The 68827-nt window shown below is 52.7% G+C and overlaps 3 protein-coding genes and 1 long non-coding RNA gene across 8 annotated transcripts; 1 reads left to right on the top strand and 3 right to left on the bottom strand.

Moving 5' to 3' along the window:
* Window positions 1-9801: 9801 nt before the first annotated feature.
* Window positions 9802-28562, bottom strand: CACNG7 (calcium voltage-gated channel auxiliary subunit gamma 7). Its single transcript, XM_069552389.1, has 6 exons — window positions 28464-28562; window positions 25858-26082; window positions 24836-24922; window positions 24143-24283; window positions 12097-12242; window positions 9802-11428 (listed from the first exon to the last, which is right to left on the bottom strand). The coding sequence occupies exons 2-6, from the start codon at window positions 26051-26053 to the stop codon at window positions 11171-11173; spliced, it is 828 nt and encodes a 275-aa protein (XP_069408490.1). The 5' UTR covers window positions 26054-26082; window positions 28464-28562; the 3' UTR covers window positions 9802-11170.
* A 1718-nt stretch (window positions 28563-30280) lies between these two features.
* On the bottom strand, window positions 30281-50916 carry PRKCG (protein kinase C gamma). Of its 2 annotated transcripts, XM_069549438.1 has the most exons (19): window positions 50793-50916; window positions 49244-49351; window positions 48838-48869; window positions 47778-47860; window positions 43555-43666; window positions 43257-43388; window positions 42360-42516; window positions 41614-41748; window positions 41225-41312; window positions 40696-40725; window positions 37113-37265; window positions 36608-36796; window positions 35538-35629; window positions 35383-35445; window positions 35110-35248; window positions 34031-34111; window positions 32789-32896; window positions 31276-31416; window positions 30281-31174 (listed from the first exon to the last, which is right to left on the bottom strand). In XM_069549438.1, the coding sequence occupies exons 5-19, from the start codon at window positions 43565-43567 to the stop codon at window positions 30986-30988; spliced, it is 1710 nt and encodes a 569-aa protein (XP_069405539.1). In that variant the 5' UTR covers window positions 43568-43666; window positions 47778-47860; window positions 48838-48869; window positions 49244-49351; window positions 50793-50916; the 3' UTR covers window positions 30281-30985. The 2 variants fall into 2 exon arrangements, with proteins under 2 accessions (XP_069405539.1, XP_069405537.1); XM_069549436.1 differs by lacking the exon at window positions 50793-50916 and having other exon boundaries at window positions 49244-49670.
* Window positions 50917-55024: 4108 nt separating this feature from the next.
* MYADM (myeloid associated differentiation marker) lies at window positions 55025-63402 on the bottom strand. 3 transcript variants are annotated; one of them, XM_069549440.1, is made up of 4 exons: window positions 63032-63402; window positions 62508-62754; window positions 59226-59303; window positions 55025-57386 (listed from the first exon to the last, which is right to left on the bottom strand). In XM_069549440.1, the coding sequence occupies exon 4, from the start codon at window positions 57382-57384 to the stop codon at window positions 56416-56418; it is 969 nt and encodes a 322-aa protein (XP_069405541.1). In that variant the 5' UTR covers window positions 57385-57386; window positions 59226-59303; window positions 62508-62754; window positions 63032-63402; the 3' UTR covers window positions 55025-56415. The 3 variants fall into 3 exon arrangements, with proteins under 3 accessions (XP_069405541.1, XP_069405542.1, XP_069405540.1); XM_069549441.1 differs by having other exon boundaries at window positions 62508-62801; window positions 63032-63268; XM_069549439.1 differs by lacking the exons at window positions 62508-62754; window positions 63032-63402 and adding an exon at window positions 61222-62108.
* LOC138418280 (uncharacterized) lies at window positions 62900-67149 on the top strand. Of its 2 annotated transcripts, XR_011248483.1 has the most exons (6): window positions 62900-62964; window positions 63047-63168; window positions 63817-64035; window positions 64531-64680; window positions 66018-66201; window positions 66831-67149. It is a non-coding gene; the product is annotated as an uncharacterized lncRNA (long non-coding RNA). The 2 variants fall into 2 exon arrangements; XR_011248484.1 differs by lacking the exons at window positions 62900-62964; window positions 63047-63168; window positions 64531-64680 and having other exon boundaries at window positions 63245-64035.
* Window positions 67150-68827: the final 1678 nt, after the last annotated feature.

Here is a 68827-nt window from a genome sequence, read left to right as displayed (position 1 = left end):
CCATTTCAAAGCCACCACCCCACCCCCACTAGCCTCCATCTCTCCACAGCATCGCTTGCCGCCGCCACCGCCTCTTCCTGTCGTCATAGCAACAGGATCCAGGCGCCCAGCCAAGGCTGGCAGCAGCGGCCGGAAATGAGGGGAGGGCCTTTTAAAAAGGACCCCAGGAGCTCTCCCCTTTCCCCAAACCCAAGGAAAAGCTCCACCTCCCCGAGTCTCCCCACTATTCACCCCCCACCAAGTGGCAAGGGCAAAGAGCCACTGAAAATAAAATTATATTCAATTTGCCAGGATCGGAAGCCTTTTGAGTTTCACCAATATATATATTTTTCTTCTTACCCCCTACCCACCCGTAGTTCAAAGAGTTAGATTCCCCTCAAGATAGGGATGGGAGTGAGGAGAAAAGTAGGATGTTTGAAGCTTGAGTGGAAATAAGTTTTAAAGAAGTCTGTCTGGGGTTGGGTTGGAGGGCTATGTAACAGTTTTGAGATGCGTGGATTTGCAAGTTCTAGAACTAGCCAGTGGGTAGAAGGTGGGACAACTCGAGGTAGAAGATCTGAGATGAGGGTCAGAAAGTTTGGTTTAGGGATTCAAACCTCAGAGCTGCCTGTAGCCACTGTGTGACCTTGGGCAAAACATTTCCTCTCTTCTAGACTCAGTTATAATGGGAGCAAAAACTCGCCTGCAATTAAACAGAACACTGGTGAGAAAAGGTCTCTATAGGCTGCTCTAGACAAGCAGTGTTTCCAGACTGTGTGTTCATGGAAATGGAATCAAAAGCTAAAAGCTCTTGTTTGTAGATACTTTGATGACGGCTCATTCTGACTGGTGTGAGGTGATACCTCATTGTAGTTTTGATCTGCCTTTCTCTAATAATTAGTTAAGTTGAGCATTTTTTCATGAGCCTCTTGAATGTCTTCTTTGAAGAAATGTCAGTTTGACGGGAGCAAGGTCCGAAAGGGAGGGGATATATGTGTACATATAGCTGATTAACTTCTTTGTACAGCAAAAATTAACACAACACTGAAAAGCAACAATACCCCAATTAAGAAAACAAAACAAAAACTCAAAAACTCAAAGCTAGCCCTAGCCACAGACTTGGGCTAGCGAGTTTGCATACTGTCTCATGGAATCCTTGCTGAGTACTTGCAGCGTGGGCGCTGATGTTCCCATATCGAAGATGAACAAACTGAGGCTTGGAGATGTGCAGTGATTTTCCCATGATCACCTGGGAAATACAGAGTCAGGTCTGGAGATGAAGCAGCCTCTTTGCAGGGAGTTGCTGTGACTGGTCAGCAAAAGGTGATGAACTTCAGAGCCGCTTAACCATTCCTGTGTTCTTCCCGTGTCAGCTCCTCCCTGCTGGTAGGGTTGGGGGTGGGGGGTGGGGCTGGCAGAAGACAGAGAAACCCTGTGCTCCCCACACATCCAACTACCTCCCCCAAAGCAGCATCTCAGATTTCCACTGGAATTTCACAGGTAAGTTTACTGAATCTTCACTGTGCCCCACAGGGGAAAGGGCTATTAGAGGGGCATTCTGACATCCTTGATTTAGAAGCAAAGAAACACCAGCCTCCAGGGAAGGGGCCTGGAACTCACCCATCAGCCTCGGTTCTTTCGCCAGGGAGGAGGAGAGAGACGTGGACAGCAATGGTAATAGATATGAATTGACTGCTGAAGGTTACAGATTCTAAATGATTGGCAGGCATGGGCTAGGTCTTCTGGGTTCTCTTAGCTCCCATTTTAAAGACGTGAAAACTGAGGCTGAGAGGTAAACACAGACTGCAAATTGGAAGCGGTAACAATGGAAACACCGAGTCAAGTCTTCAGATTCCAGAAACTGTGATATTTTTCACTGCTTCTTGGTTCTTTGGCTGGAGTATGGGGGAGATGTTTATATCCTAACTGGGGGAACTATAAATAAGCAAAAATAGATACTTTGAAAGGGTGAAAACAACACGAAGATGATAAAATAAGCCAGGGTTTCTAAACCTCAGAACTACTGACATTTCGGCTGGATGATTCTCTGTGATGGATGGGGGGAGGGGGCTACCCAGCATCCAGGGGACTCTACTCACTAGGCGTCAGTAGCAAAAGATCATAAATAAGAGGAATGCAGTCTGTTCCACCTCAAATCTTGCTTCTTATTGGTAGTCTTTTACCATTGTCAACTATTTCTTCTCTTATTTGCCTTTACATCCCTAAATAATGGTCTTCTGGATGCAGCAACATTATACCTCATAGATTCTTCGCTCTGATAGATTAGGCTTTAACTCATGTAGACCTCATTTTCCTCCCTAGAAGTATTTTTAATTCTTCTGTTGGTTAGAAGAATTTTGTGGCGTTAAGTACTACACTTATGATTTCTTCTTTCAGAGGGCATATCTTTTCTCTCTCTCTTTTTTTGGCAACTTTATTGAGTTGGAACACGCATGCCATGCAATTCACCCATTTCAAGTGTACAGTTCAAGGGCTTTTAACTATACTTATAAAATAGGGCATGCATCCACCTTGGACACACTTAAGAACATTCTCATTATTCCAAGGAGATGTCACACACCCCTTGGCCAGCCACCACCCTCCATCTCCCCACATACCCTACCCAGCCCTAGGCAATCATTAGTCTACTTTCTGTCTGGATAGATTTGCCGGTTCTAGACATTTCATATAAAGGGAATCGTGTCTGTTCATTCGTGATGGGCTTCTTTCCCTCAGCAGCATGTCTTCAAGGTTCATTCATGTTGTATCAGGACTCCACTTCCTTTTATTGCGGGATAATATTCCGTTGTATGGATACACCACATTTGTCTATTGGATATTTGGGTTAGTCTGGATTTGGCCACTTGAGTAACGCTACTGTGAACATTTGTGTACACTTTTTTGTGGCAACATTTTTTCATGTCTCTTGGATGTACAGCAGGTTTCCCTGGTGGCTCGGCTGGTAAAGAATCCGCCTGCAATGCGAGAGACCTGGGTTCGATCCCTGGGTTGGGAAGATCCCCTGGAGAAGGGAAATGCTACCCACTCCAGGATTCTGGCCTGGAGAATTCCATGGACTGTATAGTCCATGGGGTCGCAAAGAGTCGGACACGACTCAGCAACGTGCACTTTCACTTTGGATGTACATATAGCTAGGGGTGGAATGTCTGGATCACATGTTTATCCTTTGAAGAAATAAAGTCCAGCATCTCTGAATTTCATTCTGCATCCTAGAAATGTTAGACCCACTGAACGAGCCTTCAGCTCCTGGAAGGACTCTTCAGAGGGGTGTTGCAGAAAATGGACCCTTTCAGCTCTCATTTCTAAGTTTGCTCCTGAATTCATCTTGCATTAACCGCAGTCTCCCACGGAATTAACCTGGAGACCTAGAAACTGTAGGCTCAGAGATAGGTCTGCCAAGCCCCTAACCTTGAGCAGGTCCTCCAGCCTTACACCCCCTGGTCTCATATGGCATGCAGAACTCCAAAATGACCCTCAATATTCCCACCACCTGGTGCACACACCCCTGTAGAATTCTCTCCTCTTGAATGTGGGCAGGATTATAAAATAGGATGTGGTACCATCCCCTTGATTAGATTATGTTATATGTAAGAGGGAGGGATTTTGCATGTGTAATTAAGGTCCCTAATCAGTTGATTTGAAGTTAGTCAAAAGGAAGATTATCCTGGGTGGGCCTGACCCAGGCAGGTGGTCTCTTTTAGAAAGAGTCAAGAATCAGCTCACACTAGTTAGAATGGAAATGCTGGAGAGGGTGTGGGGAAAGGGGAGCCCTCCTAGAATGTTGGTGGGAATGTCAGTTGGTGCAGCCACTCTGGAGAACAGCACGGAGATTTCTTGAAAAACTAAAAGCAGAATTACCATATGATCCAGTAATCCCACTCCTGGGCACATATCCAGCGAAAATGCTAAGTCAAAAATATACATGCACGCCAATGTTCATAGCACAGCTATAGTCAATAATCAAAACGTGGAGTTCCCTAGCAGTCCAGCAGTTAGGACACAGCAGTTTCATTGCCCTGCCTGGGTTCAACACCTGGTCAGGGAACTAAGGTTCCGAAAATATCACAAGGCCAAAAAAAAAACAACAAAAAAACTTGCTACAGGAACTTCAGTCACACAACCTCAGGAAATGAATTTTATTCAACCTGAGGGAGCGGAAGTGGATCTCTTCCTAATTGAACCTCCAGATGAGGACCCAGCCAGCCGACTTCTTGGTTTCAGGCTTGTAAGACCCCTGTTGAACTGTACGAGATTCCACGGTAAACTGTGAAATAGTAAACACATGTTGTTTTAAGCCCCCGTGCGTGTGGTAGCTTGTTATGCAGCACAGGTAACTAGTATGCCTTGTAAATCACTGCACCGTGAAACTCACAGGGGGCCTCCTCAGTGTCTTCCCTCCCCTGCTCCTCACAACCAGCCACAACCCTGTACATAGACTCATCTCCTTCTGGAGTCCCTTTTGCTCCCCTTTCCTCCTCTCTGACCTGCTCCTGGGTGGACTGTACCATCAGCTCCTACCACTGGTTCCCTTCTCCCGAAGCCCAGTTTCCACTTGGCCCCTTTCTAACATTCAGAACTGTCCTGTTCTTCCTCTGCTCAGAATTCTCCGATGGCCCCCTCTTACCCTCAGGGGAGAAAGCTCAGCTCCTCACCTGTGCCCTTCTGCCAAGGTCACCAGTCCCATCTTATGCCACCCCACTGCTGCCTCCTACAAGGGAGCCTTTTTATTTTATTGGCCATGCTGCAAGGCTTGCAGAATCTTAGTTCCCTGACTAGGGATTGAACCCGTGCCCTCATCAGTGAAAGCACAGACTCCTAACCATTGCACTACCAGGAAACTCCCCAATGCCTCCTGCAAGCTGGAGTTGTTTTTCCCTACCGTGTCCAGCTCCTTCACGCTTTCAAGTTTTCTGAGTGTGGCTCCCTTTTCCAGACTCCCTTTCCATCATTCATCCGTATGACAAACTCTCTACTTGCTCCTAAAGATTCAACTGAGTTGCCTCTTCCTCCAGGAAGCCTTCCCTGACCTCTCAAGGCTGCATCAAGTGTTACAACCGCACTTCCTCCACAACTGGTAGTGTTCCCATTAGAGCACAGTCACCCTGCATTGTGACTGGTCCAACAGTCGGGCTCCCCAAGTAGAGCAAGGAGCTGTTCAGGACAAGCAGGGGTCTGGTTCACTCTGGTGTCCCCCAGAACCCAGCCCTGGTCGACGGGAAGCTGCAATTCCCAGATGCAGAATGAATGGATGGATGAAGGAAAGACTGAATGACTCAGGGAGCGAGTGGCTGCATATTTCAGGGTCCCTTACCCCCCCAGCAGTCCCTGCCCAAGCCCTCTCCCCCGCCTCACATCCTGAATGTGCTCTTTCCCAGGTGCCTGAGTGTTTCTCATCAACAACAGCTGGGCCTTTTGTGTTTTCTCAAGAGGAACAGAGTGCTGGTGGCGTGTTTCCCCGCTGTACCAGGAAGAGAAGATCAGCGTTTCTGAAACGTCCTCATTCAGGGTGAAGTGGAAATATTCCAGCGCTGGGGAGTCAGGTGGCCCGAGTTCCAATCTTTGCTTTGCCTTGCCTCCCTAAAGGACCCATAACCAAATTATTGCTCTCTCTGCCCCTTTGTCCTCTTGTCTAAGAAGGGATTGAGGGATGCAAAGTTAGTGATCTCTCTCTCTGGATGGGGTGCTCTAGGGCTGGGATTTGAAAATCACACATCCTTGGGGACCTCCTCGGTGGTCCAGTGGCTACGACTCTGCCTTTCCGCCGCAGGGGGTGCAGGACTCGATCCCTGGTGGGGAAACTCAGATCCCACATGCCGCATGGCATGGCCAGAAAATAAAAGCTGGGGCTTGTCTGGTAGTCTAGAGGTTAAGAATTGAAGGCAGGGAACATGGGTTCGATCCCTGGTCCAGGAAGATCCCACACGCCACGGAGCAACTAAGCCCAAGCACCACAATTACTGAGCCTCTGCTCTTGAGCCGAGGAGCCAAAACTACTGAGCCTGCACACTGCAACTGCTGAAGCTCACATGCCCTAGAGTCTGTGCTCGGCAACGAGAGAAGCCACCGCAGCGAGAAGCCCGAGGACCCCAAGCAGAGTAGCCCCTGCTCGCCACCACTAGGGAAAGCCCAACACAGCAACAAAGACCCAGTGCAGCCAAAAATACATGAGCAAGTACATCTTTAAAAAACAGACAAAGAAGCAAGCGAAAATCCCACACCCAGGGGATTCAGGCAGGGCTCATTTAGTGACTGTGAAGCTCCTGAAATTATGTACAAAACATTGTAAATATGGATATTGCTTTCTGGGGGGTTTATCTGGTGTTCAAAGGGATCCCTAATCCCCTATGAGTTGAGTCACTTTTAAAAATTGATTTAGCAAAATATCATTTGTGTTAATAAAAATAAAGGTTAGGAAAAAAAAGCAGGAGAGAACATATAAACAAATAATGTCTAAAGAAGGCTTTTCTCCACCCCAGCACTAGTTACTTCTTGGACCAGATCATTCTTTGTTGGTGGGGCGGGGGGCGGGGGGGCCTGTCCTGTGCATTGTAGGCCATTTACCAGCATCCTTGGTCCCACGATATGCCAATGACACCCACTCCCCAGTTGTGACATCCAAAAATGTCCCCAGACATTGCCGGATGCTCCCTGGAGACAAAATCACCCTGAGCAGGGAACCGCTGATCTAGAAGAAACTGATAAAAATTGTTCCCCCTGGGGATCAAAACTGGGATTGAGAAAAATGAGAAGACAGTAATTCTTTTTTCTTTCTATCCTTCTCTGGCTCTTTAAATTTGAAAATCATGACTAAGTATTACATTTGTAATAAAAATGAATTTATTGTTAAAGGAAATTACCTCCATTCAAGGGACCACTGCACAGCCTTTGAAAAAAAAAAAAATAGGCCAGTCTCTGCATCTGATATATTGCCTCCATGGCATGTAGCAATAATGATGAAAACTTTTGCCCTCAAAACCCCTCTCTACCCTTAAAAATTGTAGCAGACACTGAAAAAAAATTTTGTTTGTGTCTATCAACATTTAGCATATTCAAAATTCAAGTTCAAAAGATTTTAATGTATGTATTGTTTAAGTAAAATAATAAATTCATTGCATGCTAGCATAAACAAGCTTACTTTAGTGAAAAATAACTATGAATACTTGCGTTCACTCAGCCCAGCTGTATCTGACCCTTTGCAACCACATGGACTATAGCCCGCCAGGCTCCTCTGTCCATGTAATTTTCTAGGCAAGCATACTGGAGTGGGTTGCCATTTCCAACTCCAGGGAATCTTCTCCACCATGTCTCTTGGAGACATGATTGAGCCCATGTCTCTTTGGTCTCCTGCATTGGCAGGTGGGTTCTTTGCCACTGGCCCACAGATTCACCTGTATGAGGACTCAAACACCGCCTCGTGGCTCAGTGGTAAAGAATCTGCCTGCAAAGCAGGGGATGCCGGTTCCATCCCTGGGTCAGGAGGATTCTCCTGGAGAAGGAAATGGCAACCTGCTCTGGTATTCTTGCCTGGGAAATCCTATGGATAGATGAAGCTGGCAGCCTGCAGCTCATGGTGTCACAAAAGAGTCAGACATGACTGATCAACTAGACAGCAACAACGATATATATGCTTAAATATGCATATAGTATTCTCGAAATTACACAGTAAGAGATGATAATACCTTGGGGCGAAGGGTATTTCTGGATGTCAAGAAGTCAGAAGTAGGACAGACTTTTCACAGTATTCCTTTCAAAAAAATAAATCTTTATGGAGTTCTATTGTATTTTTCAAATGTCAAATTTGAACCACTAAAAACATTAGCTTAATTTTTTATTTTAATGAACATGGACTTGTTGTTGTTAAGTTCCAGACAAAACTCAGCAGATACCTCAGCGCTTGCACCACAACGGCTAATCCTGCACGCAAGACAGACAGCACGAAACGAACAGGATGGCAGGCAGCACCAATCGATGGGGGACAGTCTTTCCCACTGGGCAAATCCTTCTCAACACTGTGCTTCCAAGTGGCCGTTAGGAATCAATTCATCTTGACGAAGAAGCCAAAACGCATTTGCCGTTCCCAGTTCTTGAGCATGACCTCCAGAAATTCCTGAAATCATTGAAAATGACTCAGAGTATTTCCCTCGGGGAGTCTGATCCTGCTGACTCTTAAGTCTCTCCTGCTCACCTACTCCCACCACTGTCTCTGTTCCCGAGGGATTTCGGGATTTGGAGTTCTGCTACCCCACCCCTCCTCCTCTTTAAAAAAAAAAAAAAACAAAACAAAACAGAAAAAGAAACCGAAGCCCGAGAGATTAAAAGACTCGCTCAAGGTCACAGAATGAGTTTGCATCAAATTTGAAGTAAAATATAGCAGCTTCGAGAGTAGATGCTGGAATTTGGCAGAACTGGGTGTGAATGCTCCCTCGCATCCTTCCAGCTGGGTGACCTTACCTCTCAGAGTCTCAGTTTCCCCATCCTCAAAATGGGGCTCTTTGGAATGCCTCACTTAGAGGATGTCTGGGAGAAGCCAATGAGCTGATAAATGAAAAGGCTCCGCACAGCATCTGACACCTAACGGTAGCTTGATCAATGGGGTCGTGGCCACTATAGGATGTGGTAGAGGCTGCAGAAATTCTTCTGATTATCCCCTAGAGGCTAAATCTAGGCGAGCTGAGGAATCCAAGTGCTAGAACTGTGTTTCTTTCTCAGTGCATTTCAAGAATAAGCTTATCAAGCATTTAGGCTATTTTCAATCCCTCAGTGTAGTAGGTGGGATCACAGACCTTGGAGCCCACTTTGAGCCTCCCTCCATCACCTGTAAAATGTGTCTGTGTGTCTGTGCCCTACCTAAAGGGCTGCTGGGAATATCTCCTGAGATCAGGGATGGCAGCAAAGTATGTGGTTTTCCATAGACAGTAGATACAACAAACGATAGTGGTTATCTCTCAGTAGCGTCACCAAGCATTAGGAAAAGCCCCTGCTCCTTGGTGCAAAAGGAAGGAAGCTTAATTTTTGGAACCAGATGAACCTAGTTCCAACTCACAGCTCTGCCAGTTTCCACCTGTGTGACCCTGGGTGAATCATTTCACCTCTATGGACCCAGCTGCAAAAGGAATCCAATAAACCCAATGTGCGAGCTTGGGGAGGAAATTAAATGAAGCAGGCAATGCTCTGGCTGGCCATCCGCTGGTTAGGGCACTGCAGAGAGCATGTCCTGGTGGAGAACTAAGATGCCCCCATGCACTGGGGCACAACCAAAAGAAAAGAACTTTTTAAAAACGAAGCAAGAAAAGTGAGTAATAGTAACAGTTCTGTAAGTGGTCGCTATCATGCGTGCTGTGTGCTGTCGTGTCTGACTCTGTGCAACCCGTGGACTGTAGCCCACCAGGTTCCTCTGTCCATGGGAATCTCCAGGCAAGAATACTGAAGTGGGTTGCCAAGCCCTCCTCCAGGGGATCTTCCCAATCCAGGGATTAAATCCATGTCTCCTGAAGCTCCTGCGTTGGCAGGTGAATTCTTTACCACTTAGCCACCTGGGAAGCCCTGGCCAGTGATATCAAGAGTTAGCTTGTACTGATCCTGACCTGTGTCATTTGCTGTCCTACACGCTTTACATGGACTGAATTATAAAGTGCGACTGTTAATAACTGTGATGATTAAGCAGTTTAAGAAACAACTAACTTGATTCTGTAGCAGCTCCCCACCCCTGCCCCGCCCGCACCACACACACAGGTATACCCTCTAGAGACCTAGACTTGTCCTCTGTATCCCAACGCCCCCACCCCCGGACAGGCAGAGACGTGTTTGAAATAAAGTTTATTGACGTTTCTGTCGGTATTTACATATGATACACGGTAAATAACAGCCAGGCCCCCCACCCCTCCCCCATCTCCAAAGCCCCCCCTCCCCCCAGCCTCGTTAAAAATCGCTGCGTAAAGACAGGTTAACTGCTGCGGTCCCCCTCCCCCCCCCCTAAGATGCAAACTAAAAACCCCCCATCCCTCCCCTGCCCCCCTCCCCCCACCCAGGGGGCCTTTCTGGTTCCGTGTACAACACTGTGCTACCTCGCCCCTCCTCCCCTAATAAGGGAGTGGGTGAGTTTCTGGTGAACCCCCACCCCCCATCCCAGTCTGTCCTAGGAGGCGGACGGACCCTTGAAAAAGGCCAGAGTTGGGGGATCTGAGATGGGGAGGGGGACTTCAATGAAGGGGGAGGTGCCAGAAAATGGAAGACTTCGAGGTTTGGGGGGTGTCGACCCCCGCTACTGCCTCTCCCTCCCACGACGGGGCCTCGAGGGGGGACAGGCGAGCACAGGCGTGGAATTGGCATGGAGGACTTTCCTCCACCCTAGGGTCTCCATTCTTGTCGCGTGGTGTGGGGGGGCTGGATACTCCTAGGGGGGCTTTGGATGAGCGGGTGGTGAGGAGGCCGGGAGACAGGGGAGGAAGAGGAAGGAAAAAGAAGCCAAGGTCAGTTGAGAGAGAGGGAGCTAGAAAATCCGTTAAAGAGCGCCCTTGAAAAGGCAGGTAGCCTTCAGAAGGCCTAGACATGTCCAGCAGGTGAGACAGAACGGGGTCTCCCATGTGTGGGGAGGGGGGCGGGGGAGGCCAGGTTAACCATACCCGGGGCCTCCAGCCCCCCACCCCACCCTAGAGATGGGGTGGGGGTGTGGGGTGGAGTAAGAAGGGCCTCCCCCGCTGCACTCACTGCACGCAAGGACCACGAAGGTCTGGAGGTGAGACTGGGCCAAGTAAGAGGCTAGCCGAGGCAGAGAGGAGAAGAGGATGTTTGGCATTCCTGGCGGCTGCCAGAACCTACTCTCCAGCCCAGAGCCCCCGGCCGAGGTGAAAGGTAACTGGGACGGTTTGCTTGGAGGTGGGCGCGCTCGGCCGCTGCACGCGAAGAACCCGGGAACCTGGGAGTCTTTTGACTGGGGGCGGGGCCCAGGGAAAGGGGCGTGTCTTCTAGGAGGAGGAGTCTGGAAGTGGAAAGAGGGCGGGGCTATGGCGGCGGGGCGGGGCTAACGCGCGCGCAGTTTCCTCCCGGTGGGACGAGGTGTCCCCGGGACTTGCGCTGGAGCCGCGCGGTGGCGACGAGACCCGTGAGGAGGAGAAAGAGGACGAGAAGGAGGAGGAGGAGGAGGAGGGGCAGGGCGCTCCGGGGCGGGGCCTCAGCAGGGCGAGGTGGAGATGTGGAGGTGGTCGGGGTACTTAATGGCGGGAGGGTAGTTCTGTGTCATCTGTATGGACACGTCGCTGGAGATGTCGGAGGGGCTGCGGCCGCGACGCCACGCCTCGGGCTGCAGAAACTGGCCCGAGTAATCGGAGCAGTCGCTGAGACGCGGGCGGTAGAAGGCGGGGTGCGGGCGGTACATCTCCTCCTCCGCGTAGCGCTTGGTGAATAGGTACACGGACATCACGCCGGCTCCCTGCCAAGGCAAGACCAGAGTCCCCGCGGCTGGCCCCGGGCCCCGCCCCCAAGGCGAGGCCCCGCCCTCCCAGGACCCCGGAGTGCAAGACAGAGTCCCCGCGGCTGACCCCGCCCCCAAGGCGAGGCCCGGCTCTCCCAGGACCCCGGAGTGCAAAACCAGAGTCCCCGCGCCTGGCCCCGCCCCCAAGGCGAGGCCCCGCCCTCCCAGGACCCCGGAGTGCAAGACCAGAGTCCCCGCGGCTGACCCCGGGCGCACCGCCCCCCCTCCCCTCCCCCTCCCGCCAAGGCCCGCAAGACCCGCTGTCCCAGGACCTGGGAGTCCAGGCCTCCAGCTTCCTCCTTTCCCAGAAGCCGGGGACTAGGGGCCCGGCCTCCTCCTCCCTTCCCACCGTCCCCCACCCCAGGAGTCAGAGTCCCCCACTTCATCCTTCCAGAGATCTGGAAGTCCAGGGCCCCCCCTTCTCCCCTGGGACCTCAAGAGTTGGAGCTCCCAGACCCTCCTCCTCCAGGACCTGGGGGCTAGGACCTCAGCCACCTCCTTTTAATCCACAGTCTAACCCACAGCCTCCTCTTCCTCCTGGACCCAGGAATCACGCACGCCCCTGCCACCACCCCTGCCACTGGTCCCCATTCAAAACTCTGAAGTCTGGGCCCCACAGACATCACCTCTTTGAGTAGGAAGGAGGATGCTGCGAAGGCAAAAGACCACCCGTAGCGATAGTGGAAATACTGCTCCGAGCTGCTGGGCCTGTTCATGACCTCGTCGTTGATGCTGGAAATGTAAAGAACCAAGCCCACCACCAAGGAGAGGCCTGGGGGAGTAGAGGATGCCCTTGGTCCACTGGCAGTGGGCCCCTTTCCCCAGCCCCAGGCCCCCTGAATCCCACTGCTGTCTCCTCCTCCCAACCCCCGTCCCATTCTATCCTGGACTGTGCTGTGCTTAGTCATGCAGTTGTGTCCAACTCTGTGACCCCATGGACTGTAGCCCGCCAGGCTCCTCTGTCCATGGGGATTCTCCAGACAAGAATACTGGAGTGGGTTGCCATGCCCCACTCCAGAGGATCATCCCAACTCAGGGATGAAATCCAGGTCTCCCACATTGCAGGTGGATTCTTTACTGTCTAAACCACCAGGGAAGCCCAAGACTACTGGAGTGGGTAGCCTATCCCTTCTCCAGAGGGATTTCTTGAGCCGGGGTCTCCTGCACTGCAGGTGGATTCTTTACAGTCTGAGCTACCTGGGAAGCTCCCATCAATTGAAGTCCCTTGTGCGCTGGTCCTGGGCTGGGTGCAGGGAGTCTAGAGATAAATCAACAGCCTCCTCCTCCCTCCCCCCACCCCTGCATCCCTAATCTGTCATCCAGGGGCTCACAGTGCAGTTGCGGAAGGCAAATATGGACACTGGTCAGCAGTCACATCCAAGGTGACAGTACTGTAAGGGAAATGGTGGCACAGGGGCTTCCCTAGCGGTCCAGTGGTTAAGACTCTGAACTTCCATTGCAGGGGTTGCTGGTTTGATCCCTGGTCAGGGAACAAAGATCTCACATACTATGTGGTGCACCAGAAAAATTAATTTAAAAAAATTTTGCAGATGAAATAGTAGCATAAAGTTCCATGGGTCCAGAAAAGGCACCAAAGCCGCCTGGGGGCAGGGGTGGAGGAGTCAAGGAAAGTTTCCTGGAAGCTGGATTTTGTCCTAAATCCCCAAGGATGAGGCCCAGCGAAGAATGCAGGAAAACCTTGATACCACCCCAGGCAGGGCAGAGGGACTAGCATTTGTTCCAAACAGAATTGGAGGGGGAACGCTGAACTGACCCATCCATGCAGCTCAAAAACATGGCCCACAGCCACCAGAAACAATGCCAGAGAAGGTTGGGCAGGGGCATTGCCATGATGAGCCTCAAATGCCAGTCTGATGTGCTTGGCATTGATGGCAAGGGCACTAGGGAGCCATGGAATATTGGGAACAGAGGGAGGGCAAGGCCAGACTGCAGTGTTGGAAGATCCTTTGGGGGCTGATGGGTTGTGGGAAGGGACTGGAGGGAAGAAATGCTGGAGCTGTGATAGGCCCAAGGCAGGGGAGGATGAAGCAGAACTAAGGCTGTATAGATAATAACATCAACAACAATAATGCCAGCTGCTTGTGTAGGTCTTGCTCTGTGCCAGGCACCATTCTGAGTGTCTTATATGCATTAACTCATTCAAACTTCACAATACACTTTCAAGTAGGTACCATTTTTATCTGTTTAGAGTTGAGGATACAGAGGTACAGGGGAAAATGGACAGAAGACGTCTCATTTGAGAATTTTTAAAAGGCAAGTATTACTTCCTCAAGCTGAACTTTCTTTTTCTAACATATATATGTATATAAAATAAACATATATATATTATATGAGCGGCATGGGGGATCTTAGTTCCCTGACCAGGGATTGAACCCATGCCCTGTACATCGGAACCTGGAGTCAACCATTTGACCACCAGGGAAGCCCCAAGGTGAACTTTCTTTTAAACAGTAGCCATACAAGGGTGGCTTGCAATGGGTGTGTGCTCAGTTGTGTCTGGCTCCTGGCAACCCTGTAGCCCACCAGGCTCCTCTGTCCATGGGATTTTCCAGGCAAGAATGCTGGAATGGGTTGCCATTTCCAGGGGATCTTCCTGACCCAGGGATTGAACTCGTGTCTCCTGTGTTTCCTGCCTTGGCAGGTGGATTCTTTACTGCTGTGCCACATAGGAATCTGTTAAAGGTGGCTTAAGGAGGCAGTAAAATCCCCAGCCCTAAATTAATCTCCGTAATCCTCATTAGCACCTTCCCCTAGAATCCTATTACACAAACAAACATCTGCGTGCCCATCACACCCAGAATAAATCTGAATTCCTTCCATTGCCTGTGAAAGGGGTTAGCAAAAAACGACTCCCCTACCCAGGGCTAAATCCAGCCCACCTCCTGTTTCTGTATGGTCTACTAGCTAAGAATCACTTTTACATGATTAAGTGGTTGAAAAAAAATCGAAAGAAGAGTATTTTGTGGCACGTAAAAAGTATCGGAATTTCATTTGGCAGTTCCTCAAAGCGTTAAAGATAGAATTACCATATGACCCCGCAGTTCCACTCCTAGGTATTTAGCCGAGAGAACTGGAAACATATGCTCACACAAAAACTTGGGCAAGAATGTTTGTGGCAGCATTATTCATAACAGCCAAAACGTGGAAACAGCCCAAACGTCTATCAACCGCACGGATAAACAAAATGTGGTATAGCCATATAAAGGAATAGTATTCAGCCAAAAAAAGGAATGAAGTGCTGATTTATACTGCCACATGGTGGAACCTAGAAAATATGCTAAGTGAAAGAAGCTAGATGCAGAAGACCACATATTGTACGCTTCCATTTATAGGAAATGCCCAAAATAGACAAATCCGTAGACAGAGAAAGTAGATCAGGACTTCCCTGGTGGCTTAGTGGTGAAGAATCCGCCTGCCCATGCAGAGGACACAGGTTTGGTCCCTGACCCGGGAAGATTCCACATGCCACGGGGCAACTAAGCCTGTGCGCCATGACTACTGAGTCCAGGCCCCAGAGTGCGTGCTCTGCACGAGAGAAACCACCGCTGTGACAAGCCTGAGCACCACAGCTGGAGCGGAGCACCCACTCATTGCAACTAGTGAAAGCCTGTGCCCAGCAACAGCTGCAGCCCATAGGGTCCCCAAGAGTCAGACACGACTGATGCGACTTAGCACGCACGCGCACAATGATATTAGGATGCAGGCAAGCATCATCAGCGGTCGTTAAAACACTGAACGACAGAATCTTCTCGTGGAATATCTATCCGTTACAAAGATACTTGGGAAATATAATAAAGGAGCCTGAAAGACACCGTTTGAACCAAGTACCTGAAGCTAACATCACCTACAGTGGGACAAACGGACACCCCGACCTCCTGATGGGATCGCGCCACTATTTCATTTATGCAGTGTCCCTGCTGGAAATGTGTAACCTGGATCCACTCCAGGAGAAAATGTGGGGCGTTTTACAAACACCGGCTGCATTCTTCAAAAATAAACGTCAACATGAAAGATTTTTTTTTAAGGCATAGGAACTATATAAAAGATGAAAGGAGACGAAAGAAACACATCAAGGAAATGCAGAGGGGAATCCTAGCCTGGATCCAGAATCAGGGGGAAAACGGACTATAAAAGGCAGTGTGGGGACTTCCCTGACGGTCCAGTGGCTAAGACTCTGTGCTTCCACTGCAGGGAGCTGGGGTTCGATCCCTGGTCAGGGAACTGGGATCCCACAGGCCCCGGGGTGGAGCCAGTGGGGAAAAAAAAGGCAGTGTGGGTGCTGTGGGGCAACTAAGCCCGTGCGTCACAACTACTGAAGCTGGAGAGCCTAGAGCGCATGCTCCGAAGCCCCGGCGCTGAGAGGCCTGTGCACCGCACCTAGCGAGGAGCCCCGGCTTGCCACAGCTAGAGAAAACCTGCCAGTGGCAACCAAGACTGAGAGAGGCCAAACATGTTTAAAATATAAAAATGGGCAGTGTGCAGACAATTGATGAAATTTGAAATTAGCTGTAAAACTGTATTAATGTTCAACTTCCTGAATTGGATGATGGTGCTATGCTTAGGCGGAGAAGGCGATGGCACCCCACTCCAGTACTCTTGCCTGGAAAATCCCATGGACGGAGGAGTCTGGTGGGCTACAGTCCATGAGGTCGCCAAGAGTCGGACACGACTGAGCGACTTTACTTTCACTTTTCAGTTTCATGCACTGGAGAAGGAAATGGCAACCCATTCCAGTGTTCTTGCCTGGAGAATCCCAGGGACAGGGGAGCCTGGTGGTCTGCCGTCTATGGGGTCACACAGAGTCGGACACGACTGAAGTGACTTAGCAGCAGCAGCAGCAGCAGCTATGCTTAGGAAAGGAAATATATTTGTCCTTAGGAGATATCTGATGCTGATTTATTTAAGAGTGAAGTGTTCCTAGTGTGTGTAAAATGGATAGTTGGTGAGAAGATGCTGTGTGGCACAGGGGGCCCAGTCTGGTGCTCTGGGATGACCTAGAGGGGTGGGATGAGGGGAGAGGAGGGAAGCTCAGAAGGGAGGGGATATGTGTATAATTATGGCTGATTGTCATTGTTGTATGGCAGAAACTAACACAACATTGCAAAAATTTTAAAAAATGTAAAAGGGTGAGGTGTTTGCAATTTATGTTCAAGTGGTTATCTATGGTAATATAATGTATTAATAATATATAGATATATACCCATATATACACATATACTCTAATACTTTGTCCACCTGATGCAAAGAACTGACTCACTGGAAAAGACCCTGATGCTGGGAAAGATTGAGGACAGGAAGAGAAGGGGAGGACAGAGGATGAGATGGCTGGATGGCATCACAGACTCCATGGACGTGAGTTTGAGTAAACTCCGGGAGTTGGTGATGGACAGGGAAGCCTGGCGTGCTGCAGTCCATGGGGTTGCAAAGAGTTGGACATGATTGAGTGACTGAACCGAACTGACGGATATACACATAAGACAGAGAAAAAGACAAAAAGTAGCAAAGTGTTAAAAACTGGTCCAGGTGAAAAACGTGAGAATTCTTTGTGCTGTTCTTGCAACTTTTCTGTACGTTTAAAAACTTGCCAAAACAACAAACTTTAAATAAAATAGGCATCCCCAAACAGGAATTCCACCCCCCCAAAGATTCAAAAATGTTACCCTGCAGATGGTTTACTCATGGTAAAGAGAAAAATGTGCCTTCCCAACGGAGAGCGCTAATGATCACCCCCTTTACCAAGGGGTCAAACATTTTCCCACGCCTGGTGGGAACAACTTGATATTATTTGCTACCTGAAGTGATGGGCTATAAAGAATACGGCACCACTTCTAAATCTTACCAAACCTATTTAACTAGAATCTAATCAAGTCTCTACCTTGGACATAAGTGCCTGTTACAGAAAATACAAAGGAAGGGGAAGAAGTCAAATGAGGCCACAAGGAAACAAGCAAACAGAATGCAGGATGTGGGGTGTAGACAGGACATCCTGTCTTGTAGATTTCAAAAGGACAATGTTACGAGCCAAGTTATAATACTGAAGCCAGTGATTGATCTTAACATCTCAAAAAGAGAGGCAAACAGATAGTATTATGTCTCCTGATGCAATGCAATAGGACTTAATAACACCGCCTATCTATGAGGTATTTTTGCCCCCCCCCCCCAACTCCCAAAGTCAAACCTGCATCTGATCTACAACTTTACAGGAAAACACAGAGTGGATGGACATATTATAATCACAACACAAAGACACAACAGAAAGATCAAAAGTGTGGAGATTATATAAGGCAAATGACTAGATGTCTTCAAATGAATGGCAAGAAAAAAACAGAAGGAAAGGGACTATTAGAGATTAAAAGAGGCTTCAGAGATCTAGCAACTAAATGCACAAGTGGAATTTGGATCCTGGTTTCCAACACACTAATTGTAAAAAATTTTTTAAAGGCATTTATGAGACAAATGGGGAAGCTGAACTCTGGCTAGAAATTAATTTATATTAAGCGGCTATTCTTCATTATTTGGGCAGATAATGGCACTGTGGTTATGTTAAATAACAAAGTACTAATTTCTCAGAGATGTGCTGAAATATTAGTGGATAAGATGATTTAATGCTGGAGACTGACTTTAAAATTCTGTAGTGAAGTGCAGCAGGGAGATATGGCAAGTTTGACTAAAAAAAGACTCACCATATGTTGATAATTGTTGAAACTGAGTGAAGGGTACATGGCACACTATACTATCCTTTCTATATTTTCATAATGAAATATATTTTAAAAGTCAGTGTTGTAAAAAATATAGTATGAGAACTAGTCTAGACTAAAAGAGAAATTAACTAAATGCAATGCATAAACTTAGATTGAATCCTGGTTCTGGAGGAAAAGCTATAAAAGGCATTCTTAGAATGACTAGGACAGTTTGAAAATGGAGTGGATTATATTATGGACTTACTGTAAAATTTCTAGGTTTAATAACGGTCTTGTAGTTGTGCAGAAAAATGCCATTACTCTTAAGAGATGCATATTAAAATGCTTAGTGATGCCTGCAACTTATTTTCAAATGGTAAAGTTAAAGCAAACAAAGGGCTTGTGTGCTCAGTTGCTACAGTCATATCCAACTCGGTGAGACCCCATGGACTGTAGCCCACCAGGTTCCTCTGTCCCTGCAATTCTCCAGGCAAGAATACTGGACTGGGTTGCCATTTCCTTCTCCAGGGGATCTTCCTGACCCATGGATTGAACATGCGCCTCTTCCATCTACCTGCATTGGCAGGTGGGTTCTTTACCACTAGCGCCAGTGGCGAAGCCCAGGGGAGTCCTTTTAATCCCACTCCCCTCATCAAAGAAGGATGATCAGTTATCAAGTCATGTCTATTTTCCTTCCCGAATCTCTCATAAATCTAAAATCCCTTTCTTGTCCCCAAGTCCTCTAATACAGCTGAGGCTTATTCCCTGTGCCTGTCCTGTTGCCTTCAAACCTGTCTTCCTATTTTAGAAACTGTTGTTTCTTTCTTTTCTTATTTTTGCCACACTTCAAGGCCTGTGAGATCTTAGTTCTCCAACTAGGGATCGATCCCACATGCCTTGCACTGGGAAGTGGAGTCTTAACCTCTGGACCACCAGGGAAGTCCTGTACGTTTTTGTTTTGTTTCAGATACTGGCTCTTTCTAGAAACCCATACTAGGGAGGTCCCTAGCAGTCCAGTGGTTAGGATTCTGCCCTACCACTGCAAGTTGCCTGGGTTCCATCCCTGGCCTAAATAATTAAATAAAACCCATATCAGACTCTGTCCATCTCTTGTCAAAATCCTTTCTCGGTGCCCTGGTAACCATGGGAGAAAGTATTCATTCCTCAGTCTGATTATCCAAGCTCTTTTTGATCTGAAAACGTGCCAACCACTCCTGCCTCACCTCAAGTCCCTTGTTTCACATTTCAGTTCTATAAGACAAACATTCTCCCTACAGAGAGTCAGGAGCAGGGTTGATGAGAAGGGAACAAATGTTTCTGAAGAGAAGGAGCTTTTTGTTGTCGCTTTTGCTCTTGTTTTTAGTGATTGAAAGTTATCTAAACACAATGTCAGAAGCTGTTCTTGTCATTATTTCTCCTTCCTGGGCATTTTAGGGTGACTCTGGTTCTCTAAAAATAACCTTCTTTGCCCTTTTTTTCTCCTCCCCTTTTTTTTTTCTCTTTCCCGTCCCTCATCCTTTCTCTGTAATCCAGTCTTCTCCCTCCCCACTCCACTACATCTGCTTCAGAATTCTTAGAGCACAGAAGGCAAGAATCACCTACATTCCAAGCTGAATAGGAACAACCTGGATTTAGAACAAAGAATTTCAGGACCATGGAGAGCTACATGGGCGGCTCCTCAGTCTTACCGCTTTCTAGAGTCTTAGCACACGCTGTGAATTTCATGTCTGTACCAGGCACTTTTCTCTCTTTACTTGAAAAACTCCCCCTCGCCCTTTCTGCATCAATTTAGATGTCACCTGCTCTTGAAATTCTGGTCACTCCCACCCTCTCCAGCACCCTACTCTGTCTGCTTAAAGCATCTTCCCTTTTCTCAGAATGCCCTGAACTTTGTTTATCAGGGATCTCTTCTACAAATATTTCATTGTGGACTTTGTACCAGCAACTCACCTAGGCTCTGAAGATACAAGCATGGGCACGTCTCTGCCTTTTATTTATCTATTCATTTGGCTGCGCTGGGTCTTACTGGTGGCATGTGGGCGCTTTCCTTAGTTACAGCTTGTGAACTCTTATTTGCAGCCTGTGAGATCTAGTTCCTGGACAAGGATCAAACCCAGGCCCCCTGCACGAGGAGTGTAACGTCTTAGCCGCTGGATCACCAGGAAAGTCCCTTCCTGCCTTTTGGAGTTTACATTCTGGAAGAAGGAGGCAGAAAATGAATAAGGTGACCCTAGCAATAAGTGCTCTGAAGCAAATATCAAATAGGGGAGGTGATGGGTAGTACAGTGGGGGCAAAGAAACATTGGGTACCATTGTCAGAGAAAGAAAATCTGAAGAGGGAAAGTTGGGGAATTAGGAGAAAGAGACTTCCAAGCATGGAGGGTTAATGATTGTAAAAGTGAGGTTGACATTAACATTTTCAAAGGTGGTGCAGCAATGGAGAAAGTGTTAGTGAGTTACAAAAAATGAGACCAGAAGTCTGAGCAGTAGTCAAATCATGTAAGACATTATAAGTCAGCGTGAGGAGTTGGGATGTATTCTAAGTGCAACGGAAATGCATTGAGACACTGAAGGGATTTAAGTGTTGTGTGACCAGCATTGATGGGCATGCAGCTGGGAGCTATTTTGTGGCCGACTGCATGGAGATTGCCATTTAAGATTCAGCATGTCACCAGTGCTCAATAAAGACATGGCATAGAAGATGGTTCTGCAACTGTTTGATGAGTGAATGAATGAAGGAGCAGACACATGGAACATGTTTGAGGAGCAGGGGTTAATATGAGCCAGGCACGGGAAGCTTGCCTCATCTGACCTGGAAAAAGGAAACCAATGTCACTCCAGCCTCCTCCCCCTACTCTCACCAATCATACCCAGTCATCTGGTTCTATTGATTCTTCTGTCAACATCCTTCTTTCTCAAAGCCATCCAGTCACCTTTATCCTCCCGTCTCCCTCCCCAGCTAGAACCTTATCCGCTCCTGCCTGGACCAATGCGTAAGCCTCCTCCCTTTCCAATCTCTTTCCTTTTAGTCCATTCCCAACACAGGTCCCTGAGGGATCATCAACACCCTATCCCTTTCCTTCCCCAGCCCTCCCGCCACTTTCTCCAAAACTGAATGTCAACCTCACCATTTACCAGACCTCGGTCAACCCTTGTCTCTTTCTAAGTCTCAGTTTCCTCACTGGGAACATGAGGTGGTTGCACTACTACCTTCCACTCCAAGACCTAAGAAACTGGTACTATTTCCACCCTTTCCTTTCTTTCTTTCTTTTGGCTAGCTGGGTCTTAGATGTACATGTGGGATCTAGTTCCCTGATCAGGGATGGAACCCCGGGCCCCCAGCACTGGGACTGTAAAGTCTTAGCCACTGGACCACCAGGGAAGTCCCCAGCCTCTCCTCTCTTTTAATCCCCTTTGTCTTTATGACTTTTAATTGTGGTGGGGCAGTAGAAGGCCAGAGTGAAAGACCGGTCTGGAATCCTGCTTCTACTGTGGAGCAGCTCAACTTCTGAGTGCTTTCCGTTTCCTCAAATGGAAAATGGGAATAAAAATAGCATCTGCCTTAGGAGGTGAAGAAAAAGAAATAACTTAATTTGCACAAAGCACTTAGAACTTCCCCAAACCGTGGCACTCAATTAACTGTTTTCTATTATGGTTGCTGTTGCTACTACTACTATTCATGTACATATGGGAGCAGGCATTTATTTATTTAAAACGACCACGTGCTGAGCACTTACTGCTATAAACCAGGCCCTGGGTTGGGCCTTCACATCCATGATCTAGACCAGGGGTCAGAAAACTACTATTGGTCCCACTGACTGGTTTTGTACAGTTTGCAAACTAAGTGTGGTTTTTACTCTTTTTTTAATGGTCAGGAAAAAAAAAAAAAAGACAAAAGAAGAATAAAATCTCATGGTCCATGAAAACTAGATTGAATTCAAATTTCAGGCTCCTTAAATAGGATTATTGGAACACAGCTAGGCCCACTGCTTCCCCTCTGGTTGCTTTGGCACTCCAACAAAGCCTAGACTATTTACTTTCTGGCCCTGAGCAAAAAGTTTTCCCACCCCTGACCAAGGTTGCCCAGTCAACAGCTCCAGAAAGGAAGGCTGAAGCTCACACAGTAAGTGGCAGGATTTTAACCCAGGTCTTTCTAGGTTCATAGCAGCATGAGCCTTCAGCCACTACAGGCTGCAACCTTGGCTACCTTGCGTAGGGTGCATAGACCATAGTTTATGAAATGAAGTTCAGGAAGTGGGGTTCAATCCCCCTAAATTACTCTATTGTTACATCAGAGGCCTGATTTCCAGCCCTGACGGCACCAGCTGATACTTAACTTGACCTTGGGAAATCAGGTCCTGATACATTGGTATAAGAATGGCTTTTGGGATGAGAACACCCTTGAGTGTCCTCAGCACTCATTTATCAGCTTTATCGCCTCTTTGGTTTTCACTTCTGTAAATCACAAACAATAGGATTTTCCTTCGAACATTTCAGGTGGGTTGAATCAAAGTCCCCATGCTCCCTACCTTTGCCCCACTTTCTGTCTCTCTAGGCTACAATTTTTCCATCTGACACTCTGAAATGGTGATATGATACATGTCTTATTTTAGCTTGGTGTCTGGCTCCGCATGATGTGATTCAAGTTTGCACGGAGGTTGCACCCTGCTTTCCTGGGGAAGAGGTCTTGTCAGGTTAGGCTGGAGGCATGGGGGAGGTTTAGCCCAGAGAAAGCTGGGTGAGGAGCAGGGAGGAGACGGGGGGAGGGGATTTTTGAAGATCCATCTCCGGTCATCTGCAGAGCTGACTCCAAAGAGGTGGCCGAGTGCAGGCCCCAGGGGATGTAACGGGAGCGAGACGTACAGTGGGCTCTGTTCATCAAATATCAACTGAATTAAAAGGGCCCCAATGGAGTTTAATTAAATCATGTTGAAGTAATTCGAATTGAACTGAAGAACTGAATCAGAACAGATTGGGGACAGTTGGGCCAGATTGATGGAGTTAAGTATGTCAGAGCAGAGGTGACCTGACCTGAGCTGAGTTGGACTGAACTGGACTGGACTGAACTAAAATTTGGAGGAGGGGAACAATTCAGAAAGAGCTCTCCTCTGGAGCTCAGGACACTTGAGTCTCTGGGGAACCAGCTTACACTGGTATCTCAGGCAACTCCCTACACAATTTCGAGACCCGGTATCCCTATTTTATCAAATTAGTTCTAATAATAACTCCCGGATAGAGGTGTTATGAGAAGTTTATGAGATTGCTCATGCTAAAGAGACTTAAATCTCAAAAGAAAAGGTAACTATAAAGAAACACTGAACTCTAGCTAATGACAGGCATGGTAAAGAATCTATAGAGTCAAGTGTACTGATGCCTGCAGCTTGCTCTGAAATTCATTTTTAAATGATAATAAAATAGATGGATGGATGTGTAGAAAGATAGATAGATGGACAGATACAGAATAAAGCAAATCCCGTGACATGGTAATGATCAACTCTTAAGTGGCGGGTACAGGGTTCTTTCGAGTTTTCTGTTTGAAAAATGTTCCAGTAATACGTTGCACAGAACATAAAGAGCCTTGCAAACTGTTAATTGCTAAAATATCAGGAGTGGTTAAAAATACAGCCTCTGGAGGCGAAATGTGTGTGGTTGAGTCCCATCTCTGCCTCTCACTGGTTGTATGGCCCTAACTTCAATCCGCTGAGTGTTTGTTTCCTTAGCTGTAAAATGGGGTTATTAATAGCCTCCCAAGGTGGTTGTATCAGAACAGAGCCTGGCACCCGGTTAGCACCCAAGAAGCGCTCGCTGAGAAATGCTCCATTCCACAGAGCAGCAAAGTGGGGCTGGGAGAGGCTTTGCAATTCCTTCAGGATTACCCAGCAAGGAAGTAGCGGTCTTACTGGAGGAAGAGCCCCAGGCTCCTGGCACCGGAAATGGTCCTGCAGCCTGTCAGTCCTTTCCTTGGGCTTACCCGAGAGGATGAAGAAGATGCCGGACACGAAGGCCAGAATGGTCCTCTGCGGGCGGATGTGGCCAATGTTGCTGATGACGAAGGCGGTGAACACGAGGAAGAGGCTGACCATGGGGAAGGGGGTGGCTGTGCGCACTGTCTCTGGGGGAAGGTAGGAAGAAAGACGGAGGTGAGGGGGGACTCTCTGGCGGTTGCCTCTGAATCCTCCTCATCTCTGCACCCCCACGCCCCTTTCTGAAACTTCCACTGCTGGCCCCGCCCCCTCACCCAGGCCACACCCCTTGGTTTGACCCCACCCCTTAGCTCCTGACTCCACCCACTCTCGGGCTCCGCCCCTTCGACCTGGCCCCACCTCCTCACGCACCCACTCTGACTGCTTTCAAGCCTGCACTCTTTCCCTTCCACTCCATCCCTTCTCTTGTGTGCACCACTCTGTGTGACCCCATGGGCTGTAGCCCGCCAGGCTCCTCCGTCCAAAGGATTTCCCAGGCAAGAATACTGGAGCAGGTTGCCATTTCCTCCTCCAGGGGATCTTCCCTATCCAGGGAATGAACCCACATCTCTTTAAGTCTCCTGCATTGGCAGGCGGGTTCTTTACCACTAGTGCCAACTGGCCTGCCCTTTTCCCCAGGACCCGCCCTGTCACCCTGCCCCTTGGTTGCCTAACCCTCCCAGCCCCGTGCTTCCCCTCACTCAGAATATTCTCTGTGTTTTCCGTCACCAAGTTGATCTCTGGTTCAAGGAAATATTCTGAGGCCACGCAGCGACCCTTTTCCCGGCCTGGGGGGAAGATAAGAAGGCAGGGCGGTCAGGGGCAGGACGCACAGTCAAGAGACCCCAGGATGGGAATGTCCTGGGGATTAGTGTCTGTCTACTCTGTATTACTCTGTTCTATGTTTGTGCTCCTCTTAGGGGGTTACAGAAGGGTATGGGCAGGAGTCTATCAGCTCCTATTGCAAGTTGCCCTAGAGACCGTTGGATGGAGGAAGACAAGCTGGAAGCCAGAGTCTCAAGTAAGAAGGGGTTATGGGCCAGGTCTCCTGGATCCCTAAAGAGGGAAAGGTCTGGGGGTTGAGGTGGGAAAGGATTCCTAGAAGGAGCGCTGTCCGTAGTACCTGGGAGGCATAGATATTGTTTATCCTTCCCATTCAACACTGGAACTGTCCAGGAGACAAGTTCTGAACTAGGATTAGTGTTTCTCTGGGTCTGGGGGCTCCAGGGGGTTACTGGGGATTAGGGACCTGGAGATTGTGTGATCATTGGGGTTCTTAGATCCAGGGACTAAAGCACTAGAAATTGAATGTGTGTGTGTGTGTGTGCGTGTGTGCGTGTGTGTGTGAGCACTCCACTGCTTAGTCGTGTCTGATTCTTTGCAACCGTGTGGACTGTAGCCCTCCAGGCTCCTCTGTCCATGGGATTCTCCAGGCAAGAATCCTGGAGTGGGTTATCATTTCCTTCTCTAGGGGACCTTCCCGACCCAGGGATCAAATTCAAGTCTCTTGCGTCTTCCTGCACTGGCGGGCGGATTCTTTCCGCAATGCGGCCACCCGGCAAAACTTAGAAATGGAATCTCCAGGTAGACATGTGACTGTCCAGGAGAGAAACGGGGTTGATTTCTGGGTTTCGGGCACCCATGGGAGGGAACTATGGATGAGGACTCTCAGGTGCCATGCAAAGGCAGGGACAATTGACTGGTGGGCAGGTGAGGCCTGTACCTGCAAAGAAGCAGACGCGCCACAGGCCAGCGTGCAGCGCCATCTTGACCTCGGTGGTCTGGTTCTGCGGCAGCACGGTTCCCTCCTCCATGTACAGCCAGTAGTCTGTGCTGACGGCAATGCCCACGAGGAGCAGGCCGCACGCACCAAACACGCTGCTCAGCAGGGTCAGGGCGCGGCTGCTGCAGTGACTCATCCTCAGCGGCGGGGGGCGCCCTGCGGGGCCTGAGGGACCGGGAGCTCCAGTGGAGAGCCCCGCTGGGGCTCCTGGGGTCCCCCAGACAGCATACAGCCACGAGGGACACCGGCCCTGGGCCAGAACCAGCAACCCCCCGAACGGAACTCTCTCCTATCTGCCCCCTAAGTCCTGACCCGTGACTCCAGCCTGGATTTGGACCAGTAACTTGTCTAGAAATCCTAACCTAGGCCACCAATCCCGACTCCATGCCCAGACCTGACACCGTGACCCCTTTCTTTTGAGCTTTTAATGGGAACCAGAAATGCCCCAAGTGGGTCGTTAACCAAGGACCCTAACCCTGTACATTGGCCTTGACCTCAAGCCTCCCATATCTAGTTGGACTCTTTAAATATATATATATATTTGACTGACCTAGGTCTTAGTTGCAGCTTGCAAACTACTTAGTTGTGGCACGTGGGATCTAGTTCCCTGACCAGGGATTGAACCCGGGCCCCCTGCACTGGAAGCACAGAGTCTTAGCCACTGGACCACCAGAGAAGTCCCTGGACTCTTCTCTTGACACTTGATGTCCAATTCTAATGCAAGACCTTGACTTTCTAACCCTGGTATGGTGCCTTGACCTCAATTTGGCATCCTAATCTGAAATCGTGGACCACGACCCAGATTCAAGATTCCAGAACATTAACCACCCCCATCCCAAATCCTTGCAAGCCTCTGAACCTGGGGTGCTAGAACTCCATCACAGGCCGCTGGCTCCCAGGATATTGGGGCCTAGAGACCTGGAGCAGGGTTTTGGCTAGAGACTTCAGAATGTCCAAACCATGATCTGGGAATCCCACCCCCGCTCCCCTTCCCACACCTCTCAGTATCCTATTAAGAGCAAGTGACCATCGTTCAATAGGAATCAGGGCTCTGAACTCTAAAACCCACATCAGGAAGTCTGCAATCCCTATTCTCGTTACAAGATCCCCAAATCCCCTCCCAGAGAGTCTGGACTCCAGCTCCCCCAGCTAAGACTTCTAATCATAGACCTTCTTCAACCTCCAACCTGGAACCCGGATCTCCCTAACCCTGGACCTTCAAAACAGGAGAGCTCCCAAGTTCATGGCTGTTGCCTCCAAAATTCCAATCTTAAATCTGGAGATTTCCTTCCAGGGTGCTCCTAATCCCTTAGCCACCACACTCACCCTTTCCCGAGAACTCCCTAAACCACACAGTCTCATGATCTGGGGGACTCAAACTGGGATCTCCACCTTATCTCAACCGGAGCCCTCAACCTACCTGAATACCACGATCTTCATCACCTTTTTAACAGTGACAGTTAAGACCCCTAACCAGCACTCCCCCCACCACCAACAATGCAGTCAAGACTTGAGCCCCCACTCTCCTTGACCAGAATTCCTGGAGCCTTGAAATTGAAATTCTGGAAACTCAACACCACCTCAATAAGAACCCTGGAGCTTGAGACGACCTTCATCCCTGTCTGGGCGACCCCCCAACCCCAGCCTCTAGGGCCTCCACCCCACCTGCCCCGCTCCCCACCTCCTGAGGGATTCAGGAGTCTAAGACTGGCAGAGCTCCGGACCCCCGCTTGCTCCCATCCCCCGGCCCATGGCTCCAGGGCTTGACTGCCAGCTGCCCGCTTTCCTTCCAGTCCGCTCATCTCAGAAACCAGCGTCAGAACCCCGTCTCCCGGGCTGCCTCCATCCCAGGTAGCTGACCTCAGCTCCCCCCACTGGCTCCTCCGATCCAGACGGCTGGGACGTGGCCCACCGGCACCCTTCTCACTCCCGCTTTGGGGCGCCCCTCCCTCCTCACTCGGTTCCTCCACACTCTCAGCGGCCCGCCCAGATCTCCTCATTCTCCTCCAACCGCCAACCCTTCCTCCTTTGGGACCCCCCCCTCCTTCCCCAGGCCCAAAACCTTCTTATCCTTCTTTATCCCCGCCTTTCCTGGATATAGGCTTTGGATCCCTGGGGGTCCCCATTATCCAAGCCCCAAGACCAAACTCCATAGGCCCTCAATCTTGGGGAGACGTGCGCTCTCCTTCCGGGGACCCCTTCTCAGACTCACGGCCGGCCTTTACCGGGCCCGGGCCCTCCCCCCTCATCCAGGACCGCCTCCCTCGAGGATCCGGCCCGCACCCTCTCCCGTGCCCACGGTCTCCGAGGTTTGGACACTGAGAGTATGGTTGCCCCGTTCTGGGACCCTCGGACCCCGTACCCCCGGGTTCCTCAGGCCTAAACGCCCCTCCATCGCCCACTGCCCCCCGACCTCGGGCGTCCGATCGCGAGCATCTCATCCCCAGGAGCCACTCAGCCCCGTTTAGTCCAGACCCCCGGCCGCCTCAGGAGGACCGCCCCCCGCCCCCCGCAATCTGGTTCCCGGACTCTCCCCTCGAGCTCACCTCGCTCAGGGCTTGGCGGACGCTCCGGGCCGCGGGCCCCGCAGCCGCATGACCGGCCCCGCGGCTTCCCCCGGCCGCCGCCGCCGCCGCCACCGGGGTCGCCGGTGCCCGCGCCCCCCGCCCCCGCCCCGGAGCCCGGCGTCCCGGCCCCCTCCCGGCCTCCCACCCCCCACCCCCCGCGCCCGCGGCCTCACTCGGCGGACGACGCCGGGAGCTGGGACCGGCGGTAGCTCATTGGCTACTGCGGAGGAGGGGAGGGGCAGGAAAGGAGGAGGGGGGATAGGATGCGGGGAGGGAGGGAGATGGGCCTTGAGAATGGGGGAGGCAGAGAGCGAGAGAGAATAGAAACAGAGGCAGGGGAGCCCGAGAGGGGCAGGGGCGCACGGGGAGGCAGAGAGGCTGCCCAGAACTGAAACCCGGAGGCTGTGAAATTCTGAGACTCCCGGGTCTGGAGACTAGAGGAGACACAGAGATGGCCTGGCCCTGGAAGAGACAGAGAGATGGAGAGGCAGAAATCGGATCTAGGCAGGCCCCCTCTTCCCCCAGGCTCAGAGATTCTGGGCTCCTGGAAGTGGAGAGGTCACAGAGAGAGACAGGTAGACTGTCAAAGGCCTTTGGGCTGAGAGATGCTGAGACCCAGAGGCCTTGAGGTAGAAAGAGAGAGAGACAGGGAGGGAGAGAGAGAGAGGGGCAGAGAAAGAGAGGAGAGACCCTGAGACGGATAGACAGCAGGGGTGGTCCTGGGGGTCCCTTGAGAAGACTGGGGCTCTGGCCAGGCGTGGGGGCGCAGCCTGGGGTCTGGGCGGCTGGAGGAGACGGGAGGGGGCTTCCCGGGCCGGGGGTCCCCTGAGCAGCGGGCGGGCGCAGAGCGGAGCCGCGTCCTGCAGCCGCCGCGGAGCCGGGAGCCGGGCCAGCACCCCCCCACCCCCGCCGTGATGTCAGCGGGGCCACTCTTAAAGGGGCAGGCCGCCCGCCGAGGGTCGGAGCAAGGGTTGGGGGCCGCGGGCACGGATGGGGGCCCCGCGGCTGTGCTGGGGGGGAGTCCGGGGGAGCCTCAGCATCCAGCTAGACCGAGTCTCGGGAACCCAGGAGTCTGCGGGGACGAGGAGACACCGGAGCTCCCCGAGGGAGCCTGTGAAGCTTTGGAGCTCAGTCCTCTCCAGACGCAGACAGAAGCACACCGTTCCGCGGGCCTGTCCCCATCCAGGAACTACAGTTCCCATCAGTCCTGGCGGCGGCGGAGGCCGCGCCTGGGGGTAGGGCCTGCCACAGGGTCTGCTGGGAAGTGTAGTCTATTGGGACTGTCCTCTCCACGCCCCTCACTCGCAAGTGGGTCAAGGGAAAGAGGCCCTCAGGGTGCGTCCGTCCGCCCTTCGCCTCACGTCGCGGATCCTTAAGCTGACAGGTTTCTCTGTCGTAAGGTCTCTCAATGGCGGGGCTGCCTTTCCTCCTCCCTCTTCCGACTTCCCGGCCTCTGGGTCTCAGCGTGTCCTGTGTGTGCCTGGGAGCTTTACCTTGCTCTGGGCAAATGGGTGCGTGCCTGTGTCTCTGTGCTCCCGATCTCTGCCTGACACGCTCGGTTGTCTGTGCGTACAACTGCCTGTCCCTTCACGTGTCCACTTTGGTCCTCTCTCTGGGTCTCTGCTGTTTGCTGACACGCCGTACCTTCTCTCACTTAATGGGTCTCTGCGTTTCCCCCCGCCTCTCTCTGCAGCCCTCTACTCAGCCTCTCTGTGTGTGTGTGTTCCTATGTACAGCCATTGTCCCACCTCCATCCCCCTTCATTCTCCAAGCTTAGAAGAAAAACATCCGAACACTTGAGCATCAGCATCCCAAGTTTATTCTCCAGCAGCTGCGGCCGGGCGGAAGAGGGGGCACAGAGAGTCCCGAGAGTGGCAGGCATTTGGGTAGAGGGGGGGTTCCGAGCAGGACTGGAGGAGCCATGCGGTGATGGGTCTAGGGGTGGGGGAGCCTAGGACAAAAGCTGACGGAGAACAGGGGCGGGGAATATCTTCCATACGTCCCAGGAATCCCTAGAGCGCAGGACAGGAGCACTGGAGCAAGGGGGCACAGCCTCCCACTTACTCCGGAACTGGAGCGGAGGTGGGTGGGGCCTCGGAGGTGGGGGGATGTTCTGGAATCCTAGTCTAGAACAGCCCACCCCATGAGACTATTTCCCAGGAAGAAGAAGGAAAAACAAAACGAAACAGAAAAAGAAGGAGAATTGGGATGGTGTTGATGGTTCTGTAAGTTGATGGAACAGAGTCCAGGACGCTCAGGCAGGTCAGAATCTAGGGCTCAACAGCAGCAGAATCTAGCACACGGTAAGACTCTAGAGATCGCATTGGGAGTTCGGAATGCCAGGAACGCTTGTGCGGGGCGGCTAAAACCCGGGGGTTGGGGCAGAGGCCAGAACGCCGGGAGCCAGATCTAGAATTGGAAAGGGGGGTGGCATGGTGAGGCAGGGCCAAGGCCGGGGCGGAGGAGGGAGCCGTGGGGACGCCTGGTGGCGGCAGGTGGGATTACATGACTGGCACAGGCGTTGGGCTGATAGGGCTGCGGGCATCCGGGTGCACGAAATCGGGGTTGACATAGGTGAAGCCCTGGAACTCGGCCTGGTCGATGCTGGCCAGAACCAGGCGGTCAGGGGGGGTCAGCGCCGGGGCCGCCCGAGTGAAGAACTTGTCAAAGTTCTCGCCGCTGCGGCCACACTGTGGGAAACACCGGGAGGGAAACATGAAGAGTCGGAACGCAATGCGTGGCTGATCCACCCTCTTAGGGGCCAGCGTGTTGTTCCCGGGAGGGGACTGACCGGGCGGGGTCTGAACGGAGGCGCGATCTCTAATCGTTCCAGCCTGTCCCAGTCGATCCAGCGGAAAAAGCCGTGAGCACGGATGGTGGGCTCTCCATCGGGGCCCGAGCCCAGGCGCTTGGCCGGGTGCTTGGTGAGGAACTGCAGGGAACACAGAGAGAGAGACGGACAGACAGACAGTGTCCCAGACAAGGAGGCCCAGAGAAAGACGGGGGTGGAGGAGGCGGGGAAGACCAGGAAGGAGGAATAGGGAGAGACAAGCACAGAGTTCCAGAAAGAGAAGAACCAACAGTGGGGGGTGGGGGGGTGCAGAGATGGGGTGGGGGGAGGGTGCAGAGATGGGGTGGGGTGGAGAGAGGGAGAGAGAAAGAGGAGAAGGGGGGATAGATGAGATGGGGTAGATGAAACTCAAACCCAGAGACCCAGGGACAGACAAAGAAAGGAGCAAGATCGGGGTGTGAAGGTGTGAGCGGCAGAGAAACCCAGAAAGAGAGGAAGACGATCCGGAAAACATCCCAGAGGGAAAGTGGCAGAGAAGGAGAAGGTGGGAGAGAGAAGACCCGGAGAAAAGGGGGAACAGAGACCCAGAAAGAGGGGAAAGACTCAGCGGGGAGAACAGAGAAGGAAGGAGGAGATAGGAGGAGAGAGAAGGGAGAAGATGGGAAGGGGTGGGGGAGACGGAAGCCCACAAAGAGAGGAGGGTGGAGACCCAGGAAACAAGCACCCAGAGAGAGGGATGAAGACCCCATATGAAGGAGGAGACTCAGAGAAAGAGGAAGATGGAGATCCAGAAAAAGAAGACAAGAGAGACCCAGAAGGAGGATTGTGTGTGTGTGTGTGTGTGTGTGTATGTGTGTGAAGGGGGTTTGTTGAGAAGGTAATAGAGTCCCAGAAAGAGGAGGGCGAAGATGGAAAAGGTGAACAGAGATCCCAAAAGACACAGAAAAAGAAAAAAACAAGGCAATCACACAGAAAGCCCCATCATGTGCAGATGGAGGCAGGGCAATGGGACAAAAGCCGAGAGAGAGATGTGGTCAGAGAGACGTGGAGACAGGAGCTCGAAGCAGAAGCCTGCTAACATTTGCTGTAGGCTAGGGTCCTTCTCCTGCCTTAGCGCCCCAACCCCGGAGGAGGAGGCGGTGGCTCCCAGAGTTTCGGTGACTTGCCCCAGATCCCACAGGAGGAAAAGTGGCAGGAGTTAGGTTCGACTGATCCGCTTGGCTCAGCGCTGCCTGCCCCGAGCTGCGGGGCGGGGGGGTGGGGGGGGGGTGGGTGGCGGATACAGGACAGGGTAGAGGCCTCCCTTGGACTGCCTGGGGCAGCAAGGCAGGGTGTGATTGTTCTAACAAGATCGGTGTGCTATATAAGCTTTTTCAGCAGATGGGAGTAAAACGACTTGAGGAGTGGGAGCCTTTTCCTAATGTGCAGAGACACTGCGTGGGCAGTCCTGAATGGCAGCCGTGGGGCGTGTGGGTGCTGGGCCTGGAGAATCTGGAAGTCAGGGGGCTCTCACCCCCTTGCAGATGGCCACAGCTTCCCGGGAAAGCGACTTGGGGTAGGTGACAGTTTGTTCCATGATCGCCTGAAACAGCTCCTCCTCGTCTTCTCCATCAAAGGGGGGCTAAGAAAGTAGAGGCGTTAAAGAGTCAGAGGCCTGACTACCTGGCCCCACCTTCTTGCCCTCACTGCCCACCACAAGCAGAGCCCGCCCCGGGCGGCAGGGCGGTGGGGGTGCCAATTGCTAGAGAAAAAGGTGACCAGACCGCCAAAGCTATGTCTTTCCCACTCTCAGAGGCTCTTGTTTTCTATCTCAGATGCTTCAGCTCTCTGCACCTCTCTGCTGCTCTGCCTCTCTTTATCTGCTATGTAAATCAGCAAGGTGTTAATTAGGCAATGTGTCATTTAAATAGAAGAGAGAAAAACTGCAAGAAAAAGCTGTAAAAGCACTTTCTTGGCTGGATGAGTGGCCTCCAGTCTTCTCGGATTTGGAAAAGCAGTATCCAGACAAAGATTCTAATGTGGGGTCTAGGTAGTCTGTTTCTACAACTGAGTGGGGCGTCCTTGAATTTGGATGGGAAAAAAACGTGCATCCTTATTTTTTGGAATCTAAAATTGAAATTCAGCCTTATAAATGTAGGAAAGAAACCCCAGCAGTAGTAGTTGTGACTTTATCACTGATGGAAATCACTGATATTTTCTTATCATATAAGAGTTGCAGATATCTCAAAAAAAAAAAAAAAAAGAAAAACCAGTCATCTCTACTTTAAAATTACTGACAGGCCTTCCTACTTACTTCCTATTCCTGTGAGATATTACTATTTAATACCATTTAAGTCATTAGTAGGAAATCACATATAAGTCCATATTCTAATACCCTTAGACAATCATACACATTTAAGTTAAATTCATTTACGTGGTTAAATTAGATTCAATTAAGCCTTTAACATTTTGATAGCCAGATTTCAATATGATTGACTTCTTCTGTAATGCTACTGTCTTATTTCATGTATTTAAAAGCATTGTTCTGAGAAAGAGATCCAAGGCACAAAAGGGGGGAAGAACCCCTAGCCTGTGGGAAGTTACTGTTTCAGAACCATGGAGAGCTCTCTTCTATTTGACGGCTTTCCCCATGGCTTCCTACACTCTGCCTAAAGACATCCCTTCCTGACCTGCTCCTGCTGAGACAGGCCATGTAACAGGTGGCACCCTTCCGAGTTGCCTTTAGCCAAACCAGCCTCTCCCCAGCGACTCTTACCTGTCCCGCCAACATCTCATAGAGCAGAACCCCAAAGGACCACCAATCAACAGACTTCCCATAGGGTTGGTAGGCAATGATCTAGAAGGGGAGGGAGGAAGGTGAGAAGCTGTCATTCATGTTTTAAGAAACACAAGTGGGCCCCTCTAGCATCACCACCTGGAAACCCTACCCAACTTTAAATGGTTTCAGCACAAACTTTTCCCACTCAGAATGCTTTGGCTCCATCCTTTGGAACATTTGAGAAGCAGATTCTACCTACTCAGAACATTCCTCTGGTTCCAATATAAAGACGATTTAAGCACTAAGTTGCAAGTTCCGCCCACCCTCTAGAATATCTAGATAACTGAACTCTCTCCTTACAATGTCAGGTGCACAGCACAGAACTTCAGAGACCAGAGTCTTAAATCTGGACACATACCAGATTCTTGACTGTTTAAAGATAGTTGTTGCCAGCCCTGAAGAATTCCAGCCACAACAGACCAGAGTCAGAGGCAGGAAGGTGTGTGTATTTTTCAAAATCTTCCCAGGTGATGCTGATCAGCAGCTATGTTTTGAGACCATTGGCACTGGTTACTCAGGCAGTAGCACCGAGTCACCAGGAAAGATCAGGGACACCAACATCAACCCCACCTCTCCCAGGGAGAAAAGTCGGGACCTGCTCTTCCTCTGCTTACATACAGTCAGACCATTAGCTCCACCCCCCAACCAAGAGCAGATTCTTGCCCACTTGAAATATTCAGGGGGCAGCCTCCACAAGCCTCATGTTCTAGTGGGATGGGTCCCACCCCCTCAGAGTACACTGGGACTCTTCCCCCAGCTTCTTAGAACGGTCCAGTAACAGGTCCTGTTCTCCAGAACATTAGGTCCTGCTCTTTCAGAACATTCACCCACAAGTCCTGCCCACTTTGCCTATTTAGAGACCCAGCCCTGCCCACTTACAACACTCACACAGTTGGAACAGTCCATGACTCCCGTGGAGACCCCGGGGTCAGTTCCCCACATTAGGAACACTAGCCCCCCAGGCATATCCATGCAGCGAGCGTGGAAAGCGCTAAGAGCGGCGGAGGTGGGGCTACCTCGGGGGCTATGTAGTCCGGGGTCCCGCAGAAGGTGCGCGTGGTGCTCCCGGGAAAGACATTCTCCTTACACATGCCGAAGTCGGTGATTTTGATGTGCCCTTCGGCATCCAGCATCACATTGTCCAGTTTCAGATCCCTGCGGGTGGGTTGGGGTGGAGTGGGTAGGAATTGCAGGAAGGGGAGAGTTCAGCAGCCTGGAGCCGTGAAGTTCGAATCCCTTCCCTTCTAGGGGGTCCGATTCCCTCCACTGAAAACCCGGGAACTGCTCACCGATAGATAATGCCCTGGTTATGGAGGAAGAAGAGGCCGATGGCGATTTCTGCAGCGTAGAACCTGGACGAGGGGACGGGGGGGTCAGGAGGCTAGAGGCAGGACACCGCTCCCTTCCGCTTTACCCCCACCCACCTCTCTTGGTCAAGACTTACGCTGCGTGGGGTTCCTTAAACTTGCCCAGCTGTTGAATGTGGTACATCAAGTCGCCCCCGGTGACATACTCCATCACAAAATACAGGCGATCCTGGGGAGGGGGTGGACGGGGGCTTAGAGGCAAGGGCACGCCCACCAGGGGAGGGAAACGTCCATTACTGCCCACTCCAGACCAACGTGGAAGGCTCGGGCCCATGCAATCAGAATTCCAGAGCAACTGTCCACGCCTACCCGCCATCACAGAATGTCCACCCACTCCATCCTCTGTTACTCTGAACTGTCGGGTGTTCCCCTCCTCCCTTTCCCGGATTTAAGATTGAGGTCCACCGTTTGCTTGAAATTTCAGGGAAACTGAAACCTCTTTCCATATCCACTCACGCACACATGCAGTCTTGGCCACCTGCTAGGGACCAAAGCTGTTCAGGCTTCACTTGCGAATGATACTAACTTTTAAATTATTTTTTTAATTTTTGGCTGCACCTTGCCGGCTTGCAGGGATCTTAATTCTCCAACCAGGGATCGAACCCAGGCCCCCTGCAGTGGAAGTATGGAGTCCTAACCACTAGACCAGAAAGGAATTCCCAATACTAATTAAAAAAAAAAAATCCAGGAAGCTGGCTACGCCCACTCAGAGCTCTTCAAAGTAGAGTCACGCCCTCTCTAACCTCTGACAGTTTTGACTTGTTGTCCCATTTCAGTCTTCGGAAACGCCTTATTTCTGATGACTCCTTAACTAAGAACCCACGAGTGACAGCCTCATCACGCAGAGCCCAGTTCACTCAGGAGAAGTTCTCCACGCACTCCTTTACTCCAGAAACACCCACTCAACCCCTAGGGAGTTCAGGCCACGCCCCCTCCGGCTCCCAGACCTCTGGCCACACCCTCCACGCCCCTTGCGTGCTGGCCACACCCACTGAGGAGCCAGCCACGCCCCTTCAGAGTCCACCGAGCTCTTCTGCCCTCCCCCAACTCAGATTCTCAAATCCAGTGCTGAATGCATCTAGGGACTGGTGGGGGGTGGAGATGAGGCAGGGCCCCTGAGCCAGCCTGGGGCCCTATCCTTTCGCACCGGGGTCTGGAAGGTGGAGTGAAGCTGGGTGAGGAAGTGCGGCCGGCCTCCGGGGCCTCGGCCCCCCAGGGCCAGCACACGTTTCTCCACCAGGGTGCAGTCCACATCGTCATCCTGGACGATCACGTCTTTCTTCAGGATCTTGATGGCGTAGAGCTCATCGGAGCCCCGGCGCTCGGCCAGCATCACCTAGGGACAGAGGCCTAGTCCATCTTGGGAACCCAGAGTGCTGGTCCCTAGCCTTCCCTTTCAAGGAGACAAAGAAACAGAATCCCGGCTGCCCCCTCTCACTCTCAGGGGACCAGGTGCCCTGATGTCGTCAGCCACTCCTTCAGGGCAAGTATCCACATCTTTAGGCCTTTTCTCTCCAGGAACTCAAGAGGCCCCATCAAACCATCTTTGGGGCTCAGAAGCCTAGTCTCCCCCCAACCCTGATTTCATCTCTAAGAAACTCGACCCCTCCCCCAGACATCCACCCCTTCCCCCAGAGCCCCAGGAATCCAACCTTCCCAAAACTGCCTTTTCCTAGAACCATGAGGAAGCTGAAGTCGGAGATGTGCAGTCGTCCAGGGCTGGCCCCAAAAAAACAGCGCTTGGAGTCGGTGGGACTGGGGGATGGGGAGGGGATAGGAGACGAAGAGGGACCCGTCCGCACCCTCTGCGAGAAAGGGGAGACATGCCGAGTTAGTCAGACCCCGGAAGGGGATAAGGGGGTGCCCCTCAGAGAGACAGCATCCAGGGAAAAAAGGGAAGGGGAGAGAGACAAACGGAAAGATGGAGAAAGAAGAATGCTGTTTCCACACCCATCTTTGGTTTAGGGACTTTTTCTGACTTCCCATAGCCTGCAGGTTTTATTGGGCTTTCTTTGTGGCTCAGACAGTAAAGAATCTGCCTACAGTGTAGGAGACCTGGGTTTGATCCCTAGGTCAGGAAGATCCCCTGAAATGGCAACCCATTCCAGTATTCTTGCCTGGAAAATCTCATGGACAAAAGGGGCTGGCAAGCTACAGTCCATGGGTTCGCAGAGTTGGACATGACTGAACAGTTAACACTAGACTTCCCAGGTGGCACTAGTGGTAAAGAATCTGCCTGACAATGCGGGAGACATCAGAGATGTGAGTTCGATCCCTGGGTCGGGAAGATCCCCTGGAGGAGGGCATGGCAACCCAGTCCAGGATTCTTGCCTGGGAAATCCCATGGACAGAAGAGCCTGGCAGGCTTCAGTCTCAAAGCGTCAGACACAACTGAAGAGACTCAGCACGCTTGCCTGGAGAGTTAGGTATTCAGCTAGCACTTAGCTTACTATATGCCATCAATCCTCCCCATCAGCACCACTACCCGATCTCCCATCTCAGAGAAGCTAAGTAACTTGCCCAAAGTCACACAGCAGGTAAAAAGCAGAGCCAGCAATCAAAACTCATTAATGCCAGCGACTGTCTCCCTCCTTTGTGCTTCTCCACCATCACCCACCAGGTGGCTTGGGTCTGGAGCCGAGTGCTGAATGCAGGTCCTGCACTTCTAACTTCAGAGCACATCCAGCACCTGAACACGCTTACCATAATTGCCTCCCTGGGCCAAGCCACCAGGAACTCACCTCGACCTCCACGACGCCTTCTTCCTCCTCCTCCCCTCAGCTCTCGACACAGAGGCAGTCCTGGTGTCCAAACCAAGACCATCTCGGGCCACCTTTTGTGGCCTCCCATTTCACTCGGTCTATTTATTACTAAAAAAAATGAACTTATTTAGGTGCGCTAGGTCTCAGCTGCGGCACATGGGATCTAGTTCCCCGACTAGCGATTGAACCCAGACTTTGCTGGCTTGCTTCCACCTCAGGGCCTTTGCATGTGACTGTCCCTCCACTGGGAGGGCTTTCCGCTATCCTTACGGCTCACTGTTTCATTTCCTTTATGTCTTTGCCCAGTGGTCACTTTCTCGGTGAAGCCTTTCCTGCTTATTGTAAAATCTCACAGAACAGCACTCCCTATCTTTAGCGCTTGTTTTTCTCCATAGTCATTCATCATTGTCTAACACAGGATCATCAACGCCTTCATTTTGTTTAATGTCTTCCTCCCAGGAGAGCAGGAGTGTATTTCCCCACCCCACCCCCCTTCTAGTTTGCTGCTATATCCCCAGTGATTAGAACCATGCCTGGCACACAGAGGGCTCAAGTAAAAATATGTTGTTTTGAAAGAAGCAATGACAGAGAGAAAGTGTTAGTCGCTCAGTCTTAGCCGATTCTTTGGGACCCCGTGGACTGCAGCCTGCCAGACTTCTCTATCCGTAGAATTCTGCAGGCAAGAATACTGGAGTGGGTTTGCCCTTCTCTACTCCAGGGAATCTTTCCCACCCAGGGGTCAAACCTTCGTCCCCTGAGCTGCAAGGCAGACTCTTTACTGTCTGAGCGACCAGGGAAGAGAGAGAGAGGGCACATCCTTGGCCGGGAAATCTGTCCTCCTTCTCCTTTACCCTAGGAATCCTGTACTTCCCGTTGATGAAGTTTTTCTCTGACTTTCCCAGGTCTTGCCAGAGGTTTAGGAGTCCCCAGTGCCCGAGGCCATCTCCATGATCAAATACATTCGTTCTCTATCTGTAACTTTCATTGAAAGAGGAGCTCCCCAGGGAATGGCCTGATTCTACTCCCAGAATAGGGCTTGACTTATGTAAAACTTCAGGAAATAGGTGTTCAGGAAGTGGGGAAAAAAAAAAAAAACCCCAATGGAGGAGAGAAAGGCCACAGTGAGAAATGGACAGAAAAACTCAAGGAGCAATTCAGGTGTCCCTTCCTCAGGAAAGTCCTCCCTGATCACCTCCCCTGGGCCCTGCCAGACTGGGTTAACCTCTGTGCTTCTTGGGTGCCCTGGTAGTTTAGTCGCTAAGTCGTGTCTGACTCTTGTGACTCCAGGGACTGTAGCCCGCCAGGCCTTCTCTGTCCATGGGATTCTCCAGGCAAGAATACTAGAGTGGGTTGCCATTTCCTGCTCCAGGAGATCTTCCCTACCCAGGGATTATCCTGGGCAGGAAACCTGTGAAACTGAAAGCCCCGCAGACACACCAGGCTCTTTCAGCCACGCCCTTGGGAATTCCTCAGCCGCCTTTGGCTTTTCCAGTTCACAGGCTGATGCTGTTCTGGGGGTGGCCCTGCACGGTCCTCATCCAACAAGAGAGGGTCCTTAGGGGCCACTCGAGGGGGGACACACCCACAAAGTCAGGATCAGAGAAGGGCCTGGGTCTGCAAGAGCCCCTTTCCTGAACCTTTCCAGGGTGGAATGACAAACGCTACTGGCCACCTCATGGAGAGGCGCACAGTGGGGTGGAGGCCTGGGGGATTGTGGGCCCATCCAAGGCCAGTTGGAAGACTTCACTTCATACATACAAGGCTTGGCTGAGAGAGCACCGGAGGCTATGGTTCCACACAAGTCACTAGACACAGAGTCACAGAGGCTGGGTAAGGCCTTGGTAAGATCCTGACCTTTGCTCCCCAAGGTTGATTCAGCCCAGAGGGGAGTCAGGGCACAATGGAAGCTCCCCAAGGGTACCAGTAGCAGCAGGGTCACCGGGATCCTCCCATCGGCTGTGCTCCTACCATCCCCCACAATAGTAACGCTGAAAACTGCAAAGCGATGGCATAAAGACACTTGCCTTGGGAGCTGCAGGTGGCTAGAGGACCCTATTTTGGATCTGTATCCCCTAGAGCTCTGCTCCTCCTCCAGGGCCAGGAAGAAACAGAAGTGTAGCCACAGAATCCGAGAACCACAGGCCCAGAATGACAGGCCACAGAATTCCAGAGCCAGGCCCCACAGTCCATGGAATGCCAGAAACACAGGACCCAGAACTGATAGCTACAGGGCCCCAGAGCCTCAGGACTGTGGGCCCTTGAATCTAAGGAATCTGTGATGCTGTCCCTACCTTGGGGAGTTGCCTGAGGGTCAGACTGACCTCCAGAGTGCTCCGATTACTCAGCAAACACAAGACCTAGGTATGGTATGCGTTCCACCCACGCGTGTGGAAATGCAGACAGATATGAGAGGGATGAGATACAGACCACGGGACTGAAGCTGCCTCCAACCCAAGCCTCTGGCTCTTCTCACCTCGTATAGTTCCAAGGGGTAGTTACAGGCCTGAGGGAGAAGAAAGTCAGAGTCAGAGCCTCCTGGGAGCGGTAGGCGACGGCCCTGAAGCAGGGAAGAGGGGGCCCCCCGACCCCCAAGCCACGGGGATAGATGTGTGTGCGTGTTAGTTGCTCAGTCGTGTCCGACTCCTAGCGACCCCACGGACTGTAGCCCACCAGGCTCTTCTGTCCATGGGGTTCCCCAGGCAAGAGTACTCCTCCTCCAGGGGATCTTCCCGACCCAGGACTGAACCCGCCTCTCCTGTGTTTCCTGCATTGGCAGGAGGGTTCTTTACCACTAGCACCACCCGGGAAGTCCTGGGGATGGATAGGAATTCTAATTCCCAGCACTCCCTTAGAAAAGCAGAAAGGACTCCAGGGTCTTCTGGGAATTTTCGTCCCCGGACCAGTGGGCAAGCAGTGATGGAGTCTGGGGAAGGCCAGCTCTGAACTGTGGGAGGCTGCGCTCCCCCAGGGTTTGGAGGCTGGGGAAGCCAGGGCCTGGGTACCTCGAACTTCTGGAGGAGGTTGCAGTTGTCGGCGTCAGCCACCGGCACATTGTAATACTCGCCCTCCTCCTGGTTCAGTAACTTGTACCTGACATACAGACGGAGACCAGAGCGGGAGGGAGGGGGGAGGTTGGGAAGACAGATGGGGCGGGGGGGGGGGGCACCCAAGGGAGAGGCAGAGACATCAGAAGGGGGGAAGAGATGGAGAGACGCAGATAGCGAAAGAAACAGTGAGATAAGAAGAGAGGGACCGGGGAAGGGGGGGCGCGGGGGGGAGGATAAAACAGCCCAGTGAGGCCGAGATGATGGCGTCCTGGCGGGGAGGGACCACACCCCCGGGACGGAGGCGCGGATGTCGGCGCCGAGCCCCGCCCCCGTCCGCCCCTCACCAGCCGTCCACGGGCGCCTTGAGCAGCTCCGAGACGCCGAAGGACATGGCGCCCATGAAGTCGTTTCGGGAGGTCCGGTCCCAGTCCCACACCTCCACGCTGAGCCGGCGTTCCACGTCCCCCGGCTTCAGGTTGCTGCGGGGAGAGCGGGGCGCAGTGAGGGGCCAGCTCGTGGCTCCCCGACCTCCGCATCCTGGATGCTGGCGGAGCCGGCAAACCTCCTGAGCTGCGGCCCCTTTCCTGCTCTGCGGAGTGTCTTCCCACCCCTGGTCCTCCCGAAGAGGGTCCCTCTCCCTGCCTGGGCCCAGAGTCAACCTAGCCGGCTTTCCCAGTCCCCTCCCTGGCCTTCCGCATCCCTGCCTCTCGGCTTTTCTCTCCGGATCTCTCCTATTCTCCCTCCAGAACCATCCTGTCTTTCCCTTAGCTGGCTTCTCTTTCTCTTCCTGCCGCCCACCTATCACACCCCGCCCCATGCCGTCTGTGTCTCTCCCTGGGTTTATGTTTCGCTCTCTGAGTCTGAGGGTCTGCCTAATCTCTCTGATCTCTGTCTTAGCTCTAAAACGGTCACCTTCTGTGTCTCCATCCCTCTTCCTCAGTCACTTCATTTTCTCCGCCCACCGCCTTCTTCCCCCTGTGCGGGACTCCTCCTATCCTAACACCTGCCCTCTGTAGTCTTGTGGGCCACTAGGACTCTCAGATCGTTCTCTGTTAGTCATCACCGGGCCTCCCCTGCACCCGAGACTCACAACACAAAGGTCTCGTTCCACACAGGGTTTAGCGTGGCTTTCACCGTGCGGGTCTTCTGTTTGGTCAAATTCCGAGGGTCTGGGATGAGCTTCAGCTTCACATAGGGATCGGAGAGACCATTGGGGTCCATTGGGATGAGGTTCCGGGCCTCGCCAACTGAGCGGGGAGGTGGAGGAGGGCAGATGGGGTTAAGATCCAGGGAGAGGCCCCGGAGCCTTCCCCCAGCCAGCAGTCACGAATTCCAATCTCTCAACTTCCTCTTCCGTGACCCATGTGTTTTGTTTCCTTTTCTTTCTTTTTTAAAAAATCTTTTGCTTCTCCACCCAGAAGATGGGGTATGAAGCCCTTTCCCCAGCCAGTGACCCAGAAATCAAATCCAAAGCCCCTGGCTCCCTTAGGATCCTGGCCCTATCACCAGTGCATGCATGCTAAATCACTTCAGTAGTGTCTGACTCTGCGACCCCATGGACTGTAGCCCGCCAGGCTTCTCTATGCGTGAGTTTCTCCAGGCAAGAATACTGGAATGGGTTGCCATGCCCTCCTCCAGGGGATCTTCTCAACTCAGGGATGGAACCCGGGACTCTTTTGTCTCCCATACCACTTGGGAAGCCATACAGTAAACCGGAACCTCACTTGGGACCAGTTATTCTCTCCTCTGCACCCGTCTCCTCCCCCAGGACCTTGATGCCTAGAACAGCCATCACGAGAGGCAAGGCTGGAGACCAGGGGCCTCGAGCAGAAAGGGGCATGGCCGTGTGGCGCTCAGCCTGTGCGGGCAGGGTCAGCAGTGTGGGCGTGACCTTCGCGAGGGGGCGTGGCTTTCCTGGATCGGTGAGTGACTTGACCCAGTCTCTGGGAAGAAAGGGGCGGGGCCAGGCGAGGAGGCGGGGTCTCACCCGTAACGTGGATCTCATCGGAAGTGGGCGCCCGGATCTCCAGCTGCAGGCGCCCCCGGCGCTCCGTGTGGTCCACGCCGCACAGAGAGGGCACGCTGCGCACACAGCGCCGGTGCACGTTCATCTCGCAGCCTGGTTGGGGTTGGGGGGGACAGAACTGGAAGGTGGGACTGTGGGTCTCACCTTTAACTCCAGACTCCACTTCCCCTCCTCCACTCCCCCCACTACCACGCGCGTTACTGAGACCCAGACTCTGCGCCTTTGCAGGGGCCCCGAAGCGCGGGGCTCGCAGACTCACAAGAACACTTCATGCCCTGGTGCACCAGCCCGTAGAGCAGGGAGCCACAGTGGTCGCAGAAGGTGGGGCTGCTGTAGCTGTGCAGACGGAACTTGTGCTTGTTCCGGGGATCCTGGCGTGGGGGGAGGTCGGGAGGAGTCGGTCAGAAGCGGGGGCCAGAGGGGGTCCTGAACAAGCACCCCCCCTCCAACTCTTCAGCCCTGTTCTCCCAGGCTTCCTGCTGTTCCGCCTCACTCATTCACTCTCCAGTATTTATGGAGCACCTACTGTGTGCCTGGCACTTTTCTTGGTGCGACGACCCAGCCCCTGAGCAAAGCCAATAAAAACTGCAGTCCGTGTGGACTTTACTTTCTACTGGAGGGAGACAGAAAATGAACACGACAAATAAAATATATAGGGCCTTCCCTGGTGGTGCAGTGGTTAAGACTCTGCCTTCCTGTGCAGGGGGTGCCTGTTCCATCCCTGGTGGGGGGGTGGGGGTGGGGAAGACCCACATGCCTTGGGGCCAAAAAATCAAAACCCAAGACAGAAGCAATACTGTGACAAAATTCCATAAAGACTTTAACAAATAGCCCCCATTAAAAAAATCCTAGAATATATAGTGTGAGGTATGGATATAGGTGCTCTGGACAGAGATGGAGCAGGGATGCACATTATCGGGGATGCGGGGGGGGGATTGAAATGTGAAATAGAGTGATCAAGGAAGGTTGTACCAACAAGGTGGAATATGGGAAGAATCTGAAGGAAGTGGAGGCTTCCAAGATCCCACAGTCCCTACCCCATAGTCTTCCACAAGCGGTTCTCTGAGGACTTGTGGGCCACCATGAACCCCAGGTTATTCATGGTCAGCCTCTTTCAATGTCTGCCCAGTGATGACCAGCCTTCTCTGAGCCCCTTGTGGGATGCAGACTATGCCCGGTCAGTTTTAGGGACCCAGGTATCCCAAAGATTAAGTGTAAACCACACAGCAGGGGCTGGTATGTGCAGGGTCTGGTTGAATGTGCTTGGTAGTGTTACTACTATCATTACTGCCATGGTTATTGCTAGCGATTTTATTGCAGTCCCCACATAGCCCTGGGTTTCATCAAGAGCTGGGCCATTTCCCAGTTGTGTGATTTCACGTACATGCCCAGTTTTGAGCCTCAGTGTCTTGATCTGCCTAATGGAAATAAACAATCTGTATCTTGAAGCAGTGCTTATAGCTCAATTTCAATTAAGCATGAATTTAAGACACCAGGAAAAGCATTCCTCTTTCCACCCTCAGCAATGTCTGGGTATGAAATAATTTGATATTTGCGTTTTTCTAAGCGGGCTTCCCTGATGGCTCAGATGGTAAAGAATCTGCCTGCAGTGCAGGAGACCTGGGTTTGATTTCGGGGTGGGGGAGATCCCTTGCAGACAGCAATGGCTACCTACTCCAGTATTCTTGTCTGGAGAGTCCCATGGACAGAGGAGCCTGGTGGGCTACCATCCATGGGTCGGAAAGAGTCAGACACAAATGAGTGATGAACACTTTGGGGCTTCCCTGGTGGGTCAGATGGTAAAGAATCTGCCTGCAATGCAGGAGACCCGGATTTGATTTTCTGTGAGTGCGTTGCAAGAGTTTTATAGGGTGAAAATTCAAGATCTTCTTAGGATTTTATTTTGAAGTTTAGTGGGGATTGAATTGTACTTGGGTGAGGAAAGGTGTTGGCAGTTGCATGCTCTGAACCTCTAAAGACCTTCAGCTGACCCAAGCTCCCAGTGTTCCTGCCACACGAAATGAGATGCTGTGGCTGAAAATTCCCAGCAGGGTACCTGACATGGGAGCTGCTGTGGTTATTCTCAGGGTGAAAGTAGCTATTAAAAAAGGAGACAGTACTGGGGTTCCGATTAGGAAGATTAGGGTTCAAATTTTGACTCTGCCCACGACCCGGCTGTGTGATCTTCCCTCACACCACCCTTTTGAGAAATTCAGGGAGCCTCCCCATAAAATGGGACTGTGAGTCCTCCCTGAAAGGGTTCTTGTGCAAACGGAATGCAATCATGCATCTTGAGCCCTGAGCACTTCTTAAGCCCTTGATCTGTGTTGCTGACAAGAATAAAAGCTTAATGCTTCACAGAGAAAAAAGAAAGCCAGATACAGAGGAAAGGCCTTGTCCACACTATTTCCCTTCGTTTCCTCACCAAGAATAGTAACAATTTTACAATGATAAAAATTAGTATTTTGCCTTTTGCTACATACCAGGTATTCATACCCAAGGAGTTGGCTTATTCGGTCCTTAAAACAATGCTATCAGATAAGGGCATGGGTATTAAACCCCATTTTACAGACAAGGAATTCCAGAGCTGCAGAGAGGTAAATTAACTTCTGGAAGGCCACAGAACCAACACACGGTGCAGGCGGGACTCAAGCCCAGGTGTCCCGGCCCAAGAGCCTCCGTTAGATGGGGCCAGGAACAATACCTAACTTTATAAGCTGCTGAGAAGATTCATTCTTACGCTATATACAAGATCCCTGTTAAGTGCATGCAGTGAGCCCTGGGTAAATCAGATGGAGTGTTTGGTGGTGGTGGAGGTGGACAGTGAAGGCAGCAAATGATACGTGTAGGTGCTGGGAGACAGTGGAGCTCAATCTATGTTCTTGGAAGTCGCATCCTCTAAACTTCAGTTTTCTTGACCTGACAAGCTGGCAAAATGCCTCATGGACTTCCGTGGTGTGCTCTCTCTCTTTCTCAATCCGCCTCTTTCTCCATCTGCTAACCATAAAACCATCTCCAACTCTGTGTCAAACCCTGGGCTAGTCTCATGCTGCCTGACTTCACTAAACTGTCAAAACAAGCCTGGGGGCGTCTAGATTGATGCCTATCCCACACGGGAGCCCTAACTATAGGCGGCTGTTTCTCTTTTTTTGGCTGCTCTGCGTGGCATGTGGGATCTTAGTTCCCTGACCAGGGATTGAACCTGCGCCATCTCCAGTGGGAGTGTGGAGTCAACCATTGGATCAGGGAAATCCTACAGGTGGCTATTTATTAATTCAAATTAAGCAGGATTTTTTGGCGAAGAAAATGGCAACCCACTCCAGTATTCTTGCCTGGAGAATCCCATGGACAGAGGAGCCTGGTGGGTTACAGTACAAGGGGGTCGCAAAGAGCCCGACATGACTTAGCGACTAAACCAAGCAGGATTTTAAACTACCGTCCCTCGGCCGCTAGCTATGGTGGTTGGCAGCTGGACGACAAAGATACAGAATGCTTCCCTCACGCTGGAAAGTTCTCCAGGTCAGCACTAGATGGCAGCCCCACTTTACAGAGGGTGAAACTGAGGCTCACAGAGAGGAGCCCCAGGGCCAGACAGAGAGCGAAGGAGGGATCAGGGGTGGGCATGGAGGGTGGACAGTTCTTGTCAGCCCCCTGATGTTGGGGGTGGAGAGGAGGGAGAGAATGGTTGTCTGTATCTGTGTGTGTGTATATGGGGGACGCGTGCATGCACGTATGAGTGTGCAACATGGGGGAATTTGTGTGTGTGTGTGTGCACACAGGGGTCTAATATGCATCCATATGTGTGTGCACATGGGTGTCTGTGTGTGCCAGAGGGGGCGTCTATAAGTGCACATATGTGGGTGCGTGTATATGACAAGATCTCTTGGGCTTCCTTCTCTCAGCACCTGCTAAGCGGTTTCCTGTATCTGCCATTTTCTACCCTAGTTTCCCTTTCTGAGTGTCTGCCCCTCCGTCTCTGAGTTTGTCTCTCCCAGTCTTTCTGGGTTCCCTTTTCCTTCCTCCCATGTTGCTGACTCTGTTCCACTGCTCTGGCTCTCTCCCCCCTCCCCCAATCTGCCTGGGTCTCTTTTTTTCTGCATCTCTGGGCGTTCTCTCTCTGTCCTATCTCAGGATCTCAGTGCTTGCATCAATTTCCCTCTCTCTGTCTCTCTCTCTGCCCCTCATCCTTCTGTTTTCTAAATCTCTTGACTCCTGGATCACAGCCGACCTCCTCCAGCGCCGAGGTCCCCTCACCCGGCCTCCTCTCTGTCCCCTACCTGGGTCCCCAGCCAGTCTCGGTCCCCTCTCATTCCCCCTTTCCAGGCCAAGGGCAGGGAATCTGGGCCAGACTAGCTCTCCCTATCTCTCCAGCCCCCCTCCCCTCCCAGCCTTAAAAATAGCAGGAGAAATTGGGACGGACGCCGAGGGGGTGAGGGCGGGGGCGCGGCCCGAGGAGGGAGAACCGGGTGTCCGGGCACTCACGTCTGTCTGGGGGCCCTTCCCAGCGCCTGGACACTCGAAGGTCACAAACTCGTGGCATCGTCGATGAACCACAAAACTGCAGACTGAAGGCGAAAATCATAGAGACCCAGAGCGGAGCGAGACCCCAGTGGTCAGAAAATCAGAAAGAGGGGAGACCCAGACAGAAAGAAACCCAGGAGAGAGGGATCTCCATAGGGTTCAACACAGAGAAAAATCAGAGACCTTGACAGGCAGAGAGAGACAGAGAGACACCGAAAGACAGAGATTCTAAAGGAGGACCCAGGGGAAGAAACAGAGATGCAGAGAATCACGGAAACAGAGAAATACAGAGCGCCCAGTGCCTACACACAGCCAAAGACGAGACAGAGACACAGGCAGAGACAGAGAGAGAAGGAGACACAGAGAGGGCGAGAGATGGAGACAGGAAGCAGGATCCACGGACAGAGATTAAAAAGTGAAGAGCGAGGCAGGCAGACTAGAAGGGAGGAGACAGAGTGGTCCTTCAACAGAACGGAGGGAGAGCATCAACTTGGGCAGAAGTGAGTCTAGGGGCGACGCCGGCGGCCGCCCCGCTCCCTGACTCAGTCTGCTCTCAGCAGCAGCAGCTGGCACTTTAGGACTCGCCCCCCTCCCCCAGCCCCCTATCTGCCGGCCCCACCCAGCCCCCACCCGCCCATCGGTGACCCCACCCGGCCTGCCCCTTGCTAGGACGGGTGTTGTCATGGCAACGGCAGTCTGGGGGGGCTCTGACTTTGCATCTCCAGCCCCCCTTCAGCTCCCCTTTTCCAAATCTCCCTGTTCCCATGGCAACAGATTCTCCAAATATCTGTCCCCACCTGGAGCCGGCCGAGGGAGGGGCCCCCAGTGCCACCTCCGCGGTGGCCCCGCCGTCAGAGCTCCCCCCCCACCACTGCAGGCAGTGTCTCTGCCACACCCCCCGCCCCGGGCTCCCCCGCGCCTCTCTGGGGACCAGCGAACGCGCGTGCCAAGCAGCCTAGGCTGCGGGTCCCCAGCCTCCACCCTCCCGAGGGTCCCAGGAGTCCAGGTCCCCTGCTCTTACCTTGACACTGCAGGCCCTGCTTTCCAATCCCCCTGTGAGAGTCAAGGATCTGAGGTCAGTGCAGAAGAGGGTGCTGGACCCCCTCTCCTCTGCGGGTCGTGGGAGGCCCGCGTACTCCCACCCCCTCCCGTCGGACCCAGCAGTCTGAACCCCAGCTAGCCTCCTCTTCTCAGGACCCCGAAATCCTGCCCCCTTCGTCGTGTCCCTCTTCTTTCAGACCCAGGAGCCCAGGCCCCCAGCCTCTTCCTTCGGACCCGGAAGGCCAGGACCCCCGCCTCCCTCTCTCTGACCCAGGAGTGCCGGCCCCTAACCTGCGCCCAGCCTGGGGCCAGGAGGCAGGGCCGCAGCCCCCTCTTTCCTGCTCGTTAAGGGTCCGCGTCCCCCGGGGCCCCAGCCCCTCCCTCACCATATGAAGTCAGTGCAGTGGCTGCAAAAGGTCGGCTGCTTGAAGAAGCGAGCGGTGAACTTGTGGCTCTTGACCTCATGGACCACCTTCTGCCTCAGAGCCCCCTTTCTGCAAAACAGGGGCCGGGGTCCGCCCTCTGAATCGCCTCCGCCGGGGCCCAGGCCGGACATGGCCCCCGGAACGTAGCAGGGACCGGGATCCTGCCTGTCTGGGGAAACAGGTGGAAGGGCGACTAGCCGGAGGCTCGGCAGGACAGAAGAGCCGGCGGGAGATGCCGCGGCGGGAGTGAGAGGGGCGAGGCACCTCCAGGAGCCGAGCGCGCGGGGCCGGGAGCGGAGCCCCGGGGCGCGCCGGCTCCGCCAGGGGGAGCGAGAGCCGAGAGCACGGGCGTGGAGGAGCCGGAGGCACGGGCGGCGGCGGTGGTGGGAGCTCCGGCTCCAGCACCTGCTGAAATGTGGGAGCCCCGGGCGGGGGGAGGCGTTGCCATGACGACCGAGGGGCGGGGTTTCGGCTTAAAGGCGTCCCCCTACCTTCCTGGAGAGCCCAGGGACTATGCCCTACGTCTCCAACACACACACGGGCGCACACCCACTCCAGAGGCCGGGTGAAGGGGGGGAGGCATCCTCTGAGCTGTGTCCTGCCCCCTCCCTAATCTGCCGCGCGGCCCCTTCCCGACCCCCTCCAGGGTGCCGCGGCGACTCCTGTGAGCCCACCGCAACTCCGCTAGAATCTCCGTCTGACTGTGTCTCCGTTTCATTGCACAAACTTTGTATTGATGCTAAGATCCAACGGTGAGCAGGAGGGAGTCTTGACGTCTCACTTTTTCGGATGTCACCCAAGTTTCGAGTTCTCCCTCTGGGCTTCTTGTGATTTTTGTACGTCTGTGTCTCTCTCCGGGAGTGTCCCTTTCCCTCGGCCTCTGTCCCTCTCCCTGTATCCCTAGCTTTCTCTCTGTCTCTCTGGTTGGGTCTGGGTTCCTTCCCTTGTCTCTGAGAATTCCTGTTTTTATTTCTCTCTTCTTCGCTGTGTGTCTCCATCTACGTTTGTCACTCCTCCTGTGGACCACCCCCCTCCTGGGTCTTGGTGTGTCTCTCTCTCACTCCAAGTCTGTCTCCCTGAATCTCTTCTTCTCCCTCCGTCTCTGTCTCTGTGGAGCTCTGTTTCCCCTTTCCTCCGTGTCTCTCTCCCTGTCTCATTCTCTATGTTCTCTTCTTTCTGGTTCTTTGCATTTCTCTCCCCTGGTCTTTGCAGATGCTTTCTCTCTGTCCCTCCCCGTTCCTCTGTGCTTGTTCCTCCCTGACCACTCTCTGACTCTGTGAGTCTCTATCCATTGCTGGGGGTCTCTCTCTGAATATTTAAGCTGATCTCTCTCCTTTTCCTTCTCTCCTCTCCAGCTCTATCTTCTTGTCCCTTCTTCACCCACTCTGTATGTCTCTCTGTCTCTGTGAATCCCTCTCAGCTCGGGGACGAGGGGGTGGGTGGAAGGTCTTTCCCTCCCTCCATGTGTCTCACTGATTCAGTCTGTCGCCCCCCGCCGGCTCTGAAATACCCTGGGCATTTCCGTCCGGGGGTTGGGAGGGTCTCTCCGAACGTTTGGCCCGGTCAGGTTTCCTCCTGTCTTCCCCTCCGTCTCCCCACCGGAGTCTCTGCTTCTCTCTGGAGGCAGTCTGTCCCTCCCCGGGCTTCAGAGCACTTCCCAGTTCCGGCTCCTTGGGGGTGGGAGGGGAGGAGAGGCAGGTTCTGTTACCAAGGGCAACCACGGCCGGGCCGGACTGCGAGGCGCAATGCACTCTGGGACTTGTAGTCTGGGCCTGCGGATCGCCTGTTCTGGTATGGCGTCTGAGAACTTTCTTTCCCGGCATGCCCCGCGAAATGGGGCGTGGCGCTGCGGCGAGCCGGGGGCGCGAGATGCCCACTGCACGTTCTCTGGGACTCGTGGGGGTCGGGGAGTCAGCGAATCCGAGTATTAAACCCCCAAACGTGGGGGTCACTGGCTTTCCAGCCGCTTCCAGGCGTCCGCCGTCCCCCAGGATAGAGGCTAGGGTGCGGGGGTGGCCCCGAAAACGGACCTAGGAACCCCACCACGCTCTGTTCTAGTTCGGCTTGGGTTCTTCTCGAATTGCCAGCATAGCACCCTTAGTCCTACAGCTGTTCTGATGCATTCCAGAAGAGGGCCAAGCGTCGGGTGGGGAGGGAGACGCCGTTCGAGAAGGTGGGGATTGATTTAGGTCCGAATTCCAGGGTGGACAGTGGAGGCTTCTCCTCCCCAAAAGGGCGTAAGCCTGCTCTAGATAGCCCTCCCCCGCCTCCAACAGGACCCTTCCCCCTTTTTGCAGTATCTCTTCCCAATTACTTTTGCGGCTGTAGGTGGAAAAAATGGGTTGCACGATCCTTGAATTTTCCCCCAAATCATGCTACTTATGTATGTGATCGTCCTGGAGAAACCTGACAAGATGACCTTCTGTGGGATAGAGATTCGTGGCAGGAGTAATTCATTTGATCTTCTTGGAAGTTTTCAGTTGACCATGTGTGTCAGGCAGCTTAGCACTAAGGGTAAAATGGAGCTGAGAGTGGGAATTCAGGCAGGGTCAGATCCTGAAGGCCTTGACGGAAGGGCTTTGGTGTTACCTTTGGGCAATGTGGAGCGGAATATGGAAGGATTTGAGCAGAGGAGGACAGGACCAGATCCGGATGTTGAAAGCAAGGCACCCTCCTGGGTCAAGGTGGGCTGCAGGTAGGGTATCCAAGGAGTAGGCTGGAACAATAGCTTGGGTGAAGCAAAACTAAAGGAACTTAGAGAATGAGACAGACATAAACAGGATTTTGTTGTTCAGTTGCTAAGTCACATCCGACTCTTTGCGACCCCATGAACTGCAGCCTGCCAGGCTTTTCTGTCCTTCACCATCTCCAGGAGTTGGCTCAAACTGTTCTTTGAGTCAGTGATGCCATCCAACCATCTCATCCTCTGTCGAATTTAGGAAGAATACAGTGATTGATTATATTCTTTGCAGCCAAAGATGGAGAAGCTCTATACTGGCAACAAAAACAAGACCAGGAGCTGACTGTGGCTTAGATCATGAACTCCTTATTGCCAAATTCAGACTCAAATTGAAGAAAGTAAGGAAAACCACTAGACCATTCAGGTATGACCTAAATCAAATCCCTTATGATTATACAGTGGAAGTGAGAAATAGATTTAAGGGCCTAGATCTGATAGATAGAGTGCCTGATGAACTATGGAATGAGGTTCGTGACATTGTACAGGAGACAGGGATCAAGACCATCCCCATGGAAAAGAAATGCAAAAAAGCAAAATGGCTGTCTGGGGAGGCCTTACAAATAGCTGTGAAAAGAAGAGAAGTGAAAAGCAAAGGAGAAAAGGAAAGATATAGCATCTGAATGCAGAGTTCCAGAGAATAGCAAGAAGAGATAAGAAAGCCTTCTTCAACGATCAATGCAAAGAATTAGAGGAAAAGAACAGAATGGGAAAGACTAGAGATCTCTTCCAGAAAATTAGAGATGCCAAGGGAAAATTTCATGCAAAGATGGACTCGATAAAGGACAGAAATGGTATGGACCTAACAGAAGCAGAAGATATTAAGAAGAGGTGGCAAGAATACACAGAAGAACTGTACAAAAAACATCTTCATGACCCAGATAATCACGATGGTGTGATCACTCATCTAGAGCCAGACATCCTGGAATGTGAAGTCAGTTGGGCCTTGGAAAGCATCGCTACAAACAAAGCTAGTGGAGGTGATGGAATTCCTCCTGAAAACAGTTGAGCTGTTTCAAATCCTGAAAGATGATGCTGTGAAAGTGCTGCACTCAATATGCCAGCAAATTTGGAAAACTCAGCAGTGGCCACAGGACTGGAAAAGGTCAGGTTTCATTCCAATCCCAAAGAAAGGCAATGCCAAAGAGTGGCTCAAACTACTGCACAATTGCACTCATCTCACATGCTAGTAAAGTAATGCTCAAAATTCTCCAAGCCAGGCTTCAGCAATACGTGAACTGTGAACTTCCTGATGTTCAAGCTGATTTTAGAAAAGGCAGAGGAACCAGAGATCAAATTGCCAACATCCTCTGGATCATGGAAAAAGCAAGAGAGTTCCAGAAAAACATCTATTTGTGCTTTATTGACTATGCCAAAGCCTTTGACTGTGTGGATCACAATAAACTGTGGAAAATTCTGAGAGAGATGGGACTACCAGACCACCTGACCTGCCTCTTGAGAAATCTGTATGCAGGCCAGGAAGCAACAGTTAGAACCAAACATGGAACAACAGACTGGTTCCAAATAGGAAAAGGAGTACATCAAGACTGTATATTGTCACCCTGCTTATATAACTTCTATGCAGAGCACATCATGAGAAATGCTGGGCTGGAAGAAACACAAGCTGGAATCAAGATTGCTGGGAGAAATATCAATAACCTCAGATATGCAGATGACACCACCCTTATGGCAGAAAGTGAAGAGGAACTAAAAAGCCTCTTGATGAAAGAGGAAAGTGAAAAAGTTGGCTTAAAGGTCAACATTCAGAAAACGAAGATCATGGCATCCGGTCCCATCACTTCATGGGAAATAGATGGGGAAACAGTGAAAACAGTGTCAGACTTTCTTTTTTCGGGCTCCAAAATCACTGCAGATGGTGACTGCAGCCATGAAATTAAAAGACCCTTATTCCTTGGAAGAAAAGTTATGACCAACCTAGACAGTATATTCCAAAGCAGAGACATTACTTTGCCAACTAAGGTCCGTCTAGTCAAGGCTGTGATTTTTCCAGTAGTCATGTATGGATGCAAGAGTTGGACTATGAAGAAGGCTGAGCACCGAAGAATTGATGCTTTTGAAGTGTGGTGTTGGAGAAGACTCTTGAGAGTCCCTTGGACTGCAAGGAGATCCAACCAGTCCATTCTGAAGATCAGCCCTGGGATTTCTTTGGAAGGAATGATGCTAAAGCTGAAACTCCAGTACTTTGGCCACCTCATGGGAAGAGTTGACTCATTGGAAAAGACTCTGATGCTGGGAGAGATTGCGGGCAGGAGAAGGGGACGACCAAGGATGAGATGGCTGGATGGCATCACAGACTCGAGGGACGTGAGTCTGGGTGAACTCTGGGAGTTGGTGATGGACAGGGAGGCCTGGTGTGCTGCGATTCATGGGGTCACAAAGAGTCGGACACGACTGAGCGACTGAACTGAACTGAACTGTGTGATGACTGAGAGCGGAGATGGTAAGAAGTGGTGCCTGGGTTCTGCTGCACTCAGAATGAGACATGGTATTTCTCAGATGCTTGTGGGACTCCAAAGAAGGGTCTTTGTTCTTTTTTTGTAAAAAATTCTTTTTTACAAATTATTTTTGGTGTGCTGGGTCTTTGTTGCTGCACTCAGTTTCTCTGGTTGTGGGGAGCAGGGGCTTCTCCCTGCAGGAGCCTCTCTCCCTGCAGAGCACGGGCTCAGCAGTCAAGGCAGAGGGACTTAGTTGCTCCGTGGCACGTGGAATCTTCCCGGATAAGAGATAGAACCTGTTTCCCCTGCACTGGCAGGTGGATTCCCCACCACTGAACCATCAGGGAAATCCTAAAGAGGGAGAAATCTTGTTCATGTCTATCCTAATGAGCTCCCTTCATTTGAGGGATAAATTTGGAAGATCCAGACTACTTCTTTTCTGATGAGGCCAAGGTTGTTTTGATCCCAGCCTCTTTCTCCTACCAGTCCCAGAAATCTGGGCCTTGCCCTCTCTCCTGGAGCCCTCCCCGTGAATAAAGCAGGCAGAAGTCTTTCTTTTATCTTTATAGTGAGGTTTAAAAAAGAAAAAGAATGAACATTATGGATGTGGGAGAAGGGACAAGGCTTCTCTCCCGTGACTGACTGACAGCAGGGGCCGATGGGAATTAGAAGCTCCAGGGAATTAAAAAAAAAATTAAAAATATATTTGTACATTTATATAGATCATGTTATACACGTGAGTCCCAGAGAAGCAGGAAGCTGCAGCAGGAAGCAACGAGCACACAGAAACTCACCAGTGTGCGCACCACACACACTGAAGCAGTGCAATGCGATTCCTCTGACTATGGCATAGTAGCAATTCCCATCCCCCCACCCCACCCTCCAGGAAAAAAAAAATTTTTAAGAAACTTCCCTTTTAACAACAGGGCCAACCAGTGATTGTTGCCCTTGTGACCAGGAAAAAAACAAACATCACCTTGAAGGCTGGCAGTGGCCATTTTCTTTTCTTCCTAGCAAAGGCAGGAGATGCTATTTTTAACACTGAAGCTGGAGGGCCACGTCCCTGTCCCTCACAAATACTTGAGACAGTTGTCTTCAAGACCCTGTGGTTCTTTGCCGCAAAGACTCTGCAAAGAGTCTTTGGGATGGAATACATCTATCCCTTGCTTCCTTTAAGATGGCCTCTAGGCAGTGGGTTTTTAAAAAGCCTGGCAAAAATTCTGGAGCCAATCTCAGGTGAGGCTGAGCACCAGGTGGGGCCTAGGGACCCAGGGTCTATGCTTTAAGCCTCCAGCCCACTGGAAATTATTGACCTCCAGAGGTTTTTTTTTTTTTTTTTTTTAACTTAAAGGGGAGGAACACTGTACACACCCCCATCCCCACTAGGAGAAAGGGGGTTCAACTCCTAACTACCCACCCCACCCCCGCCACCAGACACACACATACACATAACACACACACATCAACTAAGGCACAGCCAGGGCGGGCAGGCATGCTTTGGCAAGGAGGCCCCTCCAGAGGCCCAGGGTATGAACAGCTGCAAAAGGGGGTGTGTGAAGTGGAGCTCAGCACCTTTGGAGGTGGGATGGGGGGTTGGTGGGGCTGAGAAGGAAGAAGGCTCAGAGCTCCCAAGGGGTCAGGAAAGGAGGCAGAGGTGGAAACACACAGGATGAAAAGAGAAGAGAGCCTCAAAGCAGAGAAGATGGGAGAAGAGAGCAGGCAGAAGTAAAACAGGATGTGGCAACCGAACAGAACAGGAAGAGAGGCAATGCAGGAGGAGGCGTGAGGGACACAGACAAGGGGGCAGGAAGGGCTGGGAAGGACGCGAGAAATGTAGGTGGGAGCAGGCCGGGAAGAGCACACCGGGGGGGCCCAGAGCTCTGCGAAAGGCCTCCGGCGAGAAGGGGGAGTTAGGGAGAGCCCCACCCCGGGGACGAGGCTCAGACCCTGACAAAAACCAGGCGGGCTGAGTATACCAGGTCAGCCAGGTAAGCCAGCAGGTTGATGCCTGTCAGGATGGCCACGGCCAGCCGGCGGTCCCAGAAACACACGTAGTGGACGTGGCTTCTGCCGCAAACGGGATCCATCTGCCGCCGCGGCTGACCGCCGTACTTCTGGTCGAACTGGTAGAGTGGCCAGAGGACCAGGGCCGTGGCGTAGGCGAGAACGGAGATCAGGGCCAGGCCCGACAGGAAAGTGGGGAAGGAGATGGGCAGGACGTTGGTGCAGTCGCCGAGGTTCAGCAGGATGGCCACGGCCGCCAGGATGAAGCAGATGGAATATACGGCCACGCACCACTCCAGGGCTGACTGGTTCTGGTACAGCGCCGGGTCGCTAATGAAGGCAAAGATGACGCAGGCCACGAAGGTCTCCAGCACCTTGAGCAGCCCAGGCACGGTGGCCATGTAGCCGGTGATCTCGCCGGGCCGGGCCCGGGTCCAGGCCACCTCGGTGGCGTAGGCGAGGCAGGCGATGCAGGAGAAAGCTGTGGCGGCGATGGCGTGGTCCCGGGAGCGCCCGTGAGACAAGAACTGCACGTAGGTGGTGGGGTAGATGATGGAGGAGGAGAGGCAGAAAAGGGCGGCGTAGCAGGCGTAGGTGATGGGGAAGTTGCGCCAAGACAGCGGGAAGCGCACCTGGAGCCCGCCCAGCTCCACGATGAGGATGATGAGCGTCACGGAGAAGCAGAAGCACCAGGTGAACATGGACCAGTTGCCCATGGGCCCCGTCCAGGCGCCCACGCTGGCCACCAGCGAGAAGGCCACGCAGGTGGAGACCAGCTGCAGCAGGCGGAGGAGGCCCAGCGGCTGGGTCAGCACCCGAGGGGACCCCACGATGGTTGGGGAGCCCAGGCCGGAGGATGACGACATTGTGGTTGTCACGGTGGTGCGGGTTACCGTCACCGGCATGGCTGGGAGGAGGAGAGAGAAGATCCTAAGAACATTTCAAATTTGAGGATCCAGGGTGCCCCCTACCCTGGGGCACTTGCCTCCCTGGAAGGGCTGTTGTGGACGGTGTAATCTGGACTCTAGCTGGAGGGGTACCCAGGATTGGGGCCTTTCAGTTTTCAAACCGGGCCAGTCCCAGGCCTACAGGGATGCCGGTGGTCCAGATGTTAGCCCCTCCCCACCTTCAGCCTCATGTCAGAGCTCAGGAGGGTAGGTACCCTGTCTCTGTTTTCCCCAGGACCCTTCTTTCTTTGCCCTGAAAGCCAACTCTTGTAAAATCATGTCTCTTTTTCCCCCCTCCACTCCAGACACACAAAGCTGCTCTCCTTCCCCCAGGGACTCAGCAACCCAGCCACTCAAGATTCTACTCTATGGACCACCCTGGTGGATCAGTGGTTAAGACTTTCCACACTTTCAATGCAGGGGGCAATCCCTAGTTGGGGAACCAAGATCCTACATGCCTTGGGTTACAGCCAAAAAAAAAAGATTTTGCTCTAAAGTGTCCTGGTCTTGTGCCCTTCCCACCACCCCCCATCAGAAGAGACCCTGTCTTCTGTGATCTCTTAAATACCCCACCGCTGCAACTTCCTCCCTTTGAGTACCCAGGGATCTGCAGCCAGGACTTTCTTTGATCTAACAAACATTTCCAGCCTCCAGACACATTCAAGAGTCTAGCCATCACTCAGGAACCCACATCTGATCAGAGCTCCCAATCTTCCAGCCTGTTGCCTCTCACTGAAGGGTAGTCTGTCCCCAGTTGGAACTGGGTATTACCAGCCTTAGCAGCACGCCTCCTGTGGCCACAGAGATTTAGGTCTGGGGTGCCTGTGTGCTAAGTCGTTTCGGTTGTGTCCAACTCTTTGTGACCCTATGGACTGTAGCCCGCCAGGCTCCTCTGTTCATGGGACTCTCCAGGCAAGAACCCTGGAGTGGGTTGCCATGCCCTTCTCCAGAGGATCTTTCCAACCCAGGGATACAACTGGGGTCTACTGCACTGGCAGGTGGGTTTTTAACCACTAGCGCTACCTGGGAAGCCTGGGGAACTTGCACCCACCTGAGAAGCCTGGGGAAGTTCAACCCAAAGGAAGTTAAGTTCCCTCCTGCCTCTCCCCCTTCCCCAACATAAGGTCCAGGCCCCTCCAGGAACCAAGCCAGCTAGTCCCCAACTTCCAGGAACCTCAGCCCCCTCCCCTGACCCAGGCCACTGAAATTTCTGGGTCTCTCTCGTTCAGAAAGGCAGCGTCCTTGTCCCAAACACTCCGGAATGAAGGCCCAGCCTCAATCTCCTGACCAGGTGTCCAGATCCTCACTCAGGCCCTAAAATATTTAATCTCTCGGCTACTGCTGCTCAGCGACCGCATGGACTGTAGCCCGCCAGGCTCCTCTGTCCATGGGATTCTTCTCCAGGCAAGGATACTGGAGTGGGTTGCGGTGCCCTCCTCCAAGGGATCTTCCCGATTAAGGGATAGAACCTCAGTCTCACGTCTCCTGCATTGCAGGTGGATTCTTTGCCACTGAGCCACCAGGGAAGCACCCCCTGCAAGCTCAAAAGGCCTCTCTCAACTCCCGGGCAATAAAACTTCCTCCTTCCAGTGTAGGAGGACAGGGTCACAGCCCAGCTGTCCCTCACAATAGCTTCCTGGGGACACAGGAGACCGGTTCCTGAACATACTTCTTCCTCAGGTCTCAGGATCTAGGCGGCCAAATTCCCCAGCCCCTCCTCCTTCAGATCCAGGAGTCCAGATCCCTGAACCCCTCCCCGGCTTGGACCCAAGAGTCTGTGACCCCCCAGCCCCACTCACCAGCGGTCTTGGCGGAGGACCCCCACCAGAAAGAGATCCGGCCCTGGAGGCGGATTGGGTCAGATACCTGGAAAAGGGCTGATCAAGGGGAGGAGGAAGACGTCAGCGGCCAGCTCAGACCCTGCCCCGCCCACCCGCCGCCCGGGCTGGCCCAGAGCACGCGGCGAGGCGGTGTGGTGGACCCCGGGCGCGCCTCCCAGCCAGGGCGGGGACTTGGCCCGGGAATCCCGGACGGTGACCTCGAGGGAAGCCCCGCCCCTTCCTCCCCTCCCCCCGCCCCCCCAAAAAACCTGCGCGGGCGGGAATGGAGGGAAGCGGCGAAAAGTGCCTGCCCCGCGGGGCGGCGGGGGCGGGCAGTGATCTTAATCCTGCTCCCGCCCGAGAGCCGCGGGAGGGGAGGGCTGGGGGGAGGCCGGCGGCGGCGGCGGGGGGGCCCTGGGCGGCGGCTGCCGGGGCGGGCCGCCCGGGCAGCGCCGCGTCTCCGTCCTTATAAGGGCTGCAAGTCGGCCCAGCCATTCGGAATGTGGCGAGGACCGGGAGGCGGCGCCGCGACCCGCGCCCTGCTCCTGGGATTCCGGCGGGGGAGGGGAAGGGTGAAGGGAAGGAGGGATGCTGGGGGCGGGGGGCGTAGTGTGGAGCCCGGACTCCAGGGCTAGAAGAGGAGAAGCTGCTAGGTCGAATGCCTGGGTCCTTCTAAATGTGGATTTTGGGTCCCTAAAAGGCGGGCCGGGAGCCCGGAGCCCCAGGAGGAGGGGCTGGGTACCTGGGCCCCTGGGTTCGCCTTGTGCACGCCTCGCATCTCGGGGTAGGGATGGGGGCGGGAAATTGCACAGTACTGGAAGCCAGTTCGGAGACAGTGACCACACCTCCCGCCACCTCCCGGGCCACCTGGGAGGTGCCCCGCAGGAGTCTGCCACCTCCCGTTCCCCTGACCCGTTAGGAGGAAGTGGGGCGCGCCCAGGAGGCAGAGGGCGGGGCCTCGGTGAGGCTCCCCGGGAAGGGGAGTTACCGCGCCGACCACCTGGAAGAGTGGGGTCCGTCCCCACTCTCCGAGCCCCCAGCCTTGGCCCCAGGTCAGAGCTCAGGAATGAGCCGCCGGAGACCCAAGCAGGGAGAGGGAACGCCCTGTTGGTTTCCGAACCCAGCTCAGGACGTCCCCGGCCACGCCCCAGTCCTGTCCCCACCTCCGCGCCGAACACCACACCCCATCACTCCAAAACTCAGAATCGTGCCCTGAAACCCCAACCTGTCCTCTCAACCCCCTGGGAACCAGCTCCATCTTCACTTTGGCAGCATGGGTACTGAAGCTCACTCTCTGGCCTTTTGCGTCCAAAGTTCGGATTCTGCCCCCTGGATGGAGAGGAGGTCCGTAATTCTGGACCCCAGCCACTCTCAAACCCAGGACTCCCAACTCCGAGCTCCTCCAGGAGCACAGCCCCTCCTCCCTCAGACCCGGGGGTCCAGGTCCCCAGCCCCTCCTCCTCAGACCCGGGGGTCCAGGTCCCCAGCCCTTCTTCCTTCAAACTCAGGAATCCCGGTCCCCCTCCCATCAGACTCCGGAGTCCAGACCCCCAGCCTCCCAGCTCCCCAGCCCCCTGCCCTATCAGATCCAGGAGTCCAGGCCCCACTCCACCTCCTTTTAAAGATGTAAGACCTGTATGAGTTTAGGACTCCAGCCCCTCCTCTCTCAGATCCAGGGGTCCAGACCCGCAGCCCCTCCTCCCTCAGACCTAGGGCTCCAGTCCCCCAGCCCCTTCTCCCCCAGACCCAGAGGTCCAGGCCCCCAGCCCTTCCTCCATCAGACCCAGGAGTCCAGGCCCCACCCCACCTCCTTTTTCAGATGTACGACCTGTGTGAGTTCAGGCCCCCAGCCGTCTCCTCTCCAGGACCCGAGTCCTGACCCAAACCACCTTTCTCAGGACTGAGACAATTGGAATCCCTCCGCACCCAGAATCCTGGACGCTGCGCCCACCCTTGGGGGTTCCCGCAGCCTCACCTTACAGGCCAGCGACCGCAGCGGCTGCAGCAGAGGCGACAGCTGCAGATTAGAAGGGTCTGCGGTCTGGGTGGGGTTGGCCGGCCGGGGAGCGAGGGTGGGCGGGGCCGGAACTCCGGGCTGAGCCGGATTAGGGACTCCCCGGCCGGGGCTATCCCAGTCCCGCCCCGAGGGCGGGGCCAGAGGCAAGGCCGCACCCCCTCCGGCGAAGAACCGCGCCGCAGTGGTCCCGCCCCGAGGGCTGAGGTCACTGTTTCCGTGGTGACAAAACAGGAAGACACAACAGCTGGAGGGGTCTGGGCTCAGGAGGGCTGCCCTCCTCGCCCCGGCGCAGGATGGAGAACTCTCCAGGGCCGGCCCGGGAAGGCCGTTGCCATGGCAACCCGTGTGTTTGGCCTTTGTTTAGGGCAAAGCCGCCCCCCCACCCCCCAGCTCGGGTCCCCACCCCAGTCTCACCTCGGTCTGTTCTCCCTCTCCCCTTCCAGCCCCCTCCCTCCTCGTCTCCCTCCTCTGCCAGGATGGATGAAATCCTGGACATCTGGGTCACAAAGCGGCTGGGGAGAGCGGGCCTCTCTTTACTGGGGTCTGTTTGCTAGGGTCTCCCGGATCCCCGAAATGGGAAATGTGCCGATCCCTAGACTTTAGGGGGTTCCTGGGTCCCCAAAAGAACAGTGGTTGGATTGCAGTGTTTAAGGAATTTTGGGGAGGAGTAAAGTGGGCCCTCCTAGTCCTCTATCTATAATGCGGTTCGCGCAAAAAGGGACAGATGGACCGGACCCCAAAGTTCCATGTGTCGCTGGGGGTTGTTGGTAGCAAGATTTCTGGGATCAGGGCGGTGGGAGACGGGGACATGGAGCCCCAGGCTGTGGGCCCAGATTCTTGGCTCCTAGGAGCAATTACGGCTCAGACTCCCGGGTTTTCGGAGCAGATGGGGTTGCAAGCCGGGCCTCTTGGATCTGGAAGCCGGAGATATTTTTGGCCTGCATTCCTGGCTCCTGGAATAAGGGAGGGGCTCAGAAGCTTAATAAGGGCGAGGCTGGGGGCTGAGGGTGCCAGATTCCTGATTGCTGCAGGGAGGGAGGGGGCCCAGGGAGTGCTCTGCCCGGGGCCCAGTGTGGCGGCGGGGGGAGCGCGGGGTCCTTTTTTAGGGTCCGCTTCGGGGCCCTGAAACGAATGGACAGAGCCAGAAGCAAGCAGGAGCTGAAGGTCGGGATGCTCGGCCTGGGGCTGGGGCGGAGCGGAGACCGGGACTCCCGGGTCCCTCCCTGCTGGCCCGGCTCACTCACCGCGCTCTGCACTGGTCCCCGGCGCGGCCTGGCTCGTGGCTGCCGCTGGGCGGGGCCCGGCGGGACTGCGGCTGCTCCGCGACGCCGCGCTACTCTGGGCGCTGCCCGCGCCGCCGCCGCCGGGTGTCTTCCAGGCGGACGACTGAGGAAGGAGGCTTTGAGGCCGAACTCTAGGGTGGGAGCCGAGCGCGTCGCGAAGGGAGGGGTCCGAGAGGATGCTGGAGCTCGGAGCCCGGGGCTGCGTGCTCTACGGAGGTGGGAGGGGTTGGGGGGGGCACCTGAACGCTGTGCTCTCTGCAGTTGGGGAGGGGAGAGGTGGGGGCTGAAGGGCTGTGGAGCCTGTACGCCCCCTTTTGTGTCCTGCAAAGGCCGCAGACCTTGTCTGTCTTTATGTACCCTGCATAGGGGAAGGGTCTCTAGGAGCCCCGCGTGGGGATGTCTAGGAAGCCAGGACAAGGTAGGTATTCGTTGGAGGATCTCCAGGGACGCACCTCCTTGACCCTCTGTAAAGAAGCATCTCTTACCCCTTTCTTGCCCAGATCTTTGCCTGACCCCAAAGTGGCACTCTTGAAGCCATGAAGCCAGTCGCTCAGTGGTGCTCAACTCTGCGACCCCATGGACTGTAGCCTGCCAGGCTCCTCTGTCCGTGGGGATTCTCCAGGCAAGAATACTGGAGTGGGTTGCCATTTCCTACTCCAGGGGATCTTCCCCACCCAGGGATAGAACCCGGGTCTCTCGCGTTGCAGGCGGATTCTTTTACCGTCTGAGCCACCAGGGCACTCCTGAGATGCGCCCGCCAAATAGTAAAGAGGCCATCACGGCTCACAGTTTACTGCCGGTGTGCTCTCCGGTGGCACTGTACCCCCCCTTTAAGACACTGAAACCTCAAAACAGCAGAGTGCAGGGTAGCAGGAACAGGAAGCAAACATTTAAAGAGTGAGTCATCAGGTGTGATCCTGAGACGTGACCCTGGAGGGCTCCTGGGTCTGGTGTAAGCTGGTAAAAGGTATGTGCCACTGGTTCAGAGTGTTTACCCACATCCTGCCGGGACAACACCCAGACCCCAGAGACGCCGTCTGCCACCGGGCACTGAAACCCAGCCTCCAGCAGGCTGTGCCTCTCTTAGTGAGAGCAGCTGCTTTCTGCTGCTGGGGTGTGGACCCGCCCCCTAGCTTCCTAACAAACCTGGCCCTTTGATCAGGAGCAGTCTTGCGTGGGTTAACCTGCCGGTGAATGGGGCCATTCAGTTTGTACACAGATGCTGCTGTTGGCTAGGAAAGCAAACAGAACCCAGAGTTCATTATTCCAGGCAGGAAAAGGTCAGCACCCAGTCCGCGATGGAAGAGGTCCAAGGTGCTCCTCGGGTGACCAGGTGTTGGCTGATCTCCTGAGAGAACCATGGCACATTAGGGGGCCCAACACTGCTTGCTGACGACAGCAAGGTGGGCCTCCAGCCGTGACGAAGCTCCGTAGCTGTGATGAGGCAGATCCATGCGTAGCCCACCACGGCTGCTTTGTCCATCAGCAGGTACTGGTGAACGTTAAGCGGGCACTGGGGAGACGGGGGTGGCGGGGATGGGGAGAAGCTGACCGAGAGCTGCGGGGTGGTCATCCGGTCTACTTAAGTCTTACTAGCATTGTCTGTAATGGAGGGTTTGGGGGGAGAATAAACCTGGGTACAGGTTTAAAAAACAAACTTTCTTTAGGCTATGTTGGGTCTTCGTTGCGGCTCAGGCTTTTCTCTGGTGGTAGGGAAGCTCGTGGGCTCAGTAGTTTCAGCTCCTGGGCTTTAGAGCCCCAGCTCAATAGTTGTGGCACACGGGCCTACTTGCTCTGCAGCACGTGGCATCTTCCCGGACCAGGGATGGAACCCGTGTCTCCTGCACTGGCACACAGATTCTTTACCACTGAGCCACCCGGGAAACCCTTGGGGACAGATTATGAGCTGGTTCTTGCTCCTGACACCTCTGACAAGCGCCCGTGTGTTTGTTTTCCACATCAGCCACTAATTCTCTAATTTCAGACAGCAACTGAGTGTCTGATGAGTGTCTGAATCTGGACACACTGCTGCTGCTGCTAAGTTGCTTCAGTCGTGTCCAACTCTGTGCAACCCCACAGACGGCAGCCTACTAGGCTCCCCCGTCCCTGGGAGTCTCCAGGCAAGAACATTGGAGTGAGTTGCCGTTTCCTTCTCCAATGCATGAAAGTGAAAAGTGAAAGTGAAGTGGCTCAGTCGTGTCCGATTCTTAGCGACCCCATGGACTGCAGCCTACCAGGCTCCTCTGTCCATGGATTGTCCAGGCAAGAGTACTGGAGTGGGGCTCCATTGCCTTCTCCGAATCTGGGCACACTAACCTCTTGCAATTATCGTCAGACCCCACAAATAATAGGCTCAGTCCCATAAGACCGCTCCCATTTCAAACTCCAGCCACAAGTCCCAGGCCTCCCCTGCTTCTGACCGACTGGCTAGAAATTGGGGTGTTCCCAGGATTTGGCTTCCATCATTTGCTAGAATGGCTTGCAGAACTCAAGGAGGCACTTGGTATCAAACGTGCAAGTCAGACTCAGTCGGGTCTGACTCTTTGTGACCCCATGGACTGTAGCCCACCAGGCTCCTCTGTCCTTGGAATTCTCCAGGCAAGAATATTGGAGTGGGTTGCCATGCCCTTCTCCAGGGGATCTTCCTGACCCCGAGATCTTTTGAGCCCGGGTCTCCTGCATTGTAGGCAGATTCTTTACCATCTGAGCCACCAGGGTATTACTGATTTATTGTAAAGGGTGCAACTTGGGAACAACCAAACAGGAGAGATACGCAGGGGAGGATATGGGGAATGGTGCAGGGCTCCCAGCCCCTCTCTGGGCGTGTCATTGCCCAGCACTGTGATGCATTTACCCACCTGGAAGCCCTCTGAATCCCGTTATTCAGGGTATTTATGGAAGCTCCATTATGGAAGCATGGTTGGTGAAATCACTGGCCATCGTTGCACAAGCTCCATCTCCCGAGCCTGTCTGGAGGTCATGGGGTGAGGCTGAGAGTTTCAATCCCCAATCACACAATTGGTTCCTTGGGCAACCAGCCCTCATTCAGAGCTAACTTGGGCTTCCCAGATGGTGCTAGTGGTAAAGAACCTGCCTGTCAACACAGGAGACGTAAGAGATGCCAGTTCGATCCCAGGGTTGGGAAGATCCCCTGAAGAAGGAAATGGCAACCCACTCCGGTATTCTGCCAGGACAATCCCAGGGACAGAGGAGCTTGGTGGGCTGCAGTCCATGGGGTCGCAAAGAGTTGGTTGGACATGACTGAGCAACTAAACCATCAGAAAGGGTTCAAGGAGTAATAACTCCTTTACTTGGAAGGGATATTCCCACTGTCCTCAGACTATGGGATTCTCAGGAAAGTTCCTGAGTGACAAACTTACCAGTTTTTATGGGGTTTTATCTCCCATGCTCTGGCATGTGTATTTTAGTAAGACATGTGAAGTATGTTATCTGCTCTCTCCTGCTTTCCAGGTCTTATCAGCATTGCGATTGGCCAGGACAGAGTCTATAGCGTACTGAACGCAGAAGTTGGTGGAAAATTTGGTGATTCTGGAGCAGTATCATACAGCATATCTCTAGTTTGGGAGAAGATCGAAATTTGAAGTACAGTGTCTACTGCGTGCAAATCACTTTTGCACCATCATAAACCTCAACAGTTAAGTCAAGCCATCCTAAGTGCGGGACTGTCTGTATTCTTTCTTCCCTTTACTGAGATCAACATCTCCCCCTAGTCTGTTCTCTGGCCGTAACTATCACCTTTTCGGTGTCTTTGGACTTCTCGGTCCCTTGCGCTCATTTCCCACATAGTTTCCTGAAATTCTCTAAAGAGCATCCTTCTAGATAGATACGCCGTGAACAGGTTGCACGGATCCCCCGGCCTTCAGAGTGGCCTGGTTGCCCCTGGCTCTTGCCAGGCTCCTCTTGTTCATCTCCAAGAGCTGCAGAAAATATTGTCATGTTCCTGTTTGCCCCACGATGTGACAATGTTTGGGAGGCACTGACTTGGAAGACTTATGCGAACATCACCCTGCACACCATAGCATCCACCTCTCCACTGGGTTCTCCATGCCTCTCAGACATCAACGATTTCTCCTTCCATCCTGCTTCCTTAGCAATAGCCACTTGTGATCTTGTCTTGACTTGATAGGAGCCCCCAGTCCATCAGCATGCTCTTTCCTTGCTTTCCTGTTCAGACATGCTTCCACAGCCTATCATTTCAATGACCCTCTTTTCACACTAGGATATTTAACTCTCCTTTGCCATTCTGTCTTTTTATTACCCCAGTCTTGAAAAAGAAAAAGGAAAAGACTACAGAATATCTAAACAGACGTTTCTCCAAAGAAGGCATACAGATGGCCACAACGTACAGGAAAAGATGCTAAACATCGCTAATTGTTAGAGAAATGCAAATCAAAACTGCAATGAGGGGACTTTCCTGGTGGTCCAGTGGTTAAGAATCTCCCATCCAACGCAGGGAACATGGGTTCGATAAGATAAATCCCCTCCCCACCCCACCCATGCACCACAACTACTGAAAACCCACGTGTCAAGATGAAGACCCAGTGCAGCCAAAATTTTAAAATAAAATAAATGAACAAATAGAGTTTAGGCTCAGATAGCTTCTTAAAGTGGAGAGTGTTAGACATTGAATGTGATTATTTTTAAAAAATGCCTACACTTGGAAAAAAAAACTACAATGAGGTATCACCTCACACTGGTCAGAATGGCCATCGTTAAAAAGTCTACAAGTAACAAATGCTGGAAAGCATAAGGAGAAAAGAGAGCCCTCCTACCCTGTAGGTGGGAATGCAAATTGGTGCAGCCAGTGTGGAGAACAGTGTGGAGTTCCTTAAAAAACTAAAGACAGAGCCATATGACCCAGCAATCCTACTCCTGGGCACACATCCAGAGAGAGCCATACTTTGAAAAGGTGCGTGCACCCCTACGCTCACAGCAGCACTGTTCACAAGGGACAAGACATGGAAACCAGCTAAATGTCCAACTGGCAGATGAATGGCTGAGGCAGACATGGTCCATATATACAATGGAATGTCACTCGGCCATAGAGAGAAGGCATGAGGTGACACGGCGCTTCCCAGGAGGTGCTAGTGGCAAAGAACCCATGTGCCAATGCAGGAGACGTGAGTTTGATCCCTGGGTCGGGAAGATCCCTTGGAGGAGGGCATGGCAAGCCACCCCAGTGTTCTTGCCTGGAGAATCCCATGGCCAGAGGAGCCTGGCGGGCTACAGTCCACGGAGTCGCCAACAGCTGGACACGACTGAAGTGACTCAGCGTGCGCACAGGCAGCAACGTGGATGGACCCAGAGATGATCATATTAAGCGAAGTTAAGTGAGACAAAGACACCGATCGTGTGAATCTCAAAAAGGACACAAATGAGCTTATTTATGAAACAGAAAGAGACTCACAGACTTTGAAAATGAATTTATGGCTACCAAAGGGGAAAGGTCAAGGGTGGAGGGGTAAATTGGGAGTTTGGGATTAACATAAACATACTGCTATATATAAAACAGATAAACCACGAGGTCCTACCATAGCGCACAGGGAACTCGACTCAATCCTCTATAAGGGAAGAGAATCTAAAAAAAAAAGAGTATATGAAAATGTTAGCTGTTCAGTCATGCCTGACTCTCTGTGACCCCATGGACTGCAGCCCACCAGGCTCCTCCGTCCATGGGATTTCCCAGGCAAGAATACTGGAGTGGGTAGCCATTTCCTTCTCCAGTGCATGTATATGTATAACTAAATCACTCTGCTGCACTCCAGAAACCCACACAACATTGTAAATCAACCGTACTCCAGTATAAAACTGGGTTTCCTGGTGGCTCAGTTGGTAAAGAATCTGCCTGCCTTGCAGGAGACTGAGGTTTGATTCCTGGGTAGGGAAGTTCCCCTGGAGGAGGAAAGGGCAGCCCACTGTAGTATTCTTGCCTGGAAAATCCCATGGAAAGAGGAGACTGGGCTACAGTCCATGGAGTTGCAAACAATTGGACACAACTGAGCACCTGAGCATCAGCCAATATAGAATAAAAATTGAAAAAAAGAAAAAGCCCATCTATCAGGGTTTCTCCCTTGCATGTGTTTATCCCTAAGCAATTGAACATCACTGGAGAAAGTCATATTACAAGGCATAACGATATAGGGAAAGTGAAAAAGTGAAAGCATTAGTCATGTCCGACTCTTTGTGACCTCATGGACTGCAGCCTGCCAGGCTCCTCTGTCCATGGAATTCTCCGGGCAAGAATACTGGAGTGGGTAGCT

Source organism: Ovis canadensis, chromosome 14 (genome assembly GCF_042477335.2).
Source record: "Ovis canadensis isolate MfBH-ARS-UI-01 breed Bighorn chromosome 14, ARS-UI_OviCan_v2, whole genome shotgun sequence".
Classification (NCBI taxonomy): domain Eukaryota; kingdom Metazoa; phylum Chordata; class Mammalia; order Artiodactyla; family Bovidae; genus Ovis; species Ovis canadensis.
The sequence above is the reverse complement of the archived record's forward strand: the minus strand, read 5'-3'. Positions and strand labels throughout refer to the sequence as shown.

Coding starts and splice junctions, on each gene's coding strand:
- CACNG7 (XM_069552389.1), bottom strand. CDS start 26,053: ATGAGTCACTGCAGCAGCCGCGCCCTGACCCTGCTGAGCAGCGTGTTT. Junction 24,284..24,835: donor AAACACAGAGAATATTCTGA/GTGAGGGGAAGC, acceptor ACCTTCCCCCAG/AGACAGTGCGCACAGCCACC. Junction 11,429..12,096: donor CCTCCTTCCTACTCAAAGAG/GTGATGTCTGTG, acceptor TTGCCTTGGCAG/GGAGCCGGCGTGATGTCCGT.
- PRKCG (XM_069549436.1), bottom strand. CDS start 49,413: ATGTCCGGCCTGGGCCCCGGCGGAGGCGATTCAGAGGGCGGACCCCGG. Junction 41,313..41,613: donor AAGGCGCCCGTGGACGGCTG/GTGAGGGGCGGA, acceptor TCTGTATGTCAG/GTACAAGTTACTGAACCAGG. Junction 35,630..36,607: donor ACTCCACCTTCCAGACCCCG/GTGCGAAAGGAT, acceptor CCCCCTCCCCAG/GATCGCCTGTATTTTGTGAT.
- MYADM (XM_069549440.1), bottom strand. CDS start 57,384: ATGCCGGTGACGGTAACCCGCACCACCGTGACAACCACAATGTCGTCA.